The sequence below is a fragment of the Acomys russatus genome, chromosome 28 (assembly GCF_903995435.1).
Source record: "Acomys russatus chromosome 28, mAcoRus1.1, whole genome shotgun sequence".
NCBI lineage: Eukaryota > Metazoa > Chordata > Mammalia > Rodentia > Muridae > Acomys > Acomys russatus.
Window position 1 is genome coordinate 4813203 of NC_067164.1, and position 60948 is coordinate 4874150.

Below are 60948 nucleotides of genomic sequence, written 5' to 3' on the forward strand. Positions count from 1 at the left end.
TTTTGAAGAGAGTGTTGATCATAACCCGCTAGGTAGATTGCCAGGCCCACTCACTTCTCGTCACCTCTCTTCCTGAAGCTTCACCTGCTCTCAGCTCCCCCGTTATAATATGCACGCAACGCCACCTCCTCAACACCACCTCCTCCGCCATCGCTGCCATCCTACTCTGGACGGCTGAGCCTAGAGAAGCACATCAGCTTCTAGTGGGAATTCTCCCCCGTGCCCCAACAGGGCTCCGGTTACCTCTCATGAAGGGCCAGCATCGTGAATGCTTTGTGAGGCTCGAGAATCAGCATAGTTCTCCTCCTAAGGTGTTGAACATTTAGCTGGTGTTAGGAGCTCTGAAATTCCTTAAGCGTGCTCTTCCTGGCTCAGGGCTTTGTACAGCTGGCTCCAGAAAATACACATGGGCAGGCCCTCATGTATATCTGCCTTGGCTGCACTGGAAAACAGTACTCTTGCAGGGGCGGTAGACTGGGTCTGCTATACAAGATGGCGCAGGTGGGGCAGGTGACACAGAAGCCCAGGCAGAGTGAGTATTCCTGAAAATGCAAGGCAGTAAGAAAAAGCAGGCAAGCAAAGACAGCGTTTGCACAACCTGAATAGCCTGAAGCAGAATTGGCCTCCACGAAAGCTGTCTCGGTATCACTGGTCCATAAACCTAAGTGTGTTTATGGCCCATCAGACTTTGCCCCCTATGGCCGAAAGGAGCCCTAAGTGGCTGCTAGAAAGCCCCGCTGTCTTAGTGCATGTTTGAAGGCAAGTGTTCCAGTTTTGTTTTGTTTTTTTTTTTCATTGCAGGGGCAAAATACCTTATAAAAGCAACATAAGTTAGAAAGGGTTTATTTCAAGTCCTAGTCGGAGGGTATGGTCTGTCAGGGTGGGCAGGGGCAGGGGCAGGGGCAGGAGTGGGAGGCAGCTGTCATGCTGCGTCTCTAGACAGGAAGCAGACAAAAACTCCTACTCAGCCACCTTCTCCTCTTTTTCTTATTTCTTCAGTCAAGGACCCTACTGTGTGTGTGTGTGTGTGTGTGTGTGTGTGTGTGTGTGTGTGTGTGTGTGTGTGTCAGGAGGAGGGGGGAGTGTGCTACCCATCTTCAGGATAACTCTCCTTCCAGCACTTTCGGAAATGCTCCCACCCAGAGGTGTGCTTCCTAGGCAACTCTGAATCCAGTCAAGTTGATGCCAAACAATTCCCCACGCCAGCATGTCCGCAGGTCCGCCCAGATTTGGAGAGTCCTACATTAGGAGCTGTGAGCCTCACCGCATCAGGCCCAAGCGTAGCAGTGAGATGGCAGAGGGCAGGCGCTTGAGTTCTAAGACTGAGACGCTCTTCTTGAAAACTGAGCCCAGCAGACTTTGCCCCCTAAGGCTGAAGGGAGCCCTAAGTGGCCACTAGAAAGCCGCGCTGTCTTAGTGCATGTTTGAAGGCAAGTGTTCCAGTTTCTTCTTCCTAGAGTAAGGTCCTAGATCCTGACGCAGAGCGGCGATATTAACTGAGTCAGCCTCTTTGCCAGTTTGCAGATGCTGCTTCAGCCTCTCTCGGGTGCCAAAGGTCACTTCTTTTGCTGAAGACGCACAATGGTTACAAAGCCAGTGAAAGTGGCGGGGGTGGGGTGGGGTGGGTGGGGAGGAAGCACAGTGACTATAATAGAGATCGTAGTTACAGGTTTGGGGGACCAGACATAGCCTAATCACGTTTAGCATTCTAATGAAACATGTCCTCGGGGCTGGAGAGATGGCTCAGGGTTATGAGCACTGGCTGCTCTTGCAGAGTGTCTAGGCTCAGTTCCCCACACCCACATGGCAGCTCATAACTGCCTATAACTCCAGTCCCAGGCGACCCAACACCCTCACACAGACATACGTGCAGGCAAAAGACCAATGCACATAAAATAAAAACTTTTTAAATATTAAAAATAAGAAGTGAGTCCTGGAACTGAAAGCTGGCAGGGGCCATAGCATAGATCATTCATGGCTGCCTCACAGAACATCTGCAGGAGAAACTAAAGCCCTTGGAAACTCCAGAGCTGGACAGATGGCTAGCCCTGGGGCCTTCAGACTCGCATGCTGGTCGGCCTCGCCACTTGAAATAAAGATTTCTCCTTGCTTCTGAGAAAAAGTAAACAAAATGTTGTTTTTGTTTTACTCTTGGACTCGGTGATGTGAAAACCAAGAGCAAAAGAGAAAGCACAACACCAACCCCAAGTCCCCAGCCAGTTTTAGGTGACAAAAATCAGAGTGTATGACATCAAGAAGAGCCCTTAGTTTGCTGTGGTCCTTTGGAATTCCTGCTGTCCTCCCTGGGGTGTTGGGGGTGGGGTGATAGAGGCTTGTGAAAAAAAATGCACAGGAAACATACACTTTTTGAAGAATTGACAGTCAGCATAGATCAAGATGCCATCTCAAAAGTGAGTCCTAGCAGAAGAGCCACAGGCAGCCCCGAGGTTTCCTCCTCTACCTCACATGGACCAGTAGCCACCAGGCAACAAGGTTTCTTTCCGTTCAAAAATTGGATTGAAATGGATATCACCACCCTTTCAAATCTCAGATTAGGGGCCTCCTACCCCGCCAGTTTCTGATGTACAGGTCAACTGAAAATGTCTACAGAACAGGTGGTGCTTGGATAGTCTTTGTGTCCTCGGACCAAGTCAGCACCAGAGAAAACCTTTTACTGGAAAGGCTGTTACAATAGCTAATTACCTTCTCATACAGAATTTTGTTTCCCATCTACAGAACCCGCTTCACCGTCTCACGTAGTTAAAAAAGGATAAATGCCTCCGCTAGGAACTTTGAGCACAGAATTCCTGTATTCGAGTTAGGACCGTGTCATCCAGCCACTTTGGGCTCCCCGTGCCTCTCAGTCTACGGGCAAAGAAAAGGTTACCATAGGGATTACTGGGGATGGGGGTGGGAGCTGGGCTGCCCCTAAATGGGGGGATGAGAAGAGTTCTTCTAGAATCCAGGTACTCCTTAGGACAACCTGTTCTGTACTCCCAGTTTTGTGATGAAAGATGGAAAACCAAGATAACCTAGTTCAAGGTGACCAATGATTTGTCAGCAGGGAAGGCATGGAGCATCCCACCAGTCAGGGAACCACAGCCGTCTGAGGCAAAGGGAGCATCAGCACTGTGTAGTACAAGAAGCATGTGTGAGTGTGTGGCAGCTGGGGAGTGACTTGGCTATGGTTTCTATTGCTGTGAAGAGACACCAGGACCACAGCAACTCTTATAAGGGAAAACCTGTAATTGGGGCTGGCTCCCAACTCAGAGTCCAGTTATCGTCATGGTGGGAAGCAAGGAGGTGTGCAGGCAGACATGGTGCCGGAGAAGGAGCTGGGAGTTCTACATATGGATCCCTAGGCAGCAGCAGGAAGAGAGAGACACTGGGCCTGGCTTGAGCATTTTAAACCTCAGAGTCCACCTGCAGTGACACACTTCCTCCAGTAAAGCCTCACCTACCACAACAAGGCCTCACCTCCTAATGGTGCCACTCCCTGCTGACCAGGCATTCCAATGTATGAGTCTGTGGCGGGCCATTCTTCTTCAGACCGCCACAGGGAGCGCGCGCGCGCGCGCGCGCGCGTGTGTGTGTGTGTGTGTGTGTGTGTGTGTGTCTGTGTGCATGCATACAAGTGAAGGCCAGATACCAATATTAGATGTTGTTACCATCTAATATTGGCCATCTAGCTTGGTTGGCCTTGTTAATTAGACCAGGTTGGCTGGCCACTGAGATTCAAGGGTCTCCCCGCTTCTACCTACCCAGCTCTGGAACTGCGAGCTTGCACCACTAACGCCCAGTTCTTTTAAGTGAGTTCTGGTACTTGAACTCGGATCACTGTGCTTGTACAGCAACCACTTTGGTGCCTGGGCTGTCTCTCTGTTCTTTTTTTTTTTTTTTTTTTTTTTCAGTATTGTGGCTTTGACCTGGGGCCTTGTGAGCCGCAGCCCTTAAAAAAAAAAAAAAGAAACCGTTCAGTAGAGTGGGCGTATGCACGTGGCAGTCAGAGGACAGCTTGCAGGAGTGGGTTCTCTCCTTCCGCCATGCGGGCCCCGTGGATTGAACTCGGGTCTTGGTGACAGGCACCCTTTACCCACTGAACCATCTTGTTGACCCAGCCTCCTTTTAGCCTTTTATTTGGGGACAAGATCTTGCTCAATTACTCACGCTGGCCTTAACTTTGTAATACTTTTGCCTCAGCCCTCTGACTACCTGGCCATCCCATTATGATATAACATAAGTGATGATGATGAGGAAGAAGTTGAAATCAGAGTTTAAGTTACAGAGGATCAAGGGGGGCATCCGAACACTGAAGGGCATCGCATCTCTGGGGTGGGGCAGGGATGGGATAAAATGCTTTCAGGTGTGGATATCATATATTAGTGCACACATTGCCTTTATCTTGAGATTGTGCTTTATTTCAGAACATGAATATGGATGCCAAACTGAAAGCACTGAAGCCTGATGATTATTTTGATGTGTCAACTTGGCCAATCTATTGTCCCCAGTAACTTAATGTCACTTAACTGAGCTGTGGACAGACGCTTGAGCCTGTGTCTGTGAATTGCATCCTGTCCTCTCTGACGATTCCAGATGTTCTTGGTCAGGGTTGAGTCAGTTGTCTTAACACATCCTATACAAAGATACATGTGTCTGCCTCTCTGTTTTCATACTGGTTTTATTCTCTGATTGGAACCCCTCTTTGCGGATTTTGTCTTATTCATCAATTTAAGCAGCTGGCCCAGAGCAGACCCTACAAGTGTTTAGTGTGGAATGTGTAGAGTTGCCATGGTATTGTTTTTCTGCCCTTGTGTGCTGTGGCATCGTGTGTTGTGCCCTGTGTGCCATGGCATCTGGGTGTTGTGCCCTGTGTGCTATGGCATCTGAGTGTTGTGCCCTGTGTGCCGGGGCATCTGGGTGTTGTGCCCTGTGTGCTGTGGCATCTGAGTGTTGTGCTCTGTCTGCTATGGCATCTGTGTGTTGTGCCCTGTGTGCCGGGGCATCTGGGTGTTGTGCCCTGTGTGCTGTGGCATCTGAGTGTTGTGCTCTGTCTGCTATGGCATCTGTGTGTTGTGCCCTGTGTACCATGGCATCTGTGTGTTGTGCTCTGTCTGCCATGGCATCCGTGTATTGTGCCCTGTGTGCCATGGCATCCGTGTGTTGTGCTCTGTCTGCCATGGCATCCGTGTATTGTGCTCTGTGTGCTGTGGTGTCTGTGTGTTGTGCCCTGTGTACCATGGCATCTGTGTGTTGTGCTCTGTCTGCCATGGCATCCGTGTGTTGTGCCCTGTGTGCCATGGCATCCGTGTGTTGTGCTCTGTCTGCCATGGCATCCGTGTATTGTGCTCTGTGTGCTGTGGTGTCTGTGTGTTGTGCCCTGTGTACTGTGGCATCCGTGTGTTGTGCCCTGTCTGCCATGGCGTCAGTGTGTTGTGCCCTGTGTACCATGGCATCCATGTGTTGTGGCCTGTGTGCCATGGCGTCCGTGTGCTGTGCCCTGTGTACCATGGCATCCATGTGTTGGGCCCTGTGTACCGTGGCATCCATGTGTTCTGCCCTTGTGTAGAGGGCCCGGTTAGCTTCTGCAATTCATCTGGTTCACAGTCAGTCACTGACTCACAACACCTTCTGAAACTCGAATAGCAGAGACTGGCAGCGAGAGAAGCCACCACCCACACACCTTCTACTGTGTGGGAGAGATGTATCCAAACACAGAGGCTTCACGTTAGAAATCCTTTCTGCTTCTGTAGCTATTTCTAAATATTTGATTTCCCGTGTGAATGGTGAAGCATATGTAAAAGGGCATTCTGACAAACCAACGGAAAATACTAGAGATATTAACAGTTGGTGTGGTTTTGAGGGATAAGCAAGGGGGAAAAAACAGAAATAGTTGCCATTTTAGTCAGTAAGACCTTGCCTATACCTGGGTAAGCACAAGCATTTCATGAGATTATGTTGAACCCAGGTATTCTAAACCAGTACATGTTGCTAAAACAAAAAGTAACATAGTAAACAAAAGCCTGTCACTGTCTCCCAGGGTGTATACCTTTAGTCTAGGCATTCAGGACGTTGTGGCAGGAGGAGGTTTACAGTTTGAGACCCTCTCTTAGAAAATAAATCACACACACACACACACACACACACGCACACACACACACACACACACCACATATAACACACACAATTGATCAGGTTCGTTGATAATGTCCTAGTTCTCTGTAAGTGAAATTTGGTGTTTCCCCAAATTACTGTGCTGAATTATGAAGTACTATCCCAGACTCGGTGCTAAGAGTTAAGGTGTAAATTCTAGCCCTAATTTTAATAGAAACCTTATTTTAAAATGTAGCACAATGGTACAGATGTAAAGAACTGATTAAGAAATACGTAAGTAACTACTGAAACAAAGCCATGTGTGGTGGGACAAACTTTTAATCCCAGCACTTGAGAGGCAGAGGCAGGCAGATCTCTGTGAGTTTGAGGCCAGCCTGGTGGTCTACATAACTGATGAGTTCCAGGCCAGCCAGGGCTACATAGTGTCTGTGCGTGTGTGTGTGTGTGTGTGTGTGTGTGTGTGTGTGTGTGTGTGTGTGTGTTTACTTATGTCTATATATACTTAAACACAGTCAATATGGCACTTTACATGGATGAAGTACTGACATTTGCTTGAGCCCATTTGCTAGCAGCCTGCAGCTTTGGGAGGGCTGCAATGAGGTAATGGAAGGAGGGCTGCCTGAGATTAGAGGGAACCCTGCAACCACTCATACGCGTCTCCTCACAAAGACAGAAACCCGAAGTGGCTAGATGTTTGGAGTTGTTCCTGTGTGAGTTTCGTCTTATTTCTGCACACCTCACCCAGTGAGGGACAGTTTTCTGCGCTCACCTCCTGTGTCGTGTGGGTGAGAATGCATCTGTCCGTCCAGCAAGGGAGATTGCAGGACTGATCAGGAGCCTAGAGGAACCCAGATCCGTTATCTGTGTTGCCAGTGTCGCAGAGGCCTTTGTAAGGCTGGCACAACTTCATGAATGTTGATGTCTTCCCAAAACGTTGTGTTTGGTTATACAGTGCTGTCTTGGACCCCCACAGCATCTAAACATATCTCTCTGCAGCCGGGAATGAACTCTGATGTAAAAAAAACATCCGCCATAAAGGGGTAGGAACAGATAGCTGTACTGTTGCACATCAGGCACTATTGTACTCTGTAGGTACAGAGAGAAGCGAGGCCATCCCCTATTATCCCTGGTCTTTCATTTATTCTAGGGACCCCTGCCCTGTCCTAAAGGGGTCGTGACACTGTCTTCTCTCCTCAACATGGCAGCAATTGCCTTCTTCCCTCCCTGCTTCCCCCTGGGAAAGGAGAAGGACGCTCCTCTTGTGGCCTGGCAAGCTGTCGGGTTGTCAGCCCACCTCTCCCCGGGTGTGGAACCCTTGTCCCTGTTTTGCGCTCTCATGTGCGGTGCAGAGTCCAGGTACCTTGCTGCCAGCTCCTTAGTCATGACTAAAATCTCCCAAGACCCTGGGATCTGGTGCTAGTGTGGTGTCCATGAGTGTCTCTGCATCACAGGGTGTGTTCAGGTATCTTTTTAAACTTGGAAGTTCCCTCTCAAAAAGTGTCCAGATGGCCCTGGGGTAAGGAAACCCCTTTAATAGGTAGAATCATGGGATTCAGACAGTTGCTATATACCATGTCTTAATGGATAGATTTACATGTGTTTGCAGACGTTTACATAAAACATTAAGTTTATTTAACCAGTGGAGTCCCATGTTAACTCCCATGTTTACAGAGGAGTGTGGGCTGGAGTTTAGAGGAAAGAAGGGCGTGTGTGTGTGTGTGTGTGTGTGTGTGTGTGTGTGTGTTATAAGAGTACTGAGAGATACATAATGAAGTCTACATGTAGCCCAATGGTAGAATATTTGCCTAACATTGCAGATGGCCAAGAGAGGGGTGTGGGAAGTGGAAGAGGGAAAAGAAGAGGAGGGAAGTAAGGAAGATTCAAGAAGGCTGTCAAAGTGAGTGCAGAGAAACCCACTGGAAGCAACAGGGCCTGTAATCCTAGCACTTGGGAGGCAGAGGCAGGAGGATTGTCACACGTTTGAGGCCCACCTGGGTTACACAGTAAAACTGTCTGAAAACTTAGAGGAGCAGGAGGAGTAGGAGGAGCAGGAGGAGCAGGAGGAGGATGAAGAGGAGGAGAAAAAGGCGGAGGAGCAGGATGAGGAGCAGGAGGGGGAGCAGGAGAAGGAGCAGGAAGAGGAAGAGGAGGAGCAGGAAGAGGAAGAGGAGGAGCAGGAGGAAGAGCAGCAGTAGGAGGAGCAGGAGGAGGAGGAAGAGCAGGAGGAGGAAGAGGAGGAGGAGCAGGAGGAGGAAGAGGAGGAGGAGCAGGAGGAGGAGGAACAGGAGGAGGAAGAGGAGGAGGAGCAGGAGGAGGAAAGTCAAGTTTCTTTAGCCAAGCCAGACTTCAAGATAAACTTCAGAATATACGCTCCTGTCCTGTGCTCTGTGGAGAGCAGTGGTAACAGCACATTAGGGATTCTGAAGCTGCCTCCACAGAGCTGTGTGCTTCATTTTATTTTACCTGGAGTCTCAGGTGTTCTGGTCTTATGAACCTAGTGTCAACTTCTGCGAACCTCAGATTAACACATTAATCATGATGCTTAAACTGAATTGAGACATTTGTTTTCTCTGTTGGAGGCATACTCTAGAACTCAGCGCAGAGAGGCTAGATGCTTTAATAACTTTAGGGAAGTGAACACATAGGAATTTTATCCATATGAAAAATGAAATCTATTTGACTTTTTTGGTCATTTTTAATTTTTAGGGTTATCTATATAAATTAGCTGCTATATGAGGCAGGTCTCTGGTGATATATAATCATGTCCATGAAGTAACGGATAATGAGCACTTATTTAAATGAAAACATTCCCTTAAGCAATTATTGGACAACAAAAATAAATTAATTTAATTCAGTACTTTGAGAATGAAAATCACTAAGATCCTAAAGCAGCATTATGCATATATAGGTCCGTTCATGTGGAAAATTAAAGTAGAAAAGTGCTGAAATATTAAGAAAATGTGGCACCCCACTGCTCACCCATGAATTCAGTCCTAAAACTGAAGATGCTGAGTATGCAGAGGCTGGGAGGTAGATGCTAATAAAAGATAGGATTAGGATTTGGGCCAAATACTCTTGTCTTTGGAGCCCACACATTTAATCCCCTGCTGTCTCTCTGTCGTAGCCAGTGAATACACACTTGACTAGTGATTAGCATTCTCTTCTCTCTTTTCCGAGTTGTCCCATCTACCCAAGATCAGTAAGGTTTGTGCTGTAAAAACCTCAGGCGTCACCTCGAGCACTTGGCGTTGGAGAATTTCTTGCTAATCTCCGCTACGTGTGGCAGTGTGCTCACTCTGCAGGAGTGTGCTGTGTTTCTGCTGCATTGTTGAAACAGCTTCATTCGTTCATGGCCCATCTGTGGTATGAAAAATATTCACAATAGCAATTTCTGTTCCTAAGAAAATAGTGCCTACCAGGGGCGGTGCCCTCAAGCCGGCTAATTCTGTGGAGCCGACTTCTGGTGTCCCCTGAAGTCCTGGGTTTATTAAATGGATGTTTATGGCACACGTTCAGATTTGTGGCAGAGAATTGCAACTGTTTTATAACTAGCTTCAGGAGGAATGGGAGGTCTTATGTTTGAGAATATATATTGGGACATCAAATAAAAATAAGGCATACGCCTCCTGCTACATACTCCACACCCATAAAGTTTCACCATCACCTCTGCCTAAACATGTGCTGAACAAGGACAACAACAAAAGACATGTTTACGTGTTGGTGTCGGGGGAGAGAGGGGAGCCGGAGAGGTGGGAAGCGGGAAGCCCACGGGGCCTCAATCCTACCCGAAGAACTATAGGCCACTAAGGTACGCTGAGTGGGGGATATAGTCTTCCCCAGGAATTATCCAATACCAAACGGTTCACCCTGAAAGCATACATGCATACATGCAAGTAACATTTTACAGACTAAGCGGGTGTGTGTGTGTGTGTGTGTGTGTGTGTGTATGTGTGTGTGTGTGTGTGTGTGTGTGTGTGTGTGTGTGTATACATGTATGAATGTAACAAGAATTAATGAAAGAGAGGCTGAACTTGTAGAGCAAGGAGGGCCATATGGGAGGGATTGTAGGGAGAAGGTAAGAGTAGGGGGACATGATATAATTATATTTTAATCTCAAAAATAAAAGAAATAAGTCTTAAAAATTCGCACTCTATTAATGTCACTTTATATCTTACTGTCTAAATGTAGGATAGATACGTATCATTATTACTAAATCTTTTTAAAATTAGTCTTTGATTACAAATTTAACAGTAAAATAATCATAAGATGAACGTCCAAACTTGATGTATAAAGGCATTTCTGATAGGAAGTATGACGTAAGTTTTGGAAATGAGGATAGGGAGTGATTTTTCCCAATGGAGACATTCTCAGACACTGAGCAGGCATGAGCTTGTGTGTTCCGCATCTTCCTCTAAAGAGAAGATGGTGTCATTAGGACTTAGGGTCTTTTTTTCTCCTTGTAGTCCAGTGGAGAATAGGGCTACATCTTACTATTCCTTTTCCTCTGCGTTAATCACAAAGTGTTGCTGAAATGGCATTCCTGAGTCCCTGGAAAGGGCACTGCCTGACACTTGGACTTTGACAGGTCTTCCAGGATGATGTCTGCATGTGCACTCTCGATAAAGGGTGGTTCATTTAAGGCATAGCACAAAGCTTGGCAGCTCTCCCACAGCGGGCTACCCTGCCACAGGAAGTCCACACAGGGCTCCTAGTCAAAGCTAATGTGTCCCAGCACCCTCTCCAGGCCGTCATTTCTTTGTCCTTGCATGTGTGTTCAATGCTCTGATCACTTCTTCAAACAGTGTGACCAGCCCAGCAAATGTTTTCCTTCGTGGCTTTTAGAACCGTTAGACGATGTCAAGAGCCTCTGGCTGACACGTGCTTGAAGCTCACCTGTAGGTTTCTTATCCAAGGCTCTTGTCCAGAGACTAGCTTCTCATTGTAATGTGCTCACTTGGTTCAAGCTCACCTGGACATCAGCAGATCCACCTTGACATGACATCATGATACAATTGCTCCTTTATTTATAAATTAAGAATGTAATCTACAATTCTCTGCTTTGCTTGGGGAACTAGACTGTGTGCCCGTACTAGGGTCAGGGTGTCCTAACTGGTGCTTTATTTTTTTTTTAAAGATTTATTTATTTATTTATTATGTGTACAGTGCTCTGCTTGCATGTATGCCTACACAACAGAAGGGAGGATTAAATTACATTATAGATGGTTGTGAGCCACCATGTGGTTGCTGGGAATTGAACTCAGGACCTTTGGAAGAGCAGCCAGTGCTCTTAACTTCTGAGCCATCTCTCCAGCCCCTAACTGTTGCTTTTAATCTGATTGAAAATCTGAGTTGAGAGAGTTTTGTGGTGGGAAGACAGCAGATAGCTTTATAAGAGGCAAGAGCAAGAATTATGCCTTGAGGGTAAATGGAGTACACTGTAAGTTATGAATATTTACTGTGATGCTGCCCAACCTAGAAGTCAGCTGTCACTTAACCTGTCTTCAGCCCTGTCATCCACTAATGTGTCATCCACTAATGTCACCAATATCCACCCGAAGCTTTAACTCTGTATGTGTGTGTGTGTGTGTGTGTGTGTTGTGTGTGTGTGGTCGTGATGGGGGTTACTCGTGAAAGCCAGGCAGCTGTCAAGATTATCACTAAAATATCCCCTGAAAACATATGGATGTATGAAACCAGAGGCTCGTATCTTATTTAACCCTTTGTGGGGTGCTTTGAGACGGGGTCTCGCTATGTAGCCGTGGCTGGCCTGGGACTCACCGTGTGCATCAGTCTGACTTCAAACCTACAGAAATCGGCCTGTGCCCACACCCCAAGTGTGGAGAGGAATGAGCTGCCACACCTCGCCTTGTTTTCACCATTTTAAGGTGTGATCTTAATTCTGTCGTACATTTCTCTTGTCTCACAAATCACGTGCACCCCCTCTTTTAAGGGGGAAAAAGCATACTGTATACTATGGACGCAAGACATCTGACAGGTTATAAATGGGATCTCATTTCAAGGCCCACTGAAGTTGAGGTCTGTCCACAACTGTAAAAGTGTTTCTGTTTGCTCCCTTGGCACCTTATGTCGAGGTCTGGAGTGAAACAGTGTGAACCACCGCTTACTCACTTCAGTCTCATCTGTGCCCTGTTTCGAGACAACGTCTCACCCTATAGCCCAGGCTCTCCAGAAGTTCACCCTACAGCCCAGGCTGACCTGAAACACTCGGCTTCATCATTTTTATGATGTCTCAGTAAGGGGACTCACCAGGAAAAATGCAGCTCTGGCTTATGACGTCATTGGCCTGTCAGCCACACCCAAGTTCCCCCTATAGGAGGCTCTGGGGACTCTGGTGGCTTACGTGTTTCCTGTGGGTGTTTTCAGTGCGTGCTATGACCTTCTGTTGCCCTTCCCCTTAGATCCACTCACTGTCACTTCAGGAATCTATCCCCCGGAGCACAAACAAGAGATTTCATATCTGTTTCTCGGACCCCTCATGCACAGACGGGGACAGTAATGCTAGCCACAATGTCACAGAGCCACCGTGGGAGCTTGGTGTTTCCAGCAGGTCCTTGGAGTGGCAGCAGGGTAGTGAGGGCAAAACAGTTTCCAAGAGGGCCATGAGACTACCCCGAGAGCTGCTCCGAGGTCCTCAAGGAAAGATGATAAACTACGGTACTTTTCCAGTGGAGAAGGGTTTACGCTTTCCGTTCCGTGGTAGAACTGGAGTGAGCTGAAGGAATTTGTATCCAAAAGAGCAAACACAGTGGAAGAAGGTACTGCTGAAAAAAAATCTTCAGCCAAGTTTGGCAGCAAGCCTCAGTCCCTGGTGGATGCAGTCATATATGGGGAGAGGTGTTAGCAACTGCTTGGGGTCTCTTCATTGGAAACATTTAAAAGAGACATGGAGGGTTGAACTGGGTGCCAATGGGACAAAGCCTGTGCCAAGAGTTAACCACTATTGTCTATATGTGACAATTTGTCACATCCTACAACAGAACGATTGGGGTGGTTTTATATTGTATACTTTTGGAAATCCTTGTATGGTGTGGATGCTTCTCTCAGCTTCTCCCAGAAAGTGGCCCCGACCATCAGCGTTGCTAAAGGAGGCACCACCCTCACGTGGCATGTGTGTGGCGTGGCCCACTGGCCTTGCAACCTGGAGCCTCTTCTTGGTCCTTTAGAAGCCCGAGGGCCAGAAGGTGCCACCATGCCTGTGGCTTGTGCCCTGCCTCACTGTGCACCCTGGCACCTGGGCGGCCCTGACATTCTCAGCAGCGGGCTTGGTCTGTGGCTGACCTTTGCCCTGGCTCGCTTGGGCAGAGGTGGCTGATTGGTAAATCGTTCCTAGTCGGAGGCACAGCCCTATCAAACTGCAGCTGTGTGTTTGTCTTGCAATTCATAGACAAGAAGAAGGGAGGCAAATTCCAGCCTTTTAAGAAGTTCTTTGGCAAAAAGAAAAAGAAAGGCCCTCCGTCGTCTCAAGAGGAATCGGCTGCCAGCCAGAGTCTCTCTCCTCAGAGTGCCAGCAATGGGACCTTCTCTTCGGACGAGGAGACCCTGGAGAAGAGTCTGAGGTAATAGCTTGCCCTTTCCTTGCATGTCTCTGGCAGAGTCCCGGGGTGAGGAAAGAAGTCCCTGGAGGGGCAGGTGCGGGGGGGGTTTTGGATGTGGAGGGCATGAACAGCATCACAAAGGAATCCCACCTGAGCATGGGGGGAAGGAAGGCGTTGTTCCACCTGGTGTGCTGGGTGCTCAAGTCACCTTGGGGATCGAACCTGTGTCTCTCTGCCTTCACTGGTGAAGGAGGGCAGCACTTCCCTGGCTTGGCTCAAGGAGGGTGCTCTGATTGAAGACCAAGCTCCTATGACCCCTTCCTTGGCAAAGAAAAGATGTCCACAGTCTAGCGCTTACGCGTGAGGCCAGGGGGCAAGGACGCAGACTTCTGAGGCTCAGCAAAGCCACAGGAAGCTTCTAGCTGCTTTAGGAATGTCCTTCAGGACAGACACCTGTTACTTTTCTTCTTCTCTCCTGCTCCTTTATCCTTTTTCTTTCTGTTCCACCTGCCTCTCCCCCCCTCCCCTGTTTCTCTCTGTCTCTCTCCCTCTGGTCTCCTCTCTCTTCTTTCTCCCTTCCTAGGACACAGGCACTAAATCTGACCAGGAACCTTAAGAATCAGGGCGGGGCGTGGAGGGTTGGAGGGTGTGGTCCTTGTTACCTGAGGGTGAAGGTGGAGGTGGGGGTGGGGAGGGGAGGGGGTGGGACTTGAGGTGGGAGTTAGAGCTGACTAAACTCTGGCAGTGTGCTCTTGAGAACCATCCCTTTTGAGAAGCCATCCCAACCATCGGTGTGATCTCTTCAGCCTTGCCGCGCTCACTAGCACCTCTAGCCTGACTCAACGAACACGCTGCTTTCTCTGGAGATGGTTGCTTTGTTTGTTTCTTCCTGGTCTGGCTCACGAACTCAGGGACCAGGTTTAGTCCAGCCTCCTATGAGTGCTGGCGCCTAAACACACACCAAAGCCAAAGATGCTCCCCAGAGTGTACAAACTGCAGTAGATGCTATTTCTGTTTACAAAACCGTCAGCCGGGCGCCGCGCGGTGCGGTGCTCACCCACCGCATCTGTTAGTTCTGGCCAATACTGGCTCTGCCTCGACAAGCCTATGTTTGTTTCCCACTGTTTTTACCACATAAGAAAGTGGCCAACTTTAATTGCACCCCTTCAGAGTAATAAAACTCTGTGGAGGGAAAGGCCTTGGCTGAAAGGAGAGCGTAGCAAGCAGTAACGGGATGCTGTAGTGTGCGTGCTGCCATAGCGTTGACTGTTGTTCGGCAGGAGTCAATTCTGATTTCACTTCAGCCTCTCAGGGTGTAAACCGTGAACCTGGATCTTTTTCATCTCAAACCAGAACGAAGTACAAAACCTAGTGAACTGGGACCAAGACTCGGTTGCCATGGAAAAAACGTCAAATCTAGAGAGTCCACCTTCCGACAGATAGCCCTCTGAAAACGCACTTCCTGTTTTGTTTTGTTTTGTTTTGTTTTGTTTTGTTTTTTGAGACAGGGTTTCTCTGTGTAGCCTTGGCTGCCCTGGACTCACTTTGTAGACCAGGCTGGCCTCGAACTCACAGCAATCCACCTGCCTCTGCCTCCCGAATACTGGGATTAAAGGCGTGCGCGTGCGCCACCATACCCTGCCACACTTCCTTTTTGTAGTAGGTTTTGTAGTGGGTTTGCCCGCTCCCTTGGGTCCTGTTGGGTTGCTTTGGACTCTCACATGTTCTCTTCCCATTTAATTTCTGCATCCCATGTACTTCTTGAGGAGTTTCCTTAAAGCTTTTAAGAAATCTTGGGAAATCCCACACTGGGTTAAGCAACTCCTTTACTGTAGAGAGGTAATGTTGCCTGCTCTTATTCCTGACTTTTGTTCAGAACCCCCTACAGATGGTATGGGACATATTTGTTTATGCAAGTGAAAAGTCCTCTTTCTAAGTAAAGAAGCTCAGTGGGTCCTCGGCCTATGAATTTTGTGCCTTGTCTTTAAATTTAAAACAGTATCATAAGAAAACAGAAGTAACTTAAAATGTGAGTTCAGCATAGCAGTACACGCCTTTACTACCAGGACAGAAAGACTCAAAAGTCAGGAGCAGCCTGGCATGGATAGTGAGTTCCAGGTCAGGCAAAGCTACATAGTGAGACCTGTCTGCAGCAGCAGCAGCAGCAGCAGCAGCAGGTGGCAGCGGCAGCAGCAGCAGCAGCAGGCGGCATGTCCCTTTTCTTCTGGGATATAGTACAGGAACACTTTGCAGTATAGCAGAAGTTCTGCTCATTTGCCCTATTTACAAATGGAAAAAAAATGGAAAACTATGGATTCCTACAATTATTTTCAGTTTACTGCTCAGTTGACAGACTTGCTACTGCACACTGCACAAAGATTTAGAAATGAGCCTGAAGATTTTTTTCCTTCTATTTCCAAAATAGAAAGTGCTCACTGACACTCAAGTTCCAGGGACATGATCTGGTTATAGGTTTAAGGTGGAGGATTTCAGCCCAGCATTGAGGAAGAGTTTCTTGAATACTGGGGTTACCCTGAAAACCTATGAGGCTGAGTCCATGTCCACTGGGATTGGGGCCCAGGAAGGTGGGATTTCGTCACTAAAGTTGCTGAAGTCAATCCAGCTGGACTCCAAGACTCTGTGGTTCTAGAAATGTCTCTGTAACCAAGAATAGCTCCTCACTGAAGTTGGACGTTCCTTGGGGCTTGCAGAGTACTCTGCTCTTTCTGTGGCTCATGAGCCTTCATAGCTCTTTGGCTGGTGTTTTTAAAATATACATGCCTTTGGGGTAGTTTTTAAAAAAACAATTTAATAACATTTCCCTTTTTCATTAAATACAATTGATAAGACATTTCCAAAAGTATGTTAAACAAACCTTATATGTCAGTGTTTGGTAGGCTGAGACAGTGGGTGTGCTGTGAGTTCAAGGCTAGCCTAAGCTGCATGGTGAGTACCAGACCAGCCAGGCCTGTGTATGTTGCTGTGTATAGCAACACTTGGTGAATGCAGAAGTTGTCACTCATGAGCTGGGTGACCGGAGACAAGCCAATCCCTGGATCTGCTAAACCAACAGGCCCTCATCTCCTAGGGATATCTCGAGGTCAAAATATGCACACGATATTGCACAATCTGTTGTAAAGCTCTTTATACACATAAGGTGATATTACCAGAGATAGAGATGCCGCTGATGATGACCTGTGCTTTATGTACAGAGCACAGGCCTAGAGGAAATTGATTCACATGATAGTGAGTGAGATTTATGAAGAGATCTTTTCCCATGTGAGGCACCTGAAAAATGACACAGGAGTCCAGAGCTTGAGAGGCACGCTACATGATCCCTTGTCCTGTGATGGACAATTAGACAGCTCTCCAGCTCCCAATTCTAGACTGCTTACAGTTTCAGAGCATCTTCCTTTTCTTCGAATATGTACAGCATGCCCTGTTCCTGTCATAATTGATGGATAATCTGGTACTCTATAGTCTATTGAGCACCACATATTTTTTATAAAATTCCAGAATCCAGAATATGTGTCGAAAGTGCCACGCCTGATAGAGTCTGGTCCCAGTTTTTTTTTCCAACAACTGTAGTTTGTTTGATGAGGATATTTAATTGCTCATTAGCATTTCATTTGAATGAGGTTTATGGATCTATTTAGAAAGAAAACTGCTGATCAATTGCAATTGCCCTGTTGTCATGGAAACAAGCTGAAATTGGACTGTAATTATATTTCCTTATGCCTGAAGTCATTGCTATAGTAATTACCCAATATCTATGGTCCCAAATTACATGATGCTTGCCCAGAAAAAGAAAAAGGACAAAGGATAAGAAGCAGGGAGTGGAGGGGTGTGCCTGCCTGAGGTATCATTCACTGTGCAGCTGTAGGGAGGAGCCTTCACTTTCAGATCGGAGAATGTCCCTCTGTAGGCTGTGACTCAACAGTGTTGTCAATGGGTCTTGGTGTGTGCCCAGTGCTTTGAGTAGTAGCTGGGAAGCTGCCAGGCAGAATGATTTTAGTTCTGCAAAGGGCACGGGTAACGTGTCAGCAGTCACTTTTAAACATATCATCTGATGTGTGAATACGGAGGAGTTAGTGAGCTCAGCAGTATCGTTAAGATCTCGTCAGGGGCTGGGCCTGGCTCAGCAGTTAATGGCACCGGTTGCTCTTCCAGAGGACTAGGATTCAATTCCTAGCGCCCACATGGTGGTTTACCAACCATCCATAACCCAAGGGGAGCCAGCCACATGGTCTTCTGTCCTCCTTGCGCACAGTGCAAGCTTGTGTTGCACAGACATGTATGCAGGCACATGGGTCCAAAGCTCTGAGTCCTACCCACCATAACTTCCACTTTGCAGAGCTGGAGTAATCCAGGCCCAGCTCCATCCTGGCCGGCTGGGACAGTGTTGCAGCTTCATTCCGTGATATTTTGGCAAAGGGGAAGCACTGCTTGTTTTCCAAGCTGGCAAATGGAGTGTGCACAATTAATGCAGAGCTTAAAAAAAAGCACAAGTCTCTCCTTCCTCCTGTCCTTTCAAATGCATAATGAACATAGTTCAGGGGATTGAATGTTCTAGAACGTAGAAAAATAGGACCCTCAACACGACTCAAAGTATCCCAGTGCTAAAACAAAAGGCATTACCTCAGAATTGCCTCCACCCATTCGAAGCCTCTGGCCCATGGTTAGTAGGTCCTGGAGTGCTCTCCCATCATTCGGATCTCCTAGATGGGGGTGACTGAGCTGGAACACTTGGGGCTGATGCTCTGGGCACCAGACACTGGCACTCTGCACCCCCAAATCCTTTCCGATGTTAGGCCAATGTCAAAAACATCTTCTCTTCTTTATCTTCTTCTTCCTTCTACACCAACTTTCTCTTCCTCTGCCTCCTCCTCCTCCTCCTCTTTTGTTCCACAGAACTTCTAATCTTCCAGATAGTGATGTTAATTTAGGGGTGTGTATTGAGGTGACATCAAGTCTTTAGGGTGACAAAAGAGCTTTTGGTGTACCTGTTCGGTGTTTTAGGTCTTCACATAGTTATGGGTCAAAATGCTACATTTATTGATTGATTGATTGATTGATTGATTGATTGATTGATTGAGACAGGGTCTCACTGTGAAGCTCTGGCTGTCCTAGAACTTGCTTTGTAGACCAGGCTGGCCTTGAACTCACAGAGATTCACCTACCCCTGCATTCCAAATACTGGGATTAAAGGCGTGCACCACCACACTTGTCTATGTTGATCTTCAGTAATATTGCTATTCATTGCTGCACTGTTCAAAGCAGCCAACAAATAGAAACAGCCCAAGTTTCCATGGATGGACGAATGGCTAAGCAAAATATGGACTATAGTGTACAGTGAATCAGGATTCTGTAGTTAAAAAGACTGGAATTCTGACACTGTGTGACATGGATGGGTATTTAAGATACTGTGTAAATGAAGTCAGGGGGTACAGGTCGGTGACTGAGCCCTTGCCTGTGTGTGCCAGGCCCTGGGTTCAAAGCTCACGGGTTATCTTTTAAATGTATTATGCTAAGTGAAATAAGTAAAGCACAAAAAGAAAAAAAACATACTGTATGATTCAACTTTAGGAGGCTCCTAGAACAGGCAAATTTGTGCAGATAGAAGATAGAATACCGGTTACCGGGGACCATGGAGGAGGAGAAAATGCAGACTTATGCAGGGCTATGGAGCATGTTTAGAATGGGTAGGATAATAGTTGTGTAATATGAACGTGCTTCAGGTCAGTGAATTGTACAATCAAAGTGGTTCAAATGGTAAATTTTGGTGTTAAATATATTTTGCTAAAATTAAAAAAAAAAAACTTCACCCAATATTGTGGATATCTTTAAAATGCATTGTTGGCTCTGTTTCTTAATAATTAAACTTTATTATACAACCCAACTAGCTTACACAAGAAGGAAAAAAGGTTAAAGGGACAAAAGAGTGAACCTTCCGGTATCTGTTCCACGGGACGGGTCCTTAGGTGTCTCTCTGGCCCTCATTTGGTCCAACCGGTCCGCTGCTCCCCCCCCCCCCCACGTGCTCCAGCCCAGGCTGAACTTGTTGTTCACTCCTCCCCACCTGCCTGAGTCACATGGGAAGGGTGGCCTCCTTCTCCTGTTGAGGGTCAATTAGAAAAACAATAGTCCATGTGGGGTTCCCAGGTCTGCTTCCTGAATTCCAGGCCCAGGAAGGCTCCACTCAGGTATTCATGGGGTGCCCCAAGGGTAAAGCCCGCCAAGACTGCTTCCACCTGTGACAAAGCTTAATCTTTCCTACAGTGCATAGACACCCCATGTCATGTTTGGTGTTGACAGGCTTGGAAGTAAAACTGGCTTCCTGTCTTCTGTGCGCACTCTGTAATTGTGGGTCACCTAGGGCCCTCTTGTTTGGTGCTCCTGTCTTGTGACTGAGCACCATCTTGCTCATAGTGCATCTGTGTTCACTCCAAGCATCTTAAAGTGGAAACCTCTGCTATGTGAGTCAGCGTAGTCTGAGACTCTCCTCACTTTGCTGGGCCTTGCGTTCCTCAGGCCTGAAGGTGTCATGTGTACACAGGCCTGTCTACCGTGTCTCGTGTTCTGGGAGATCAGCGACCGGTTAGAGTTGATGCGGGGCAGCCTGGCTTAGCAGCTTCCCTTTCTGCGCCTGCTATTTTAAATGATCCTGGGTACCATGTAGGGATGCGAGGATCAGCCACCCCAGTCTCTGTAGAGAAACGTGGGCTGATGGGGCAGACAGCAGGCTTAGGATAGATAGGCCTGAGAACTTCGAGTTGTACTCCTGAGTCCTGTACTGACCTTGAGGGGTCATTGCATGTAAAGAATGACCATCAGTCATGAAAACCTTAGCCTGAAAGGAGCAAGGAAAACAAGTTTCATAGGAATGTCTAGTTTGACTTCATTCATACCGAGTTGGCAGAGATGACCATGTGGCAGGCTCCACTGTGAGGCATGAGGAGAGTTAGAGAGTTATTAAAGATCCAATACCGCAGCGGTATTGGATAGCAGTTACATAAAAGGGAAAGAAAGGCACAGGGTAAAGCCAGAAGATTCCACACTCTTCTGTTATGTTGAGTGCAGGAATCCACAAAGAACAAAGCTGAGACCAAAAGCGTGTCCTTGGCCTTGTGGAGTCACAAGCTAAGTGTTTGGAGGTTGAACCTATCTGCCAATAACAATAACGCCAATGACAACAGCAGCAGCCAGGACAGAAATAGAGAAATGAGGTTCTGATGTCCCTGCCATCCTCCTTTTGTCACTTGGAGAGCTGACTGACAGCTAGAAGTCCAGAAACTCCTGACACATGGACCTAACAGGCTGGAAGTGGCCATCTGTTTGACCTCTAGAAGCCATGGCCGGGATTCTCTGTGTTGTCTGAGCTTCCAAGTGGCCTCTCTTCCTCTTTCAAGAACTTTCCGTTCTTTCCACATATGCGTGGGTTCAGTGTCAAGTCTCTTTTAATCCTGCAATGGGCGTTTAAAGCTGTGAGATTGGGGGCGTGGTGCTTTACACATCTCTCGCATCCTTTAGAAGCTGGTCCCTTTCTCCAGCGCCAGGAGAGAAGGCTCCGCACACCACACTGAGCCCCTCCTTCTGTCTGAGCAGGGCGAGTCTAAAGGAAAGCTGTAGCAAAGAGACCTGAGGCCTCTTGCCTCCTGGTTCCCTCACAACAAAAGAAAAGAGAAGCAAGTGGGGCTGGCCTACTTCGCGACCAATTGTGAAATGCCTTTAAGTGTCTTGAATAAAGAGGCCCAGATGAACCCTGCTAAGGTACAATTTGTGGGAAATTGTCCCCCACTCCCAAGCATGTAATTTGAAGTCTCCAGCTGCTTAAGGACAATGACCCCAGCATGCTCTCTGTTCCTTAGGACACAGTTCAAGCTGCGCTCTCCACTGGGCAGGCTCTTTGGTTTCTTTTCGGGTAGTATTTTTGTAGTCTTTGTCTCAGCCCCTCACTCAAAGAAAAGGAAGCCATCTACATGGTAGAGGTGTTGGAGACAGAATTGACTTTTGTGATTAGAATATTACGCAAACAGCTGAGGGCTTAGCTGCAGTAACATACAAGAACGTGCTCCTTTGTGTGACTAATGAATCGATCGCCAACCCCCTCCTCTACTATTTCTTCTTGGTGCCCTTAAGTGAAATGAAAACTAAATTTAAGAAACCATATAAACGCGTTTGATTCCCCTTAAGGGTAATGGCCAAATATAACAGGCTGGCCTTGGCACTTGCTCTGCCATCAGGATGACCTTGAACTTCTGATCCTCCCAAGGGCTGGGAGTGCAGAGCAATGGCTATATCAGCACACACTTCTGACCTGTCTGTCCTATGCTAGAAACTTAATAGCTATCAAAAGCCCTTCATTTACTTCCCCCGTGATAAAGTGGGGATCACGAGGGCCTTTGGGAGGCACACATAGGAAAGCACGTAGATCATTGGAGATGTTAGGCGGCATTTCCTTGCTGTTAAGGCATAATCACGAGCACCTGAAACCAAGAGAGAAGGAAGCCCAGAGCTGAGGCCAGTCTTGTGCACGCTATTTTCTCCCCCATGGTCACTAGTGGCTTTTGGCTTAGGGCAAGAGGCCAAAAAATGCAGGTGGCTGAGACAGAAAACAGCAATCTCCAGGGACTGGACACACAAAAATTTGGGCAAGCCCCTGGAGCTGGAAACACAAAAAATAGAGCTTGAGGTTGTGGTAGGAGCCAGTGTTTGAGAGATTAAGATCTCTCAAACTTTGGATTTATGTGGAAGGGGAGGCAGAAGGATTGAAAGAGCCTGAGGTTGGTAGGAACTCCATGTAGACACTGTTTTCCAGACCCAGCAGGGCAGATGCACCCCTATGAACTCACAGAGACTGTGGCAGTACACACAAGACCTATAGGAATTCAAGACAAACAAAATTCTAGCGTGGACACAAAGTCTAACCCCTAACCAAGAAGATATCTGTAATTGCTACCTGCTGTGGGAGGGAAAACATGTTTTCTCCAATGGCGTGCCACTGGGTATATCTACCACACTACACAAAAGGCCCCGTGCTCAGGAGTAACTGGCTAACACAAAAGGGAGCCCATGTTTTCTGTGACATGTTTTCGTTATGGTTCCATATTCTTTTTGTCTTTGGGGTTTTGTTTTGTCTACTTGTTTTTGTTTTTAATTTTGGGGTTGTTGGGGTCTTTTTTGTCGGTAAGGGAAAGGCATGAAGTTGGGTGAGTAAGGAGGTGGGGAGGAAGGAAAGAATGTGATCAAAGCATGAAAACGTTTAAATAATTCTTTAAAGAAGAAGAGGATGCTGGGAAATAATCCGGGCTCTCTGGTGAGACTCCAGGTAGACTGCACCTTAGAGGTGAGGACAAATCAAAGATGAGTCCAAGCCTCATAGAAGCCGCTGGTCAGCCATAGACCAGTGTGCGGCTGGCCTGATGAGCCTCCTCCCTTGCTGTTTGCTGCCTGCAGGAAGATCGTCAAGCCCTCTCTAGAATGAGGGAACTCATGCTCTTAACGTTATAGTTCATAGCGTGTAGAGCTGAACACGTGTTCCTAGGCCTCTCAGAAACAGACTATGGGCACGGGGGGGGGTGGTTGGGGAGGCCGGGGGGAGGGGGGTGAGGACAAGAACAGCAATAGAGCCAAGGGGGCTAAGATGCTGGCATCACAGACATTTTTCAATAATTATGGTTGGTCGATTCAAGAAAATAGTTGACATGGCAGAGAATTTTGTTGAGGAATTGGGAGCTATTAAGAACAAATAAGCGATGGTTTAGATTTAAGAAAAAAAAATCTGAAGTTAAGAGCGTTAACAAGTTCTTTTGCTAGTATATTAGACAACGTCCAAGTGAACAAACGACAGCACAGGTCGTCAGGAAGAGCTGGACCACACTGTGGTAGATACAGATTAGTAAAGTTTAGCCTGGGTAAAAAGAATGATAGATATAGAAAAACAAACAAAGGCAAATGGCTCATGTTGAAATTTCCCATCAGAGGATCTAATCCCATCATGAAAGTACTTGTAGGAACATGGGGGAGAGAGTGGGGGTGGGGTGGAGGGAGGGAGGGAGAGAGAGAGAGAACTGAGGAGGATAGGATTGAATTTATGTAGAAATGCAGAGAGAAGGTAGCCATCTTGGGGGGGGGGAATAAAACAGAGCTGCAAAAAATTAGATATTAAAACTTAGGAAACTTGAGACAGAATGTGTTTGTTTCTGTTTTGTTTGTGGCTTTGTTTGTTGTGGAGTTTTGTGTTTGCTGTTGTTGTTTTTAGGCAGTATGTCTCCCCTACTCGTATTTGTGGCAGTACTTCCGCCCCCTGTCTCCTGAGTTCTGGGGGTTACTATCGTGTGCCACCAGACTCAGCCAGGATGGGCTTATTTCTGTCTGTAAAAGCAGACAAGCAGAAGCCAGGATCCGAATGGCACTGACACTCCCAGTTATCACAGGCCTGTGAACTTTAGTTTCCCATCTGGAAAGCAGACTTAATAACAGTTCCTACACATAGGTTTTAAATATTACAGCCAGAGTGTTTAGATATTAAAGTAGTGCGCGTGCGCGCGCGCGCACACACACACACACACACACACACACACACACACACACACACACACACACACACACACACACACCTTACTGTGTTTAGCTAGAATTGTTATTAGTGTGTACTTTTTATAACTGTTATAGTTTTTTTTTGTTGTTTTGTTTCGTTTTTTTTGAGACAGGGTTTCTCTGTGTAGCCCTGGCTGTCCTGGACTCACTTTGTAGACCAGGCTGGCCTTGAACTCACAGCAATCCATCTGCCTCTGCCTCCCAAGTGCTGGGATTTAAAGGCGTGTGCTACCACCGCCCGGCTAATTGTTATAGTTTCTACAACTAGCACTTTTATTCTTCTCATCTATTTTTCAATACAATCACCTAGAGGCAGGGATGTTTGGACATCAAAGCCTGGGGCCAGCACAGTAGGGCAAGCAAGTGCCAGGTCTTACTCTACCGACACAAAATAAGAGGAACACATATGCTAAGAACTTCATGACTCGGTCAAGACAGACATAGCAGCTGAAATGGAACTTAGCCAGGCATTGTTGTGGCCTGCACACACAACTTTAAGAAATCAGTGGGCATTTATTAAGCATCAAGCATGGAATTGTGTGTGGGCACATACGCACCTATTTGAGAGCCTGCACACATATGTAAATATTTGAAAAACACCATGTGGACAGGTTGGGGAGATAGCTCAGCAAAGTGCCTGTCATGCATGTGTGAGGATTTGCATTTGGGACCAGTACACAAATGAGAAGCCATGTATGGAGACAGGAGGGTCCCTGGGTATTCCAGCCAGCCAGTTTCACCTAACGGGCAAGCTGGAGGTGTCAGTTAGTGACATTGTCTCTAAAAACAAGGCAGATGGCTTCTGCAGAACAACAAACCTTCTGACCTCTATGCATGCGTGCACATATGCACGTCCACAAATACACACTAAAATATAATTTAAATAAAAATTTGATAGATCATGTAGAAGTGAATTACTCTTCCCTTATCCGAATTGAGGCCAGAAGTTTGCGTTTAAGACAGATAATATGGAAAGGTTTAGTTCCAGTGACTGAAAACTTTATTTCATGACATCATTGGATGAGCCTGGAAGTTCTTTTTTTTTCTTTCTTTCTTCTTCTTCTTCTTCTTCTTCTTCTTCTTCTTCTTCTTCTTCTTCTTCTTCTTCTTCTTCTTCTTCTCCTCTTAGTTTTTCGAGACAGGGTTTCTCTGTGTAGTTCTGGCTGTCCTGGGCTCGCTTTTGTAGACCAGGTTGGCCTGGAACTCACAGCAATCCCCCTGCCTCTGCCTCCCGCGTGCTGGGATTATAGGCACTGGGATCACAGCGCCACCACGCCTGGCACTGGAAGTTCATTGCTTTAACCTAGGTGGGTAGCATCATCATTTCTTAGCACTGGGAGATGGTGAAAGATTCCATTTACCTTCATACTTCCAAAAACAGTAAGGCACCCTGGTTTACAAACCAAGCTGCCTCCCTGCGGAGGCCAGTGATCCTCCTGAAGGCAGAAGCATTATTCTAGCTACTTCATCTCTTCAGCCTTTGCACACACCAGCCTTCCTAGGATGTGCCTTCCTCTCTCATACCTCTCTCTGCCTTATTGGGTCACCATACTCTTTTTTTTTTTTTTTTTTTTTTTTTTTTTTTTTGGTTTTTCGAGACAGGGTTTCTCTGTGTAGCCTTGGCCATCCTGGACTCACTTTGTAGACCAGGCTGGCCTCGAACTCACAGCGATCCGCCCGCCTCTGCCTCCCGAGTGCTGGGATTAAAGGCGTGCGCCACCACGCCCGGCCCTGGGTCACCATACTCTTAACACTGTCTCTGAGATACATCGGCTGGAGGGTACAGGGTTGCGTTCAGCCGGTGAGTCTACTGTTTCAACGTCGATGGCTTTAGCTTTGGATGTGGTGATTTCCCCTTGAGCTTGCCTCTAATAAGAAGCCATGCTGCTGTCTGCCCAAGAAGGGAATGGTTGTACCCTGGGGCTTCCTTCTCCTGTGTTTCCTGCTGTTCATGTCTCTCTTCAGGTGGATGTCCAGATGTCGTAGAGATGCAGCCCTACAGCTGGAAAGTGTCTGCTTTTCTTCTTCTTCTTCTTCTTCTTCTTCTTCTTCTTCTTCTTCTTCTTCTTCTTCTTCTTCTTCTTCTTCTCTCTGATGCTAGAGATAAAGCCTAGGGCTTTGTGCAGCCTGAGCCCTCTCCTAGCCACAGTCCATTACTGTAACAAGACACCTGAGTCCCTTGAGGCTGGGTTCATACAGAAGAGTTTGTTTGGCTCTGTTTGGGAAGTGGAAACTCCAAATAGCATGGTACCAGCTCTGGCCCAAGCCCCCTAGTTACCTTATGTCATGGTGGATGACATCACAGTAGGATAGATGCGAGCCAGAAGTGTGTGATTCTTACATAATGTCTCGCCTGGGGAGAGGGGAAGGCAGAATATGGGAAAGGGCTAGGCTGCCTCTTCTCACACACTCAGGAGAACGATGGTCTCACGAGAATGGCATCAATTCCTTCTGAGGACAGTGTCCACAGCGTCCCGCCCCAACACACACACCTTAAAGGTTCTATTACTCCCTAACATTATTACAATGGGAACCAAGCTTCCAACACCTGGAGCCTTTAATTCAAGCCACGGCTAAACCATAACAATTTGCTATGAACTATGAATCCATATCATGTTCTATGTATGCAAAACTTACAGTCAAAATGGCTCCAACATGGATTTCTCCCCCTTTGTTGTATTCTTAGATCATTGAATCAAAGACTTCTCTCAAAGTCTTTGCTCTGTATATTTGCACTGCAGCCTGACTGAATGTGAAAAACTCTTGCTTCTTCTAGACCTGCATGTTACTCCATAAATACTATTTGGCAAGATTTTCTGGAGCAAACCTGACAGATCAGCTAGGCAGAGCCTCCAGTTACAAATTCAGCCAATCTGTTGCTTCTACAGATAAATACCTTGTTCCAAGTTCTTGCAGGAAGTGGTTCTGAGAAAGACCGTGAGAGAGCCACATTCCCCCATTCCCATGGTACCCTGTCATCTCCTCTGCCCCTTGCCAACCCTCTGCAGGAAGGCCATGGTGTTGAAGGACTTTCCGAACAAGCCAGTAAATGTGGGTGGAAACCTTTGAGTCAGGAAGAGCAGAAAACTGAATCCGGAGAAGACAGTTATCATCGTAATAAAATGAAGCACATGATTTGCATTTCCAGGTTCTTCAACTATTCTATGGGAGCACGGGCGTTCTCCCATGACAGTATTTTTATCCCTGATGGGGGAGCAGAAAGTGAGCAGACAGTTCAAGCAATGTCACAGGACAACATCCTGGGCAAAGTCAAAACTCTTCAGGTAAGACAGCTGGAAACTGGAAGATCAGAGCCAGAGGACCCCACGCCACCCCTCCCCTCTGCAGAGGGGAATGGAGATGTCCCTGGCTGCACCTTGAATGGCAGAGTGGGAGGTCCAGAAGTCACTTCAGGGAAGAAAGCTTTGGCTCTTAGCACGGCTACACCCACCTGCACAGCCCCGCCTCTCCCCTTTCCTCTTTGAGTGTTGCTTCCTTTTGGACCGGACATGAGAACAAGTTCCTAAGAGAAGCTACAGGGGTTGCATGTGGGGAGAGAGCTTCTAACCGTGAAGTTGTCAGAGCTGCTGGCATCAGGGTGTGCCCTATACACTTCCATCCTAGGAGGGGACACTGCTGTGTCTGGAAACGCAGCTTCCAGCCACCTTGTCTAGAGGGAAAACCGTATGACACCCCTGCCTTTGGCCCTGTAATGTGGGCAGTTTTCTTACCTGACGTTGACTCAGCTGGTGACTCCCTAACAGTGAAAACGTGGTAAAGCAGTGCTTTACTAAATGGGCTTTTAATAATGGGTCTAGGAAAAGTTAAAGGAACAAAGACTATGGGGTCTGATCATGTAGGGTTGTCCCATTGTTTGACAGCATTTCGGTCACCAGGAAACAATGCCAAGGGGAGCAGTTCTCTGGGATACGAGAAACACTGGGGACCAGAAGCTCTCAACCTGTGGGTCATGACCCTTTTAAGGGTCAAATAATGCTTTCACAAGGTTGGAATGTCAGATATTTACATTAAATATTATTCAAATGTAACAAAAATTACCATTTGCAGTAGCAACTAAGATAATTTTATGGTTGGGGGGGTCACCACATGAAGAACTATATTAAGGGATCACAGGATTAGGAAGTTTGAGAAACATTGCTCTAGACTTTGGACAGAGGGGTGGGGTCTGAGTTGCTGGGTCCCACCTGACTATGTCTATAACAGTAAATGTACGATCACGGAACGAATGAGAAGAGGGAAAACAACAGGAAAAACAAGAAATTGATGCCAAGAAGCACTGTACTCAAATGTCGTGTTTCTGTTCTTTATACTTGTTCTTTATTTTGCCCCCACCATCATCACGCCCGGCCCACAAGTTCTTGTTTCTACCGAGCACAAGCTGTGTTACGTTAGATCACACACTCGGTGGAGGGTGATGTGTGACAAAGCAGGAAGCACCCAACACCTAGGAGCCACAACCCCAAGCTTGCCCAGATCCTCCTGCCTCCCTGCACCACTGGCCAAGGCCAGCTTCCTGCCCACACAGACAGCCCCACCCGCCTTGCAAACCCCAGCACTTCCCAGCCGGGTCCCTCTGTCTGTTCCTGCTGGCTGGTGCCCTTATACTTCTAGACCCTGGAGAAACAAGCTGTCACTTTTCACACGTTGAAGACGGGGAGGACGGGACTAGTCAGCGGAAACTTTGACCCGTTTCCCTCTTTCAGTCTTTTGATTAGCAATAGGTTCTGAGACCCTGGCTTATCATACCCCCTTTCTAAAAGGGTGATGTGCAGAACTCAGCCGTGAAATAGCTATATTTTACAGGGGCTTCAAGAAATTCCTTAAAGGGTAGGTAATGGCATGTTGCCTTCAATGATACCTGCTCTATAACATACACCACATACCACTCCCGCTTTAAAAAGTGGATCTAAGGGTTGTAAAGTGCGTGCCATTGTGCAGTATTGAAAAAAAAAAAAAAAAGAACCCCAATGAACTATGTGGGTGACTGGGATTTCTGTTAACAATTAGGTATGGTTTTAAGTGATCTGACCTCATAATTAATAAAATGTAAAACCACCAACTTCCCTGAAGTGACAATTTGATTTACACAAGAAGGGGGTGGGGTGGGGTGAGCAGAGCAAAGTGACCATCTGGACAGCATCAGTCACAGTAGGTCAGCCTGGTTCTGCTGCTGCTGCTCCCCCCGAAGACATCCTTTGGTCTCTATAGTGATGACTCTGGAAATTACGGGCTTTGCTCTTGAAGGCGGGAAATGGGGATCACGGTCAGAGCAAATGGGATTTTTTTTTTTTAAAAAGTGACCTAAGGTTTAACCGAATCACTCCCAAAAGACTATGCTTTATTTTTCAGTCGACTAAGCAGTATGTTCCTGGTAAGTCGTTCCCCCCCCCCCCCCAAATCTGGTGACTTCGCACACTTGCATGAGTGCTTTGCCTCTCCCACGACGGTCCTGTGGTGTTGATGCTCAGTTAGGAGGCGGTGAAGCACACGAGACCGCCTCCTCGTTGATCCAGCATGGAATGAGAGGGTTTAGCTGTGTCAGAGGCATGTGTGTTTCTATGTCCGGAGTTGCCCTTGTGAACATGTCTTTGTTCGTTTGTTTTTGTTGTTGTTGTTTTTGTCTTGTTTTACAAGAAAAGGAATGGATAACACCTTTTTGGCAGTGAATGTCCTGGCTCGATGATTAGCCACAAGTATTTAAATATTCATTTGTAATGAAATTCTCTAGAATGTCATTCATTTAACACCCCCCCCTCCAAAAAAAAAAAAAAGTTTTAAGCTGTGTCCAGCATTCGTGAACATGCATGGAAAGGTGCTTGCATTTGGAGACACTGCCCTCTAGCGCCCACTTTTACCATAGCACCTAGAACTGTCCCAGTGCGCTTCTCTGGTGGGATGACAGATTACAGCGCACCGAGCCTACCCTGTCTTGAAGATTATCACTGTATCATGGCAAAGTTTCCATGGCAAGCTATTGAGATTCTTAAAAGAACAAGCACACTTTTTTTTCTGAGTATAAAAATGTGCACCGTGAGAACAACTTTTAGTAAACATTTAGTTATAGGGACTAAAACAATCAGTCTCCTTTTTGAGGACTGGGTGCATAAGTTGTTTGCTTCACAGCCAGTGGGATGTGTACCATTTGAACGAATGAGAGGACACAGGGAAATGAAAAGTATGTGTAAGGCTCCTGCCACTGTGTGGTCACATGGCCTCGGGCCAAGTGATTATTTAGTCTCTGTGACTCCCACTTTCCCTACTTGAACAATAAGGAGGCACATGGATGGGCAAGCCTGCAGGCTCCTCCAGGTCCTGACATCTGTATGAAATCACTGCTCGCTGCTGCACGTAATGGCTACCTAAGCTTTGCACTTACAGGTTATATTTGTGCCACAATAACCTTGACGTGACCTATCGAGCTTACCCTGGACACACTGATCAGGGAGAGTGCCTCTCTATATAAGACCAGGCCCGACTGCTGATGAAACTAGGGATAGCCTATTCTGTGCCTGTAGGTGATCTGTGCAATTGTGTCACACTTTAGGTGGGAAATGTCTATATTATTTGTACCACAGATTATTTAGCACAGGTGTGGGGTGGGGGGAGGGGCCATCCTTGGTAGCTAACATCTCCAACTGAACTGGATTTTACTTAAGAATTCCAGAATCATACCTTTGAAAATTCTGATCTCTAATACAGCCGTCAGGGTCAGAAAGAATAAGCACCTGCTTTTGGCCAGTACTTCCTAGAGCAGGCATCTAAATCCGCATCCTTTTTCTTTTTTGTTTTTTTGGGTTTTTTTCTTTGAAAAATCATCTTTGTGATGGAAGTGTCTGTGATCTGCTCGAGAAGACAGCACCTTCCCCCCTTCTGATGTTTGCTCTTATAGACGTGGTTTGAAAAGAAATGGCTGAAAAAAAAAAAAAACCGAGAAATTCTAAAGACTGGCAGTGCAAAGAGCTGCGGAATACAATGTGCATGGCTTTTCCACACCACAGCATCCAGCCTCATAAATATGGATGCACATTCCTTTAGCATCGTTCCCGGGCATTCCATGCTGCAACAAAGTGGCCCAAATGAAATGAATAAAATATAGCTCCTTTTTGCTCACATTCCTGTTGCAACAGTAGCGCCATTCACAGCTGCTAGCAATACACTCCCCTCTCCCGTTGTAACCATGACGTGTGCAGAGGCAGAGCTTGTGGGGGAGATAAACTTCAGGGCCAGCTTATAACAGCCCAATTTTCAGTAACTGCTCACTTCTGTCACAGGCCCTCTCGTGACGAGGCCAGGATTCTGAGCAAACGAAGGTAATAAAAATAATTTATGCCCATATAGCTCACACGACACCTCAAATTACCAGCTGGATTTTTAGCAGTAATCTTTTGGTTATCAATACATCTAACAAAATGTCACTACAATCCAGTCTCCTTTGAGTCACCTAAAGGAGATATTTGGAGAAGGGGCTTGTGGCAGGGTGTGAGAGCCTGGTCCTTGAACACAAGAGGCTCAACCAAGCAGGGCATTGGGCTCCAAGTCCTGCCCCAACCTTGGCCCACCAGCTCTTGTTGAAAAACCACAGCCACTTCTTTAGCTGGACATAGGGAGCAGGCCTAATCCCAGTCACCACCACCAACCCCGCTTCCTGCCTCTACGTTCCTCTGCCTCAGTTGCCCAGCCACCAGCCCAAGTCAGTTTTCTCTAGGGAATCTCAAGTCAGCTTGTACACTAAGGGACACATTTTTATTCTCCATAGCAACAGCGTTACTTGTTTTTCCAGTATAAACATGTCTGTGATGGAGATGAACCCTTTAGCATGATCACATTCCCTCTGCCCTCCACCCCTCATCTGTCGTCCAGGCCCACAGCCGCTGTGTGCTCTGTCCTGGCTCATCGCCCTCTTCTTGCCTCCACATTGCCTGTGTCACTGCCATCTCCCTCCCTGTCCCCCCTTCTTAGCTTTCCACTTCAGATAGTTTTAAATTTTTATTCGATTTTTATTTTATCTGCGTTGCTGTGAGGGCATCAGATCCCTTGGAACTGTGAGTTACAGACAATTGTGAGCCGCCATGTGGGTGCTGGGAATCGAACCCCGGTCCTTTGGAAGAGTAGACAGTGCTCTCAACCACTGAGCCACCTCTACATTCCTCTGCCCATTTCCCAGCTTGGTTCTATGTGCTTTGCTGTCCCTATCCTTATCCCATCAACTGTCTTTTTCCCCCCTTTGCGTTCCCTTTCCTTTCCCGTTTGTGGCCACAACAGTCATTTTGCCGTTGGACTTTATTTCTGTCTAGGCTGTGATTACGTTTGCCGCATTCTTTCTTGTCTCTTAAGCATCACAATGAGCCACCAACACTATTCTAAAAAGGGCCCTGGTCAAGTAAAGTGGCGTGCCTGCTCTTTCTGTGATGGTGACACTAGAGTGTTGTGCCAGGAGGCGCGTTATGCATGTCCTTTCCATCGTAGGCATAAGAAATGGCTTTCCTCTCCACTGGTCAATGGGCACAGTACAGTTAGGGAGACAATTAAGGTGTAGTGTTCTATAGCACAGTAGAGTAACTGTGGTTAATAATTTATAGTGCTTTTCAAAATAGCTAGAAAGGAGAACTTTGAACATTCCCAACACAAAGAAGAGGGAAATGTGTGAGGTGGTGGATACACCAGTCGCCCTGTGTTGGTCGTTATGTGTTATACACAGGTAGTTAATCTCACAATCTTCCACAAATATAGTTATTGTTTATGGAAGGAAAGTGGCAAATGCGTGTAAGTCCCACTCTCAGGGGGTGCAGGCAGGAGGATCATGACTCTAAGGCCAGCCTAGGCTACACAGCAAGAGGCTGTCTCAGTGGAGAAAAGAGAGATCCTCCTACCCTCCTCCCACCCCAGAGCACTGGTGACAAAACACCCCACCAGGGGGGAGTCTCCACAGCCCAAGGAGATGCAGAACAGTTTCAGGCTCATGGCCAGCGCCCCCCAGGGAAGCTTGGATTGGGAGGCCACGGGAAGCGCCCCCCCCCACCCAGATTCCCACCCTCTTCCCCCCGGCCTGCAGAGTGAGCCTGTGCCTGTGACTCCTCCGTGTCCTCCTGTTTAACTCCATCAGCTGTTCTAACTGTGCCTGCTTACTGACCCGCTTAGAGTAGATACTGACTGCCGCTTCCTGCCAGACTTGTTCTTGGGAGACGCCCTCTTTCAGCAACCCGCAAACTTTGCGGGGGGGGCGGGCTGCTGAAGCTTTGCTTCCTTGGCCGAATGGGAGCTTTCGGTGTGCACTTCTCCTGTGAGGCCAGGAGCTGGGTACAGGCTGGCATGCTGGGCGGCTGGGGTTGGGGTGGGGTGTGCTACGCAGAGAGGGGAGTCGCGGGGCTCATCTCTGTCCTGCACTGCTCACTGGGTGAGGCTGGGGTGGGGGATGGGCTGGGTGAATGTGGGTGGACCTGGTCCCACTGAGTCCTAAGGGAGAGGGGGCGAGTCCCTCACGGGAATGTTTTGCCAAGGATCTTTAGAGAAGTGTTAAAATGCCACCTCATCTCTTCATGTGACTGTCCCTACAAGGAGCAAGGATGCTATCAGATTCATGAGAGCTGCTGTGAAGTACAGTGGCCATAACTCTGGGTGCTAATTTTGAAGCCCCGGGCTCAGACCCTTTTGAGCCCTCAGCCTTCCCATGAGCCTGGACCAGTCACCTCTCCCCACAGGAGCCTGGGCTTGGCCTTGCAAAGTGGCTGGGGTTTGTCCTGCTCTGGTTTCCCACTGTTGTAAGAAAACACTGACTGAAAGTAACTTGGGGAGAAAGAGGTTTATTTCATCAAACAGACCACAGCCCATCACTGAGGGAAGACAAGAGTAGCAACTCAAGGCAAGAGCCCAGAAGCAGGAACTGAAGACCACAACCACGGAGGAAGGCTGCTTAGTGGTCCTCATTTACCTAGCCTCCTTATCTAGCCCAGAACCACCTGCCGGGGCAGGGTGGGGGGCAGCACCCACAGTGGGCCAGACCCTCCTCCATCAACTAACAGTCAAGAACACATTCCACAGATGTGCCCACAGATAGGCCCGTCTGAGGGAGGAAATTTGTCAGTTGAGGTTCCGTCTTCCCAGGAGCCTCTAGTTTATATCAAGTTTGGAAAAGCTTTAGCAGCACAGAATCGGAGTGGAGATTTGCTAAATTTCTTACTGGAGGTTCTGTTGGATTAGCTGTTAGCCAGAGTAAACATAAATATCAAACCCTAGATGGACCTAGATCGAGAGCGGTGCTTCTTAGCTGGGGCCAGTTTATCCCTTTTTAAATCTGGCCCTTACCCAGTCTACTGTTTGGATAACTGTTTACAGCCGCTTCTCCCCTCCTTCCTTCAGAGGCCACCTGCCAGTCATCAGTCCTGTTCTCCCCGCCCATAGCCCGGGTTCCTTACGTCCCCTATTTCGTGATATGTAATCATAGCAAAGAAAGAAAGCTGGACCGTTCCCATCCCTGAAGTGATCTCAGCATTCATCAAGGAAAGGCTTGCTGACCCTGGGACCATCTTCACCTTGGCTGTGACCCACCGTGATCAGAGCATGTGGCTTTGATACGGGATTCACAAGCTACGTGAAGAAGTCTAAAGAGTCCTTGAAGGGGTTATCAAGTTTGTGTTGGTTGGTTTCTCCCCATGGATCCTAAGTTTTACATAACTATCTCCTGTACAAGCTCTTCATACATTAAAAAGACTTTAGATCTGTAGATGGGTCATAAGATTCAAAACATACATTTTCAACCTTGGTTCAGAAATATGGTCCCTGTCCCTACCGGACACTTATCATTTCTATACAAGGGGTGGCTGGAGTTTTTAAAGCTCTGAAGATGGAAACAAGTAGACCCCCTGTGGCACTGCCTCGAGGATCCTTGGCATGGCGGTGCCTCTAGAAGGCAGCTGAGCACAGCTCTCCCCTTGTCGCTGCCTGCCTGTGCCGGGTCACCAGCTCATGGCTGTGGAGAACTTGACTGTTTCAGAGTATCTTCCCTTTGTTTTCTCCCCAGCGACAGTTGGGCAAGAATATCAAGTTTGGGCAGCGGCCACCTAATGCTTTCCCCATGAAGAAGGCAGGCAGCACAGATGCCAGCTCAGAAGAGGACTTCTGCCTCACCAGTCCCATGGAAATTGTGACTCAGCAGGACATTGTCCTCTCAGACACAGAGAACAAAGTAAGTCTCCTCCGTGGGAAATTGCGATGCAGACAAGCCAGAGACTAGAAAGCTGGCAGCAGACAGTGGCATGTGATGAGCCTACAGTCCACGGTGGGGGGGAGGGGCGGGCAGGGGCCTGAGGTTACTGAGGACCAATGAGAAAGATGGGGAGGAGGAAAGCACAGGCTCTTTGCAGATGCTCTTGCCAGTGCCTTCTACACATCCTTCCAGGCCTGGATGGCTGAGCTGCTTCTGGGGAGGGGGGGCTCCTGCCTGGCCTCACCCCTGCAAACTGCACTGTCTCATCTATGCTTTGGCATCCATATCCCCCATCGGTATCCGCTCGCATAAAATTGTTTCCTCTCCTTCTCTCAACGCTGGCCTCTTTGTAGCTGAAACTGCATCGTGTGTATCTCTGTCTTCTCAGGACTCAGAGCCTGCCAGCTGAGAGCCCTGACTAATTATTTGTCAAATTGGACTAATTTATAAGAAATGGAAAAGAAAGCAGTGGGGGTCCAGTGAGACAGTGCATCGCACAGGCCAGCTTGGAGTCCCCTCAGCGTGGAAAGAATGTCACATTCTAGCACCTTGCAGGCTAAATTTGTCTAAACCTTCCAGGAAGCGCTTTGAATAGATCCCCAAATTCGGGGTTCTTCCAGGCTACATGTAGAAGAAAGGGCACAAAGGTCCCTTGAACAGCCAGAGCCTGGGGTTCTCCAGTGACAGGTAGACTTCGAATCTTTTAAAAAGTGTCTTCTACACTTTGCCTATCAGAATCCCAGAATTTGGGTGTGTGTTACTAAAATGGGCCCAGCTATTATCAGTGAATATGCCAAAGAGTAGCAATCAAAACAAGCAACTTGCACTGAAGAGGGACAGTCACCACTACTGCCACCCCTGTTGGGGCTTGGTCAGGATGATCCCGGGCACCCACATGTTGACACACGGATTGAGGGGAAAGCAGGGAACGGGTGTCCTGCCTTCCTTGTTGTGGGTTTGAAAATGCTCTCCCCGGCCTGTCCAATGTCAGGCGGCAGCCGCAGCCATCGCTCTAACACAGAATTCCCGAGGACTGATGCGTCCCAAGTGGGAGGTGCTGTGGCCTCGGGGAGGAGGCGAGGTTCTTTGCTCAGCCGACCTTGTCTTAGGTGTGGGTGTTACATAGATGAGCAAGATTTGTCCCGGGAGGGCCTCTGGTGGTTTACATCCCTAATGAGAGAGTGTCACCGAGCACACAAGTCAGCATGTAGGTAAAGGTAATTGTTTGTGATCAGGCAGAATGCTGCCTGCCAAGAATAAGACGGTAAGTACCGCAGTGGGAACGGGGTTGGGTTTCTAGACGTGGGCATGTTTAGAACAGACCAAGGGATGACAAGATGGATGAACACTCGCTCTAGGAACGGAAATGAGCCAGAATAAAGATCCAGAAGAGAGCGGGCTGATCTTGAAAAGACGATCAGAAAGCTGGTCGGGTGTGGCTGGCTGCGGGGAGGACGCTGAAAACCACGAAAAGGGAGAGATTCTGTCTGTAATTCTGAGCAATAGGAAGCAAGGAAGGGTCTGGAGCTGATTTTTTAAAATTTATTTAAGTGTGTGTGTGCACATACGTGCACATGTGTGTGCATATGCATGTGGTTGCACACCATGGCACATGTGTGGAATTCAGAAGACAGTTCTTAAACATGTCTTCTCTCCTGTCCCTGCTACTTTCTGGGTTCTGAGAATTCAGCTGGGGTCATCAGATCTGTACCTACCCATGGGGTCACCCCACAGAGCCCTGAATTGTGTCCCTAGACACCTTTTTAAAATGGGCAGCAGTGTAGAGTGGACCCAGGCAAGCCAACACACCAACACAACATAGACGTGCAGCCACCCATCCCAAAGGTGTATGTGACCTTATGAGGATGTTTCCGGGGCGAGCCTGGTGTGTTACCCTCAGCTTTTCCCTTCCTGCTCTTTCACCTTCTCAGTTCTGGCCTTCCGCATCTGCCTTCTGGGAGGAAGTTTTGTATTCGTGCTCTGCTTAGGAGTCTCACAGGTGAAAGGTAGAAGGGCTGCCAGCAAGCCGGAAAGCTCTGAGGTTGGAGCCATGTATAATACGTCAGGCCCTACTTCCCGGGGAGGAGGGAAGAGGGGGTAAGGAGGTGGCCTCCAAGCAGCCTCTCGGCTTCTCTCAGGCCTTGGAAGGAAGCAGGAGGACTTGAGGCTGGGAGTTAGCCAGGTGGGAACTACTCTGAACTCAGGAAATGGAGTATTGTGCCCCTCCCAGTCAGCCAGTCGCCATGGTGATCCCTGTTGGTTACTGGAGAGCAGATGTCCCCTGTGGAGTAGGAGGCTCCCTGATCAGGCATAGGCCGTGCTAGTTGTTTGCCCAGCACTTCCTGTCCCCACATTTAACTCCAAGTGCTCTCTCTTCTGTTCCAGTCCAGTGATACGCCAAGTTCTTCAAGTCCTCTGAATCTACCTGAAGCCGGAAGTGAGATGGAAGAGAAGGTAATGGGACTTGAACTTTTTTATTTAGTCGCTTTCCTTTATTATTTACCATCTGCTGTTTCATTTTCTATTTGTAAGCCAGCACAACCAGTGGTAGAGGCATAAGTATCCATTTCCATGGCAACACAACCACTAGACTTCTGAGCCCTGCTCCAAAGAACAGCCATACTCCCATAATGCCTTGGGAGTTTTAGACAATGATAGTTTCCCTAAATGCAAAAGCATCGTGTACTTCAAGACATTGTTAATCCATTGAGAAGGGCATTCTAGAATGCCTGCAGCTACTCAAGACTGTAGGGGAAACCTTCTATTGTGTACAAATGTAAGAAACAAACCCCAAACCCAGCCTTACCTTTCTCTGATTTTACATGTACACCTACATTTTTAATGTCCCTTTATTAATTTATGTGTGTATGAGACTATGTGTCTGCATGTGTGTGTATCTGTGTGTGTGTATGTATATCTGTGTGTGTAAGTGTATACACACTTGCTCACACATGCTCATGCATACACACACAAAGAGAAGTCAGGAGTCCCACTCTACCACTTTCCTTGTTAGTCTCTGGAGATAGACTCTTCTCACTGGCCGGGGACCAGCAAGTCCCACTGGTCTGCCCGTCTCCAGCCTCCACAGCATTGGGGTTCCAGGCACATGAACGACCATGGCCTGCTTTTCACGTGGCTGATGGGATCTGAACTCAGGTCACATCCCGCATGGCCCGGGATTACACCTGCAGTCTGAGGAGTCAAGACCCTTCATCCTGAGCCTGTGTCCTGTAGGAACTGGGTTTTCTCGTGAGAATTCTCAGCTCTACATGGGGTAGGCCTTCTCTGAAGAGACTGAAGGATGTGCCACTGACCAGCTTTGTACCCGTGAAGGGTGGCTCTGAAGAGCACCACTACCCAGACGGGGATGCAGCCCAGTGAGAACAGCTGGGCTTGACACTAAAACCCCAGCCTTGAGTGCCTCTCCCTGGCACCAGTCTGTCACGCTGGCTCTGCTATTCACCCATGTACCTCGTTGGGAATGGGAATTTTATATGTTATAAGAATAACCATAAACCATTGAAAGCTACAAGGCCAAAGGCTGGAAATACTTGTCTACTTCCTAACTCATGAATTCATGTGTACTAAGCTGTCCTTGCTGACTAGAATTATGTACTAGTTTGGTCTCTCATCTTTTGTGAATAGATGTGGGAGGTAATTGTGAAAATGCAAGCCCTTTGCATGCCAACCTCATGGACTTTCCATGTGCAGCGCCAACAATGCGCAAGCCTGGCCCTGTCCAGTGCTGGCCTTTGTGCACAGAGCTGCTGCTGGTGACACTGAAGGGCCGTGAGCGCCCCCTGCTGCACACTGACATAGGGGCCCTGTGCTCACCAGAAGTCTCCATTCTCTAAGCTGCAAGTATGACGTCCTACTGTCATCATTCAATGTGTGCGGTTTGTCTAAGGTTTTCAAAAAAGAGTTATTTTATTTTTTGTTCATGAGCATTTCGCCTGTATGTGGGTATGTGCACCACAAGTGTGCCTGGTGCCCATGGAGGTCAGAGGGCGATATCAGATTCCCTGGAGTTACAGATAATTGTGAGCCAGCATGTGGGTGCTGGGGAGTGTTCTTTACTGCTGAACTATCTCTCCAGCCCCTTAAATTACTTTCTGAAACAAGAGTCTCGTGTAGCCCAGGCAGGCCTCGAACTCAGTATGGCCCACGGTGCCTTTCCTGATCCTCCTGTCTCCCCAGTACTAAGAATACAAGTATGCGTCACCATGCGGGGTGGGAAGTGACCTTTTAGTGGATGTATTTTCAGTCCAGAACTGCAAGGCTGTTCCACTTTCTTTTCAGAAATGACACTTATCCCTGGATCGTGTGTTTTTGCCACTTGGCTTTCTTTCTTTCTTTCTTTCTTTCTTTCTTTCTTTCTTTCTTTCTTTCTTTCTTTCTTTCTTTTTCACTGGAGCACTTGTTAGCTTTTTGGTGTCATGTCCTTAGCATTTTATGGCTTTGAGTGAGCATGTCAAAACATTTAAAAATGTTTAATAATATATATACCCACCTCCCCCCCCAGATTCTTTGACAGTTTCATCCATGCATACCTGTATTGCTCATACCCATCCATCCCCGACTCCTCCCATCTGCTTTCCCTCCAGCCCTCTCCCACTACACCCCCTCCCTACTTCATGCCTAGCTCTTCTTAGAGTTGCTCCCCCCCATTCCACCCCCTGCTGTGTCCATGGGTGTGGTGCCTTCTCCTGTTTCTCTGACCTGCCTCTGTGCCTCTTTATGCCCTGTAAGCAAAACCCTTGGCTTCCTTCAACTTCAGAACCTAGTTGGGAACTGGCTGTGATTTTCAGAACTTTGCATGTGGACCGACTGACTTTCCCTAAAACGATATTCCCTGGGCTAAGCCAGGCAAGCCGACCCCAGTGGGATTCCCTGCGAGTCATGCTCTGATCCGTGCCGACTTTTATATCTTAATCTGCACCACAGGCTGCTCCAGCTAAACCGTCTCGGCCAAAAAGGCACTTCTCGCCTGCTGGCACCATCGAAAGTGTCAACCTGGATGCCATCCCCCTGGCCATTGCCCGTCTGGACAACAGTGCTGCCAAGCACAAACTCTCTGTTAAGCCAAAAAACCAGAGAATCTCAAGGAAGCACAGGTGGCTTGCCCAGGTGCGTATCGTCTGTTGTTAGCTGCTGAGCCCTTGCTTGCCGGGCCCCGCGTGCTGCACTGGAGTAGAGCCATAGTAAGTCTACGTCTCTCCCTTGAGTGGTCAGCAGTGTACAGTGGTCTCTTTACCCTCCATGGCCCGAGGTGGAGGACCTCAGGGTGCTGCCTAAGGAGGGGTGCAGGTGCCTGGGAGTTTTCTATGCCAGAAAAGCAGGCCAGCTCCACTTAGCTGAGGGCTTTTTTAGGGTGTGTTTTCAAGTCACAAGCTTCGGGGGGCAACAGTGAAATCCAAGTCTTTTTTTTTTCTTCTCACCTTACTAATGCCAGTTATTGTTTTTTCCTGTTGTTAATTCATACTAAGAAAAATAAATTTGGAAATGGCAAATGAAGTAGCTGGAGGGCAAAACAAAATATATTCTTTCTTCTGTTCCCTCAACTACTCTTGCTTTGTATGATTTCACTTGGGAAGGAACACATTTTGAGACTCCAATGAATACCCTGTCTCATCCCATGCGTACTATATGTACATACATACGTATGATAAGGTTTACTTCCTAAATTAGGAATGGCAAAAAGATTTACAACAGTAACAAATTAGAATAGTCATAATGACATCCTGTACTGAGTTGTTTAAAGCATGTTGGTTGTTTCTGGAGATTTACCCGGCAACTGGAACGGCGGGAGCAAAACCTCTGATAAATGGGATATATTAGCTACCACTCTCATCGCTGTGACAAAATAGCTAACAAGGGCAGTTTAGGGCAGGTGTATTTTGACTAATGGTTTGGGGGTACAGTCACTCATGTCCCAGAAATCATGGCAGCAGGACTGCAAGGCAGCAGTTGCTTTGCCCGCAGGAAGCAGAGAGAAAGGGTAGTGCTAGGCTTGTTTTCTCCTCCTTACTCCTCCTACCAAGGCCCCAGCCCTTCCCACCTCAGTTAAGAGGTTCTGAAAACATCCAAAAGGTGTGTTGTCATGGTGATTCTAGGTCCAGTCTGGTTGAAAAGGAGGCTTCAAGGTTTTGGGCAGCTGCAGGGATTGTTGCTGTGTCTGTAACTTGAGAACACATGCCCTCTTGAGATTAGGAGGGTCGCCTGGCTGTGGCTGGGACGTTAGGGTGGTGTAGAAAAAGGCTAAGTCTGCTTCCCCCTTTCCTTGTCAGGACCGACAGAATGAACCAGGCAGCTTTGAGAGTCAGTCCTCCCTGGACCAGAACGGGCAGCCAGGAGAAGACAAGCACATTTGGCACGATGAGGAACCAGAACCTTCGGATTCCCATGAAGAGAAAAGACTCCAGGAGGACTATTGGCGGGAACTTGAAGACAAGTGCAAGCGGCAAAAAGCCGAAGCAGCTGAGAAGAGGCGCCAGGAAGAGCAGAGGCGGCAGGCGCTAGAGAGGAGGCTTTGGGAGGAGAGCCTCAGGCAGGAGCTGCTGCTGGAGGAGGAGGAAGAGGAGGAGGAGGAAAGCGAGGAGGCAGACCTGCAGCTTGAGGCAGGGAAGGCACCTCCAGGACAAGAGCAACAGTCGGGTCTGGAGAAGCAGCGCTGTGCAGAGCTAGGGGAAGCCGGCGACCCCGCACTCCCGGAGACAGAAGAGTGCAGGCGGCGGCAGGAAGAGGCCAAGAGGCAGGAGGAGAAACTGAGGCAGAGTGATGCCCAGAGGCAGGAAGAGGAACTGAGGCAGCACGAGGCCGAGAGGCAGGCGGAGAAATTGAGGCAGCAGGAGGCCCAGAGGCAGGAGGAGGAACTGAGGCAGCGAGAAGTCGAGAGGCAGGAGGAGGAACTGAGGCAGCGGGAGGCCCAGAGGCAGGAGGAGAAACTGAGGCAGCGCGAGGTCGAGAGACGGGAGGAGGAGTTGAGGCAACGTGAGACTGAGAGGCAAGAGGAACTTAGGCAGCGTGAGGCTGAAAGGCAAGAGGAGTTACTAAGGCAGCAAGAGGTCGAGAGGCAGGAGGAGAAACTGAGGCAGGGCGCGGCCAAGCTGCAGTGCACTCAGGAGGTGGCGACTAAGAGCATGCTACAGGAGGAAGAGGAAGAGGCCAAGCGCATAGAAGAGCTGAAAGGGCGGGAAAAGGAGGCGCTAGAGCCGCGAATGGAGGAAGGCCCGCAGAGTCCAAAAGGAAAGAGCCAGCCTCGGCTAACAGACGATACTGACCAGCAAAGCCCACTGCAGCGGGACCTTGATAAAGCAGAGGAACAAGGAAACCTGGAGTCCGTGGGGCAGAGAGCGATCGCCGAGGAGCATAAGAGAGAGGCCCAGCTGGTCGGCGAGCCGGCAGGGCAGAGGGAAGACTTGGACGAGGAATGCAGTGGTGTAGACTTGGAAGGGAGAGAAGCTCCTCAGATAAACATTCCTCAGCCGCAAGGACAGAAGGGCGAAGCACCAGCGCCAGAGGAAAAGAACGAAGTTGCCGCTGCAGACAACGACCAAAAGGTGGAGGAACTCCGGTGGCAGGAGGTGGAGGAGCGGCAGACCATGCCCCGGCCCTACACGTTCCAGGTGTCCTCCGGGAGTAGGCAGATTCTCTTCCCCAAAGTCAACCTGAGCCCGGTGACACCCGCCAAGGACGGGAGCCTGGCCCCAGCGGCCCAGGAACTGCCGGTGCCCCGCGGTGCCACCCCGCACGACCTGCCCTCGGCGCTGAGCATCCCACACACAGCCATTCTGGTCACCGGAGCGCAGCTCTGCGGCCCCGCGGTCAACCTGAGCCAGATCAAGGACACGGTGTGCAAGTCCCTCCTGGGCCTGTCAGAAGAAAAGCGGCTGGTAGACATCCCCGCGGTGGAGCCCAGGGCTGGTGGTGGAAAGTCCAGGCCTCCCCCGGAGTCGCCCAGCAACGCGACCGCGCTAGCCGAGTGGGCTTCCATTAGATCCAGAATCCTGAAGAACGCAGAGGGTGACCAGCGTGGCGACAGAGAGCCGGCCAGAGCCGGGGACGAGCCTGCTCCCCGAGCACGGTGCGATTCCCGAGGGAATGTGCGGAGGACGCCGCCAGTCAATGCCAAGTTCTCCATCATGCCCGCCTGGCAGAAATTCTCGGACAGCGGCTCAGAGACCTCCAAACAGAGCCTGGATGGTGAAAGCGTAAGGAAAACGCCAGGGCCAGCACCCAGTGAAGAGACGACACCCCAGCCTCTGCCTGCAGCGGCTCTGGAGCCCCAGAAGAGCCTGGAGAAGCAAAAGGTTAGCCAGGAACCACCAGACACCACTGATGGATGCAAATTTGCCAAAGACCTTCCATCTTTCCTCGTCCCAGGCCTGCCTTCTCCCCAGAAAGCTGCGTCCCGCACAGAGTCCACGACAACTTCGGACAGCGAAACCGCGAGTGATGTAGGAAAGCCAGACCCTGTCATACCAGGAGGTGAGGAAAAGGCCTCGCCCTTTGGAATAAAACTGAGACGAACCAACTACTCTTTGCGCTTCCACTGTGACCAACAGGCCGAACAAAAGAAGAAGAAGAGGCACAGCAGCACGGGAGACAATGTGGATGGGGGCACCCCTGCAGCCGCAGCCGGGAGCACCCCTGGAGAGAGAGAGCCTGAAGCCATGGCCCTCAAGCATGGCCCATCCCTTCCCCAGGAGAGAAAGCCAGCCCTAGTCCCTCGGAGGGACTCTGCAGAAAGCCATTCTAGCGGTCACTCTGTTGCTGTAGCCCAGTCGGGGCTACCACCAGCCGGTAGCCAGCCCCCAGCCCCAGAGCGCGACAAGGCAGCAAGCAAAATGCCACCGATGCAGAAGCCGGCCCTGGCTCCCAAGCCTGCCAGCCAGACTCCACCTTCATCCCCACTCTCCAAACTGAGCAGACCCCACTTAGCAGAGTTGCTCGCTAGGCGAGCCGGGAAACTTGACCCCGATCCCAGTGAGGCTTACAAGGAGAGCCAGGAGAGCAGTGATAACCAGCCACCCTCACCATCACTGCCAGAGGAGCCCAAGAGGCAGCAGAGGGATGAGGAAGAAGTGCCAGAAAAGAAGCCAGCTTCCCCGCCTCTGCCGGGCAGCCAGCAAGAGAGACCTTTCCTAACTCCTGAAACAGGTAGAAAAGGTAGGTATGTGGCGGGCAGGTTGGCCGCCCAGCTTCATTCGGTGGAGAGGGAATTGAGAGAGGTTTAGGGAGACCTTAATTAGGAACAAGTTTGCCCCAAGCCATTTCCTTTACATCTTCCACATTCTTTGACTTGGAATGTAATCCCAGTTAACACAGATCTCATTAACCATTTTGAGCAAGTGTGTAGAGACAGAGACATCAAAAATAAGAGTTTCCATCTGAGTAACGGGGGCGGGAAAGGTGGGAAGGGAGGTCAGGGCATTAGCTCCGCTATGCTATATAAAACACAGGCAGCTGGGGCAAGGCACAGATTGAGAGCCACTGTTTACCCAATATGAAGTAACTTAGAGCAAGGCATAGCAGGGCCTCAGCAAGTCCTTTTCATTTTTATTCATGTTTACAGGGTTGTTGTTGTTGTTGTCACTGGCAGTTCACCCACGTATTCATAAGGACAGGCTCCACCAACCCAAGATCATGTCCCTTAGTCCTGACCAAGTGTGCGTCTCTTGCAGCCTGGTACTGCAACAGAATCCAGATCCCTTTCCCTTTCACGCCTTTCTTTTCCACATTGTTTTCCTTCACTCGTTTCAGAGATCATCTCTAGTCTTAGAATTATAAACACACTCAACATGCAGATTAATTCTCTTGACAAGAATCTTGCTCTTGCCAAGTGGTGGCACACACCTCTAATCCCAGCACTTGGGAGGCAGAGGCAGGCGGATCTCTGAGTTTGATGCCAGCCTGGGTTATAGAATGAGTTCCAAGACAGGTAGGGCTACACAGAGAAACTCTGTCTTGAAAAACAAACAAATAAACACTTTGCCCTTAATTTTCTTGTTTATAACAGGGCTAACAGCACGCAGAGAAAGTGTGTGTGTGTGTGTGTGTGTGTGTGTGTGTATGCTATAGTAACATTTACAAAACATTCCTTTTTGTATCCATCCCCTTGGTGGCTACTGTATCCCCTATCTTTTTTTGTTTGCTTGCTTGTTTGTTTTGTTTTTTGAGACAGGGTTTCTCAGTGTTGCCTTCACTGTCCTGGACTCACTTTGTAGACCAGGCTGGCCTCGAACTCACAGTGCTCCACCTGCCTCTGCCTCCCGAGTGCTGGGATTAAAGACATGCACCACCATGCCCGGCATCCCCCATCTTACAGATGTGGCCAAAGAAGCAACCCTATGTTTTCTAAATGGCCCAGAGAACATATATAATGTGTTTCTGCTCTTTCCCTTTATTTGTCATTTTAGTGGAAGACGGTGGCTCAGCCCAAAAGACTAGTCCTCTCCAAGCGATGTATTTGCCCCACTCCTTTTCCTGGGTGGGCATGAGACGTTGATAGTAGCCTCTGGATTCTTCCTACAGTGACTTTAGCTTTTGTGTTACTAGCTCTTGTTCTTCTCAGCCTGACAGGCTCCATCAACCTCATCTCTTCCCCACGAAGAAAAAGCTCATTTCTTTTAGAGGCACTACTTTTGATTGTTGTAATTTTCTTTCCCAAACGATTGCCGCCCCTGTTTTCTTTCCTTGCGTTTAGATTTTGGATTTTCAGACCCCAGATTAAATATGCTGGGCATAGTGGCTCAGGACCCCTAAGACCAAGTTTCCAGCACAAAGGAAATGTATTTGCCCCTGAGTGGCAGAGGGCAGAGAATAAGACACAAGGGTAGGAGGAAGAAGAGACAGACGTGGCACATAGAAAAATTGCAGATTATAAAGGTAAAGGGGAAAACCCATGTTAGGATCAGGTGTTTAATTTTAATTGGGCGTGATAATTAGGTGAGTTAAAGGGGCCTTGTGACTGCTGGACTTCAATGCTTTGATTGCTGGAGCTCGGTAGTCAGCCTCAGGAGGAGGAATTGGCCACATAAGGGAGTGGACCTTGGTGGCTTCAGGAATGTCATCTAACAGGTTTTTATCGAGGCAGAGGGAGAAAGGCAAAGCCTGCCAGCGCCATGCTCACCACAATCAAGCTGAGTCTCTTCAGCATATGCCTTTGATCCCAGTACTTGGGAAATATGGGCAGACAGGTCTGTGTGAGTTAGAGGCAAGCGTGGTCTACATAGCTAGTGCCAGGCCAGCCGGTGCTGGCTCCGTGGTTAAGATCTCATCGTGCTCTTACAAGCACCAGAGTTCAGTCACAAGCACCCAGCTAGTGAGACCCTGCCTCACACAGACAAAAATAAATAAAATAAATAAGTGTGAAAACAAAGACTACTTGTTTTAGTTGCTGCCTTCCTTCACTGGAGTTTTGCTAGTCAACTTTTCTAAGCCAGGGCTGACCGTCCCCTCAGATCAGACATGGCCACTTTTGTTTATTGCTTGTATCCATGCAGAACCATCATTAGCTAAAACTCCCAGCATGTTATCTACACCTCAAGCAAGGTCCAGGGTGGGCGATGTGTATCTGCTTTGCAAATCATGGCAGCATTTTTTCTTCTCTTTGGCTAAGTTCTTGTCCGATCTGATCTCTTTACAAAGTGGCAGGCAAAGAACTTGTTGCCTCAGCCAGTCTCTGCTGCTTGTGTTATTAACAGTAAATTAACTAATAAAAGTTTTTATGCCATTTACTTATCATCTAAATACTCATGTAGTTAAAAGGAAGTCTATTCCAAATAATTACCTGGTTATAGAATCTTCCAATATGCTAAAAGTGAGAATAAACTCACCGCTCCTTCCAGCTCTGCACAGTCCTCCTGTGCAGTCTTTCCCAGTTTTCTCCCAGATTCTTAATCCAAGCTAGGTGTGGTGGCGCACGCCTTTAATCCTAGCACTAGGGAGGCAGAGGCAGGTGGATCTCTGTGAGCTCAAGGCCAGCCTTGTCTACATACTAAGTTTCAGGACGGCAGAGCTATATAGTGAAACTCTGTCTAAAAAAGAAAAAAAAAAAAAACAGATTAAAAAAAAAAGAACCATATTCCTAATTACATACAACCCTTGGTAATATGGACTGAGTGCCTGGGTATTTATTAGTATTTATTTTTTACACCTAAAAGTAGAGAAATAAGGGGGTATAAAGATGGCCTAGGGGTTAAGATCGCCTACCGCTCATACAAGGACCAGAGTGTGGATGCAAGCACCCTTATTAGGTAGTTCACAAATACTTATAATTCCAGGTCCAGGAGGATCCAATGCCTCTGGCCTCTATGGGCGCCTGCACGCATGTGTACACACACCACACACACAAAATATACATACACACATGCATACACGCATATACATACACACACAATTCAAAATAAATCTTTAAAAGTAGACAAATTGAAACACTCGTGATTTCTTCACCTGATAAAATGTCTTACACACTCTGTGGCATTCAACCAATTTTAAAGACCACTGACTCACAAAGGAGCCTGTTTCTAGAGGCTATGCAAGGACAGTGGGACAGCCAAAAGAAACTCTAGTTTTGCTGCCACCTCAGTTTTCCCATGCTTTGGTATGGCCTGGCGGTGGCTGACGTTTCATCAGCCGGTCCCTAGCAGGCTGCCCTGTACTTTGGAATATGTGAAAGTGTGGTGATTATTTTTTCACAAGCCTTGTGAAAATCCTTGGCTGAGGCACAAACAGAAATCCAATTTTAATGTCCTGTTTATGGTCCTGTGAGCTAGCCCTAATAAGCCTTTACACTTACTCTTTTAAAATCTGGTCCAAGATACCTTGTTAGGGCAGTAGTTGGTATGTCAGCCTTAGAAAATACCATTACCCCAGACTACTCAAAGTGGAGTTCTCAGGAAATACAAACTTCCTTTCTCTCCACTTTAAAACAATTTGTCTTCATTTTCTGTTTGTTTTTAGGAAATAGATGGCAAGAAAAACACTGTGAAGTTGTAATTCCCCCACCACAGAGTGTGAGCGCTGATCAGGCCTTTGGCACAGATGGCGTTGCTGTCTTTGATGGCCGGCATAGACATGGCAGGGCCGCTGTCCGCCAGCTTCTGTGATCTAGACTGAAGACCTGATAGGGATACGTTTCAGACACTGGCCTCCCCCTGGAGTGAACTCAGCTGTTTGTAGCTGGATGTGATCCCTGCATTCTGCCTCTAAGAGAACCTCTCTCGTAATTTGGGGTTCCCTTCATTACTTTGTTCTAGTTGTGCCAAAGCCTGGTCAGTGAAGTAACATAGCCATGTTAGTTTTCTTTGACTCGGGCTGAGTCCTACTGGTACCTGCAGTTCTCCATCACTGGAAAAGAAAAAAGGAAGAAAAACCAAACTGTGCCCCATTTTGGCTTAAATTTTTTATTCCGTCTTGTTTTCTCCTTATTTGGTCTTTCTCTTTATCTGGAGTATAATATAAAGTCCATCTGCCTGAGTACTCTGATTATGCTAAGACTCTGGACCATCAAAGTGTAAACATCTATTAGATTCCCGAGGAACAGGCTGTAGTAAGCCCCTTTCTCTTGATATAATAAACAACTTGATACAGTTATCTCTGAAAGTATGTGATATCACTTAACAGAAAAGAAAGGGACTTTTGTCTCGTGGGCATAAATAATATTTGCAGTTCACTTTTGTAAAGGTTTAGTATAGGGCAAGCACTAGTCTAAATATTATAAACATAAGGATCTCTTTTCATTTAAAATATTTTTTTTTTTGGGAGGAGGGCTGGAGAGATGGCTCAGAAGTTAAGAGCACTGGCCATTCTTCCAAAGGTCCTGAGTTCGATTCCCAGAAACCACATGGTGGTTCTTAACCATTTGTAATGAGATATGGTGCTCTCTTCTGGAGTACAGGAAGAACACTATATATATAATAAATAAATAAAGCTTTAAAAATATTTTTAAAATAAAATATTTTTTGTTAAGACTTTTGCTATATAGGCCAGGTTGGCCTTGAATGTATGATCCTTGGGAATGATACGTTGATTATGGACCAACTTTCAATGTAAGCATTGGTTCACAGTCATGGGGCTCTTAACTGTGTCCCGGGAAGCCTTGACCTCAGCAGCTGCTTCAAATATTTAACACTGCTGTTTTGCTGTTGTTTGTTTTTGGTTTTTGTTCTTCACATACTGGGGTTCCCTATAAGATATTGTTTAAAAAGAAAAATGAATCTCACCGAGGCAGTGAACTGTCTGGGTCTCTTCTTGTAAAGTAGTTCCACTTGTAGGGAAGAAAAATGCCCCTGCTTTCTCTTAGTCAAAGATGTTGCCTCCACCTGGTGGATTCCCCTGGGCATCAGCATAAAGTTCATATGCCTGTTAGTCACCACGATGCCACAGGTTTTTCGGGATGAGGAGCTAAGTCAACTGTTAATTGCAGCAAACGGCATCTTTTCCTTCCACAGAGAAGCCCGTGCTTCAGAGCAGGCACTCTTTAGATGGCTCCAAATTGACAGAGAAAGTTGAGACTGCTCAGCCACTGTGGATAACATTGGCGCTGCAGAAGCAAAAGGGATTTCGCGAGCAGCAGGCAACTCGAGAGGAGAGGAAGCAAGCCCGGGAGACCAAGCAAGCAGAAAAGCTCTCCAAGGAGACTGTGAGTGGCCCACTCTGTTTTCAGTGTTGCTCTCCTAAGCTTAACTCTCTTCTGAGCCATGGGATTTATCTCTAAGATGGTAACTGAAGGTACTGTTCAAAAAGGGCAGGGAAGTAAATAAATTGACAACCTTTAAATCAAGAAAGCTTTTTATTTAAAAAAAATAATTTATTCATATTACATCCCTATTATTATCCCCTTGCTTGTATCTTCCCATTCCCACCCTCCCTTGTTTGCCTTGTTTCCCTCCCTTAGACCTCTGACAGAAGGGGACCTCCTCTCTCATCATAAGACTACAGCCTGTCAGGTCTCATCTGGATTGCCTGTTTCCCTTCCTCTGTGTGCCCACCAGGCCTCCCCACCAAGGGGAAGTGATCAAATTCGGGACACCTGAGTTCATGTCAGAGGCAGTCCCCGCTCTCCCCACAACCATGGAGAATGAGTTTTCCATTGGCTAGATCTGAACAGGAAGTCTGCATGCATTGTCCTTGGTTGGTTAAACAGTTTGTGTGGGACCCCCTGGGTCCAGATCCTCCAGCCTTGATGTTCTCCTTATGGGGCTCCTGAACCCCCTGGGTACTTCCATCCGCCCATTCTTCCATACCACTCTCACCTGGAGTCTAGCAGTGAGTCCCAGGATCTGTCCCCATCCTCCACTGAGTGAAGACTTTCATTTAGAGGACATCTATGTTGGGCTAATAGCCACTTATAAGTGAGTACATACCATGCATGTGTTTCTGGGTCTAGGTTACCTCACTCAAGATGATCATTTCTAGTTCTATCCATTTGCCTGCAGATCTCAAGATTTCCTTGTTTTTAATAGCTAAGAAGTATTCCAGTGTGTAAATGTACCACAGTTTCTTTGTCCAGTCTTTGGTTGAGGGACATCTAGGTTGTTTCCAGATTCTCACTATTACAAGTAAAGCTGCTATGAACACAGGTGAACAATGTCCTTGTTGTATGGTAGAGCATCTTTTGGGTATATGCCCGTGAGTGGCATAGCTGGGTCTTGAGGTAGCACTATTTCCAATTTTCTGAGAAAGCCCCAGATTGATTTCCAAAGTGGTTGTACAAGTTTGCACTCCCACCAGCAATGGAGGAGTGTTCTCCTTTCTCCATATCCTCACCAGCATGTGCTGTCACTTGAGTTTTTGATCTTAGCCATTCTGATGGGTGTAAGATGAAATCTCAGAGTGGTTTTTATTTGCATTTTCCTGATGACTAAGGATGTTGAGCATTTCTTTAACTGTTTCTCAGCCATTCGATATTCCTCGGTTGAGAATTCTGTTTAGCTCTGAACCCCATTTCTTAACTGGGTTATTTGCTTTGTTAGAGTTTAATTTCTTCAGTTCTCTATATATTTTGGATATTAGCCCTTTGTTGGATCTAGGGGTTAGTGAAGATCTTCTCCCAGTCTGTAGGCTGCCATTTTGTTCTGTTACCAGTGTCCTTTGACTTACAGAAGCTTTTCAGTTTCATGAGGTTCCATTTTATTAATTTTTTATCTTAGAGCCTGAGCTATTGGTGTTCTGTTCAGGAAGTTGTCTCTTGTGCCATTGAGTTCAAGGCTTTTCCCTACTTTTTCTTCTAACAGATTTAGTGTCTCTAGTTTTATGTTGAGGTCTTTAATCCACTTAGACTTTAGTTTTGTGCAGGGTGATAAATATGGATCTACTTGCATTTTTCTACATGTAGACATCCAGTTAGACCAGCGCCATTTGTTGAAGATGCTACCTTTTGTCCATTGTGTGAATTTGGCTTCTTTGTCAAAAATCAAGTGTCCATAGGTGTGTGGGTTTATTTCTGTGTCTTTGATTTGATACCATTGATCAACCAGCCTATTTCTATGACAGTACCAAAGTGTTTTTATTACTGTTGTTCTATAGTACAACTTGAGATGAGTGATGGAGATTCCTCTGGAAGCTCTTTTATTGTACAGGATTGTTTTAGCTATTACTTTTTTTTTTTTTTTCATATGAAGTTGAGAATTGGTCTTTCAAGGTCTGTGAAGAATTGTGTAGGTATTTTGATCGGGATTGCATTGAGTCTGTAGATTGCTTTTGGTAGGATGGCCATTTTTACTATGTTGATCCTCCCAACCATGAGTAAGGGAGATCTTTCCATCTTCTGATGGCATCTTCTATTTCTGTCTTCAGAGACTTGAAGTTTTTTTCATAGAAGTCTTTCACTTGTTTGGTTAGAGTTACACCAAGATCCTTTATATTACATATGTCTATTGTGAAGGACATTTGTCTACTGACTTGAGTTGATTTTTTTATCCAGCCACTTTGGTGAAGGTGTTTATCAGCTATAGTTCTTCTCTGGAATTTTGGGAGTCACTTATGTATACTATCCTATCTGCAAATACCAATACTTGGACTTCTTCCTTTCCAACGTGGATCCTCTTGATCTCCTTTTGTTCTTATTGCTCTAGCTAGAACTTCAAGTACTAAATTGAAGACATATGGAGAGAATGGGCAGCCTTGACTACTCCCTGATTTTAGTGGAATTTCTGAATTTCTCTCCATTTTATTTGATGTTGGCTATTGGTTTGCTATATGTAGCCTTTATTATGTTTAGGTATGTGCCTTGTAACCCTGATTTTCCAAGTCTTTAAACATGAATCAGTAGTGGATTTTGTCAAATGCTTTTTCAGCATCTAAGATGATGATCATGTGGTTTTGTTTTGTTTTTTCCTTTCAGTTTGTTTATATGGTGGATTACATTGACAGATTTCTGCATATTGAACCATACCTGCCTGCCTGGGAACCCTGCCTACTTGGTTATGATGAATGACATCTTTGATGTGTTCTTGGATTTGGTTTGCGAGTATTTTATTGAGTATTTTTGCATCAATGTTCATAAGAGAAATTGGTCTGAAGTTGTCTTTGTTGGGTCTTTGTGAAGGTTAGGTACCAAGGTGACTGTAGCCTCATAAAATGAGTTTGATAATGTTCCTTTCATTTCTATTTTGTAGAATAGTTTGAAGAGTATTGGTATTAGCTCTTCTTTGAAGGTCTGGTAGAGTTTTGTGCTAAAACCATCTGGCCCTGGGCTTTTTTTGGTTGGGAGACTTTTGATGACTGCTTCTATTTCTTCAGGATAAATAGGACTACTTAATTCGTTTGCCTGATCTTGTTTCAACTTTGGCAAGTTGACTCTATCAAGAAAATTGTTCATTTCCTTTAGATTTTCTAATTTTGTGGTGTATAAGTTTTTTTATTAATTTATTCATATTACATCTCAATGGTTATCCCCTCCCTTGTATCCTCCCATTCTTCCCTCCCTCCCATTTTCCCCTTACTCCCCTCCCCTATGACTGTGACTGAGGGGGACTTCCTCCCCCTGTATATGTTCATAGGGTATCAAGTCTCTTCTTGGTAGCCTGCTATCCTTCCTCTGAGTGCCACCAGGTCTCCCCATTCAGGGGACGTGGTCAAAGTGTATAAGTTTTTGAAGTAAGACCTAATGATTCTTTGGATTTCTTCAGTGTCTGCTATGTCTCCCTTTTCATTTCTGATTTTGTTGTTTGGATAGTGTCTCTCTGCCTTTTAGTTAGTTTGGCTAAAGGTTTGTCTATCTTGTTTTCTCAAAGAACTCTTGGTTTTGTTGATTCTTTGAATTGTTCTCTCTGTTTCTAATTTATTGATTTCAACCCTGAGTTTCTTTCCAGCCATCTACTCCCTTTGGATGTTCCTGATTCCCCCCCCCCCCCAACCCCAGGGCTTCCAGATGTGTCATTAAATTGCCTGTATGAGATGTTTCCAATCCCTTTATGAAGGCACTTAGTGCTATGAATGTTCCTCTAGCACTGCTTTCAATGTGTCCCATAAATTTGGGTATGTTGTATCTTCATTTTCATTGAATTTCAGGAAGCCCCTAATTTCTTTATTTCTTCTCTGACTGAGATATCACTGAGAGTTGTTCAGTTTCCAAGTGTGTGTAAGAGTTTTGTTATTTCTGTTGTTGTTGAGGCCCAGATTTAGTCCATGGTGGTCTGATAGGATACAAGGTATTATTTCAATCTTCTTGTATCTGTTGAGGCTTGATTTGTGACTACTGTATGGTCACTTTTGGAGAAGGTTCCATGAGACGCTAAGAAGGTGGTATATAATCCTTTCTGTTTGGGTGAAAAGTTCTGTAACTACCTTTTAGGTCTGTTTGATTCATGACATCGGTTAGTGTCATTATTTCTCAGTTTAGCTTTGTTTTGTTGACCTATCCTTTGGTGAAAGGGGGGTGTTGAAGTCTCCCACTATTAATGTGTGGGGACCAATGTGTAGTTTAAGCTTTATTAATGTTTCTTTTACAAATGTGTGTGCCCTTGTATTGGGGGCATAGATGTTCAGAATTGTGAGGTCATTGTGGTTGAATTTTACTTTGAGGAGGATGAAGTGTCATTCCTCATCTCTTTTGATTAATGTTGGTTGAAAGTCTATTAGATATTAGAATGGCCACTCCAGCTTGCTTCCTGTGTCCGTTTGCTTGGAAAACCTTTTCCCAGCCCTTTACCCTGAGGTAATGTCTATCTTTGTGGCTGAGATGAGTTTCTTGATTGCAGCAGAATGTTGGGTCTTGTTTATGCATTTGTTCTGTTAGTCTGTGTCTTCTTACTGGAGAGTTGAGACCATTGATCTTGAGAGAGATTAGTGACCAGTGACTGTTAGATCCTTTGATTTTGATGTTGGATGAGGTAGTATGTTTGTGTGTTTGTCTGGTTTGCTTTGCTAAAGTGAAGTTATCTATTTACTGTGTGGTCCTGGGTGTGGTTATTAGCCTCTCTGGGTTGGGGTTTTCCCTCTATAATATTCTGTAGGGCTGGATTTGTGGATAGGTACTGTTTGAATTTGTTTTTGTCACAGAATATCTTGATTTCTCTGTCTATAATTATTGAAAATTTTTACTGGGTATAGTGGTCTGGACTGACATCTGTGGTCTCTTGGGGTTTGCAGGACCTCTGGCTGTGCTGAAAAGTCAGGTGTGATTCTGGTACATTTGCCATTGTGTTACTTGGCCTTGTTCCCTTGTGCTTTTAACCTCTTTCTTTCTTTCTTTCTTTTTTTTTTTTTTTTGGTACATTTTATGTTTTGATTATTATGTAGCCGGAGGATTTTCTTTTCTGGTCTAATCTATTTGGTGTTCTGTAGGCCTCTTTATCAGGAAAGCTTTTTTTTTTTTTTAAATAAAATTTAATTTGGTTTTATTATGCCTGTAGGTGAGCCTGATTTGGCAGAATCCAAGATGTATGTTTTTACAGCAATAGCTCACACACAATGGCTTCAGGAGTAGCCTATTCCCTGTCTGAGGTTCCACTTCCCACAGTCTGAATGACCTGAAGTCAATCATGATCCAGAAGTAATAAGTGGAAAACTCCAGGAATAACAATTCATGGACTTAAATTGCCATTTTATGTGATGAAATCTCTTGTCCTACTCCACGGGGCATGAATACTCTTTGTCCCGCATCTACACTGTATGTGCCAAGTACCAGCTAATCATCGGGTGCCCATTTTGGTTGTCAGATCCAATGTCATGGGGTCCTAGTGTTTGTGCCCACCCTAGTTTACTTAATAATGGCCCCAAGGTGTGATGGAAAGGAGACTGGAGGTTAGTGTATGCCAGGAAGCTGCAAAGTACTTCCTGGGGTAAAAGCTCTTGACTTAATAACAAAAGAAACACAACCATGAGCTGAAGTGGTTGGAATCTAAGGTGAGAATGAAACAGGACAGGCTTCAGTTCTCTCCCTGGTTTCAGACCTCTCACGAGGCTCTTATACGATGGCCATCTTGGAGAAGGGAGACTGCTAACTATTGGAGGTACAGAAGTGAGTTTGTGCAGTGGGCTGTCCATCAGGTGCCTTGTTCTGTTCTGTGACCTAATTTTATAATCATCTTGATGGGCTCTTCATCCTTGGTACCCACCACTGAGTCTTCACTGGAGTCCTGTCTTGAAGGCACCGCTCCCAAGTGCAGCCCAGTCCCTCACTAGGGTGCAGAGGCTGCAGGCGAGAGACCATTTTGCACTGAAAACGTACATTCCTTGTTGTTCCCAACATAGGTCAGCGTCAGCCCACAGCCTGGAAGCAGTCGATTAAGCAGAGCTGGTTCCCTGCACAAGTCTGCTGCTCCATCAGAAGATAAGAAGCCCGAAACCGCAGTGTCCAGGCTCCACAGCAGAGAGCAGCTGAAGAAGGCCAACACCCTTCCCACATCCGTGACAGGTAGACAGCTTGCCTATGGGTGCGGGTTTTATTTCTTACCACGCGGGACTGCCACAGCCTCTTAGACATCACAGAGCACAGGCTCTCTGCAGACCCAGTCATGAACTCTGATGCTGATGCGAGCCCAGGAATCCCCCTAGCTCTCAGCAGAGACTGGTAAGATGTCTTCAGTGAGGTACCCAGCCCTTTGGCTTGTAACCTTTACTCTCTTCCGTGATGTAAATCCTTCAGTTGTGGCTAATTTGAAGCTTCTAATATGACACCAACTGGCTTGCTGGGTTTCTGAAATTTTAACAGGACAATATGAGTCACAGCCGGTCCCTCACTGTCCATCATCTGGTTATTATTTATCTTTTTCTTTGTTTGCTAGTAAGGAAGAACATATACCAGAACATTTTTTTTTTTTTAAGGAAGAGATGAATATAACAAGGTTGGGGAAGGCAAGGGGTAAAGTTTAGGTAAACCTGAAGCAGAATGAGCCTGGACTGGTCCTGTCATCTGAAATGACAATAGAGATAAGTATGAGAAAGTCACCACCTGGGCCCCTGTGTGGAGGTTGGAAGTGGAAGCTGCTTCCACTTCCTGGTGACTCACAGTGCAGACACCCAGGCATTCCCACTGATGTGATGCTAGAGAGGGGTTCCGACTGTCTGGCTTTATGGAGGAAGTTTTCTCACCACTGCATCCTTGGTGCTAATTAGCAATGGGCACTTTTCTTGTTTATGGCACTTTAAAGATGTTAAAAATAAAATGTCCCAGTTGTAGTTTTAAACGAAGATACCAGATTATTCTATTTTACCAATAAAGACCCAGGAGCCAGATGCTGGGGTGGAAAACCTGCTAGTCCAGAGAGGCAGAGAGAGCACCTAGCGGATCTTCCTGCTCAGCTCACGTCCTGATGGAAAAGGCCCCCAAAGGCTCACTATCTAAGTTTTTCTCTGCTTGGAACTTGATCTGGATCAACTTTGCCTTGCTGGGGATTACAGATTGCTCTTGAAAAAAGTACAAAGAGGAGATTCTATTAATTATCTAGGATGCAAAATAGGCCTACAGAAAATTAGACCACAAAATGTACAAATCAGGAGAGATCAATTACAAACTCTTAATGAGATATTAACTGGCTACCATTCACTATTAGTTTAACTACTCAAGAGGCTGAGTAAGGTGATAAGAACTTAAATAGCCCAAGAAAATTAGCAACTAAGGCTGAGAGAGAACTGGCTATGGTAGAAAAAAAATTATAGGATGTACATGTGGAGTGCTTGGATCTAAAACTAGATTGTGTTTTGGTTATTTTGCCTTCAACTCCTTCTCCCACAAGAATTCTTATGCAGAGAGAAGATAATAGCTTAGAATGGATAGCTTTAGCACATAAACAGAGCAAAACAGTGAAGACCTGTGTGGAAAAGATTCCTGAATTGATTCTGAAAGGAAAAAATGAGACTTTGCCAATTAGCAGGAATGGACCAGCAGTGGTTTTTTTTTTTTGGAAGAAATTAACAACAGATACCCAAAGGCAAGGAACTTCAATTCATAAAAAGAACTAATTAGATTCTCCCTTGTATAATAAAAAGAACTCCAATTTCTGGTGCTCCTACATTTTACACTAATGCCAATAAATCAAAAAGGGCAGGTTGTAAGTCAGAACATATAGTGAAGGTTTGTTGAGAGTCATTATGATTCAGTTCAAAAATCAAAATTATATGCAATTCTGATGGTGGTGTCAGATTTTCAAGAATCTCGTAGTATAGTAACTGCTCTCAATACACTGAAAGAGTTGTTTTGCATATAGAAGCTGCCGATCTAATTCAGGATGACTCCACCTTCCCTATTTATTCAGTTACAACAAGTGATCAGAAATAGAAATGATCCATTGTATAGAACTCATATAAGATCTCACACGGTCTACCAGGCCCTCTAGCACAAGGTAATGGCGAAATTGATCAACTGTTTGTTTTTTTTTTTAATGTTATATGAGGTTTATTAAATGAGCATGGGGGGAGAAGGAAAGGGTGGAGGGGTACCCCAGAAAAAGAGAGACAGAGACAGAGACAGGAAGAGTAAGAAGAAGAGAGAGTAGGAGGAAGAATCAGAGGAAGTAGAGCCCAACTACTGTTAGGAAGTGTATTAGAGGCTTCAGAGTTTCATAAAAACAGCATGTTAACAGCAAAGGTTTATAGAAGGAGATTTTACCATTTGACACTGTCTCAAAAAGAAGTGACGGGGGTCATGGCAGCTGGTAAGATCCACAGGTTCACCTTGGGGCTCAGGTAGAGGCAGGAAGATTGAGCAGCTCCAAGGCAAGCTCAATCATTCGTGGATTGACCTCTGACTAAGTCAAACTCTCACCCTGGAGAGGGGACTGGAGAGGTGTTTACTAACGGATACAACATTACAGAGAAGTTCAAGAAATCTGTTGTGTAGCACAGTGACCGTAGATAACAACCAACTGGACTCTTAAAATGATGAGAGTAGATTGTCAATGTTGTTATGTAACTCTGTGACTGTCAGCTAGATTTAGCTGTTCTGGGGTGTGTGTGTGAGCACCATTTCATCTACAGTGAGTATGGGTAATTCTGTTGAGTACACTTTCTGTTCTTATGTGGTTCTTACTTATTTCTCTTTCCTTTTGAACCCATGCAGTGGAGATCTCAGATTCTGCGCCCCCAGCCCCACTGGTCAAAGAGGTCACCAAGAGGTTCTCCACCCCAGATGCTGCCCCTGTGTCCACAGAACCTGCCTGGTTGGCTTTGGCCAAAAGAAAAGCAAAGGCCTGGAGCGATTGCCCACAAATTATTAAGTAAACAGTGACTTTTACCCATTTCTCTGGCCAGTTGTTGGCTCTTTTCTTGCCCTTTTTATTTATTTATTTTTTATATGAGGTAAAGAAACCAAGCTAGGGAAAAGAAGCATGTTTTATAGGCTCTAAAATAATGTTTAGAAACTGAACTGGTGGTGTTCATTGTAAAGAGTGTATTTGCACAACCCTGGGTCCTGGTGCCTTGAGCTCCCCCTTGTTCTCAAGAGACAGTTTTGTCTGAGGGACCACATGAAGCGAAATCTGCAAACGAGAGCTCCTCAGGAGAGCCTGCCATGCCCGCCATCCCATGGCCCTCACATGTGCACGCCCATGCACCATTTCAGAACATGTCCTTTTGCCAATCTCTGTAATTTTTTTTTTTGATTCTCTACTCTTCTATCCAGAACATTTACCCCACTATGTTTGAATATGTAACAGTGACAGGTTCACATGTACATAAAACATGGTGTCACTCTCCTGAACGCAGTAACTGGAAAGTAAGGAAAAGCTGGCTCCCAACTCTGTGCCTATGTCTGTCTTTTTTATGAATTTTCCCCACCCTAAAACCATCACAGAGCAAATGCACTCACATTCATACCACACTAGACCCATGGCATGCCTCGTCATACCAGTACCCTCTTGAAAGACACATGGACCATTTGGCCTAGCTGGCTCCTAAGGAACATTTGTATTTAATCTGATGAAAAAAAAGGAAATCCTGTGCCAGACCTGTCTCTGAGAATCTCCGTCAGTGCTGTGGCCCCTCAGCAGCCCGGGTTGCAGTCCCACCTCCTGGGAGAACAGGGCTCAGCATACATATTTTTTAGGGAACATTTTTCAGATGGATTCTGATCTAACCCAAGGGTGAAGAACCTTGGGGTGTGGCGACTGGTGTCATCTAGCTTTTCACACTGAAGAGAAGGCTTGTCCATCCAAAGATGCAAAAATGAGACAAGAAAATAAAACCGTCACCCACACCAGCCGTGTATGTACGATAGTTGAGGTTGCTGGCATTCCATGCCTCTGAAATCTCCCCCTGGCCTTTAGGGAAAATGAACAAGCCAAGATGTGTAAACTTGTTTGTACTAAGGACTTCCAGCAGAGATTTTTTTTTTTCTTTACTGTACTTGAATAATTCTGAGTCGAATGTTCCAAAGCATTTAAAATTTAGAGCATTCACCTTGATACCTTTAAAAAAAAAAAAAGCATCTCAGAGTTTTACGTGGCCTTGTTATCATACACATGTGCATACAAAGAAGGGACTTGGCAGTTTCAAAGCCACCTGTATTTGTTTATTTCTCTAGATTTGCTTTCCATGACGCAAGACATACCAGCAAATGCCTACATACTGCTGGCACTAACTTTGTATCTCACAGTGTTGGCATATTTTCCTTTTCGTAGATTCTTACTCTGAAATATCAGTGTAGACCCTTTGCCCAGTGCAGGGGAAACTGCATCCTTTTTTCCTCTCACACTAACATGTTTTATAGCATCCATTACTACTTTTCCTTTGTGCTTACTCAATATGCAATGTGCTGTATTCAGTCTACCCTTCAGGATGACAGGGATGCTGTTTACCATATAGGAACCATTTTCTCTCTAGAAACAATGGGTCAGCTTCATAGAGCAGCTGGCATGTGTGGTCAAGTGGATAGCTGTACTATTGCAAGTTGGATTTAGTGTCATATATACTGGACCTTCAGACTGTTAAGAATCAATATAAATTTTTTTTTCCCCCACTGCTATTGTAAGCAACTAATATTCCACTGCACGTTTTCCACACTGGTGTTCATTT

General features: G+C 46.7%; 1 protein-coding gene across 1 annotated transcript; it reads left to right on the forward strand.

Moving 5' to 3' along the window:
* Positions 1-13496: 13496 nt before the first annotated feature.
* Cracd (capping protein inhibiting regulator of actin dynamics) lies at positions 13497-59527 on the forward strand. The gene is made up of 9 exons (XM_051170425.1): positions 13497-13688; positions 27415-27550; positions 35305-35469; positions 37876-37944; positions 40435-40617; positions 41778-44658; positions 49944-50134; positions 56191-56353; positions 58997-59527. The coding sequence occupies exons 2-9, from the start codon at positions 27431-27433 to the stop codon at positions 59155-59157; spliced, it is 3933 nt and encodes a 1310-aa protein (XP_051026382.1). The 5' UTR covers positions 13497-13688; positions 27415-27430; the 3' UTR covers positions 59158-59527.
* The last annotated feature ends 1421 nt before the right edge of the window (positions 59528-60948 follow it).

Coding starts and splice junctions, on each gene's coding strand:
- Cracd (XM_051170425.1), top strand. CDS start 27,431: ATGGGAGCACGGGCGTTCTCCCATGACAGTATTTTTATCCCTGATGGG. Junction 40,618..41,777: donor AGCACAGGTGGCTTGCCCAG/GTGCGTATCGTC, acceptor TTTCCTTGTCAG/GACCGACAGAATGAACCAGG. Junction 50,135..56,190: donor AAAAGCTCTCCAAGGAGACT/GTGAGTGGCCCA, acceptor TTCCCAACATAG/GTCAGCGTCAGCCCACAGCC.